Source organism: Budorcas taxicolor, chromosome 2 (assembly GCF_023091745.1).
Source record: "Budorcas taxicolor isolate Tak-1 chromosome 2, Takin1.1, whole genome shotgun sequence".
Taxonomy (NCBI): domain Eukaryota; kingdom Metazoa; phylum Chordata; class Mammalia; order Artiodactyla; family Bovidae; genus Budorcas; species Budorcas taxicolor.
Genome location: NC_068911.1, coordinates 10,783,594 through 10,855,682, shown reverse-complemented (window position 1 = coordinate 10,855,682; position 72,089 = coordinate 10,783,594).

Genomic DNA, 72,089 nt, shown 5'->3' with positions numbered 1-72,089 from the left:
AGTCTCACAATGATTGGCTGCAAAACCACCCAATCAGGAAGAGGCTGTGGTTTGGTCTCAGAGCCAGCAGGGAGGGCAGGCTGGAAGAGCTGAATTCCCCTCTGCACCCATGCTTGGGAAAGAGGGAACACCAAGAGTGACTGTACAGGTACCAGCGTGTGTGCTCAATCGTGTCTGACTCTGTGACCCCATGGACTGTAGCCCGCCAGACTCCTCCGTCCATGGGATTCTCCAGGCACGAATACTGGAGCTGGTTACCATTTCCTACCCCAGGGAAACTTCCGGACCCAGGGAACAAACCCATGTGTTCTGCGTTGGCAGGCAGATGCTTTACCACTATGCCACCTGGGAAGCCCATGGGTAGCTAAGCTCCCCTTCAATATTTGGAGCCTCGATAGTACTTTGGGCCACCCTGGTGGCTCAGACAGTAAAAAAAAATCTGCCTGCAATGCAGATGACCCAGGTTTGATTCCTAGTCAGGAAGATTCCCTGGAGTAGGAGATGGCAACCCCCTCCAGTATTCTTGAATGAGAAGTCCCATGGACAAAGGAGTCTAGCGGGCTACAGTCCATGAGGTTGAAAAGAGTCAGACACGACTAAACAGCTAACACTTTCACTTCATTTCTAGTACTGCAGGGTCACCAATTGTTGGCAATGACCAGCCCAGCTGGCACTGTCTCAGGCATCATTCCCTTTACTCTGGTGCTATATAGAAGCATGAGAACAGACAGTGCAATGTCTTCAGCCTGAATCAGATCAGAAGAAAAAAGTGTTCACCAAGCTTCTACAGATAAAGCTTGTGATGATTTAAAAATGCATTTGCAAAGACTTTGATACGCCTCAGACTTTCTTCTCCCTGAACACAGGCTGTGTGTGTCTAACACATCAACTGCGACAGAGCAGATACCATGTGACCACCCAGGCTAGATTCAAAAAGCCAGTACTGGGACTTCCCCTGGTGGTCCAGTGGTTAAGACTGCACTCTCAATACAGGGAACCTGGGTTTGATCCCTGGTCAAGGAGCTAGATCCCACATGCTGAAACTAAGAGCTCATATGCCGCAACTAAGACCCGCTGCAGCCAAAAAAAAAAAAAAAAAACAACCCCACACCAATACTGTTTCCAGCTGACTCTCTCTTGGGACATTTATTGTTGAAATCAAGCCACCATGTTTTGCGGACGCCTTTATCTAGAGGCTGGGTATAGGTGTTCAGCCCACAGCCTAGGGAAGGTCCCAGCTGACACCATCAACAGCCATCAGCAGGTGAGTAAGAGAGCTTTTGGAGAGGGGGCGGAATCTTCCCAATATTCAACCTCTCAGTCACCCCAGGAAGATGCCAAGTGGAGCAGAAATGAGCTGTCCCTGCCAAGCCCTCGCATATGTGGTAGTGAAAGTGAAAGTCGCTCAGTTGTGTCCGACTCTTTGCGACCCCGTGGACTATATACAGTCCACGAAATTCTCCAGGCCAGAATACTGGAGTGGGTAGCCTTTCCCTTCTCCAGCGGATCTTCCCAACTCAGGAATCGAACCAGGGTCTCCGGCATTGCAGGCTGATTCTTTACCAGCTGAGCTACCAGGGAAGCCCTTATAGGTAGTAGATTCATGAGCAAAACCAGTGTTGTTTTAGGCACTAAGGGTTGTGATTGTAACAATGGGGACCTGGAGGGAACTTTCCCGGTCGTCCACTGGTTGGGACTCCGAGCCTCCAGTGCAGAAAGTGCAGGTTTGATCTCTTGTTGGGGAACAAAGATCCACATGCCACCCGGCCACAAAGTAAATAAATAAATTGGGTCAACATATAAAAAACAATACTACTAAAAAAATAGAAAAGTAGAAAAAATGTTCTACCCCTGTGTTGTACCCCTGTCACCAGAGAAGCCCTACCCTATACTAAAGAATGATTACGAACAAGGGAACCAGAATGCACGGGCCAGCGATGCCTTAATGTTTCTCTCCAAGGATCTTACCCGGCATTCTTCTTCCAGATGACTTCGGTACCTTATATCCAAGACATGATATACTAAGCTCTAAACAACTGTGCCACCTTAAGGCTATTTGTGTTCTGGGGACTTCCTTGGTGGCCCAGTGGCTAAGACTCCCTCCCAATGCAGAGGGCCTCAGTTGAATCCATGGTCAGGGCCCTAGATCCCACACGCTGCAACTCCAGACGTCATGGATGTTCAAATATAATGAGCAGTAAGTTACACAAATCTTTATCAAATAGGGAAAGAGGTCTTTTTTTTTTTTTTAACTCCTAGGTCCTAATTATCAGGTGCTGAAAAATGCAAAACCAAATAAACAAGCAAATTTCCTGGAAATCGAGACTATCTCCAGATGACCTTCTCTTTAAGCGAGGAAAAATGGGCATCGGATTTCCTCCCTGCTGTGGTTTGAATGTTATGTCCCCCACAAAATTCTTATGTCGAAACCCGAACTCACAGTGTGAAGGAGGTATGACCTTTGGGAGGTGATTAAGTCGTGAGGGCTGACCGCTCATAACTGGGTTCACTCCCCTTATGGAAGAGACCCCAGAGAGCTCCCTGACTCTTCTGCTGATGAGAAGACTGCCATCTGTGAACCAGGAAGTGGGTCACAGTCACCAAATTCGCCAGCACCTTGATCTTGGACTTCTAGCCTCCAGAATGACACAAATCAAATTTCTATTGTTTACATACTTCCCTGGTGGTAGAGCGGATAAGACTGCCTGCCAATGCAGGGGACACGGGTTCAATCCCTGATCTGAGAAGATTCCATGTGCTGAGGAACAGCAAAGCCCCTGAGCCACAACTACTGAGCCTGCCCTCTATACCCCGCGGACTGCAGCTGCTGAAGTCCGAGCACACCTGGAGGCCCTGCTCTGCAACAAGAGAAGCTGCTGCAGTGAGAAGCCCGAGCACTCCAGCTAGAGAATAGCCCCCGCTTGCTGCAACTAGAGAAGGCTTCGAACAGCAGTAAAGACCCAGCACAGGACTCTGTGGGAGAGGGAGAGGGTGGGATGATTTGGGAGAATGGCATTGAAACATGTATAATATCATATAAGAAACGAATCGCCAGTCCAGGTTCGATGCAGGATACCGGATGCTTGGGGCTGGCGCACTGGGATGACCCAGAGGGATGGTACGGGGAGGGAGGTGGGAGGGGGGTTCAGGATGGGGAACACGTGTACACCCGTGGCGGATTCATGTTGATGTATGGCAAAACCAATACAATATTGTAAAATAACTAGCCTTCAATTAAAAACTAAATCTAAAAAAAAAGACCCAGCATATTCAAAATAAATAAATTAAATAATTTCTTTTTACATTGCTGTTGTTTATAAACCAACCAGCCTATGGTATTTTGTTATGGCAGCCTGATGGACTGCCCTTATGGTGCTTGGTGTGTTATTTTTCTCTCTGGGTTCCCGTTTTCTCACCTATAAAATAGGAATAATTATGGTAACTCCATAGTTTTATGAGGGAAAATGAGTTAACATTTGTAAATGGCGCATATCAGAGCTGTATTTTTTTAGTCAACTCTTAGCATGAATCTTTTCCAAAAACTGGGAGATGGGGGAAGGGGCAGATTTTATTTCTCTGTGTTAGTTCACTGTTCTGTGTTGTTCAGTTAAGTGGTCTCCAACTCGGCAACCCCATGGCCTGCAGCCCGCCAGACTCCCCTGTCCTTCACTATCTTCTGGAGTTTGCTCCAACTCATGTCCACTGAGTCAGTGATGCTGTCCAACCACCTCATCCTCTGCTGCCCCCTTTTGCCTTCAGTCTTTCCCACCACCAGGGGCTCTTCCAATGAGTCGGCTCTTTCACATCAAGTGGCCAAAGTATTGGAGCTTCAGCTTCAGCATCAGTCCTTACAAAGAATATTCAGGGTTGATTTCCTTTAAGAAGATTTCTAATCCCTAATTATCAGGTGCTGAAAAATGCAAAACCCAATAAACAAGCAAATTTCCTGGAAATCGAGACTATCTCCAGATGACCTTCTCTTTAAGCAAGGAAAAATGGGCATCTGATTTCCTCCCTGCTATGGTTTGAATGTTATGTCCAAAAAAAAACTCGTATGTTGAAACCAGGACTCTGACTGGTTTGATCTCCTTGCAGTCCAGATATAATGAGTGTGTATTATGATAGAAGGAAGAGGAAGAAGAAATAAGGAAGAAAGGAAGAGAAAAACAGGGGAGGCAGGATAGAATACAGTCTGACCCTCAGCCTAAGCCACTCCATAGAGACAAATCACTGTCCCCCTGCCCTTCTGACCAGAGAGGTGGTTGGTCCTATCTGAATGGAAGTTCCAGCCCTTAACTAGATTTGCTGAGGGTTTGACTGATCATGACCAGTCTTACTTTCTCATAAATCAAAGCCTAGGAATAATTCTAACTGTGCATAAACAGAAAATATGAAAATTAATGCTTGCAGGAACCTTATTTAATTTTGCTGTAAACCGATTTCCGTGACATTTATGCTGTTTGTTTTGTGCAGTTGTGTGTGGGTTCCCCCCCCCCCCACCTCTTTATACTTTGTTTTCGATTTTCTTTTTCCTTTGGCTCAGTTTCAGAGAGGCTAGTTATCTGCACATTCATCTCCAAAATGACCTTCCTTTCTTGAAACGCATGTCCTTCTGTTTGAAATAAAAGGTCGTAAACTTGTCGGGCCCATCAAAGCCATTACTATGGCAATTCACTACAGGATTGTGATTATTAACCTCTGGATAAACAGGCAGGCAGGGAAGATGGATGGAGAGGGATAAGCCTTGTGTTTATACACATTTATCTTTGGTAATTAGCCATCTGGGGAAAACTGCAAATACAGGCAACAGAAATTGATTTATCTTCAAATAATAAGTTTTGCTTTACAACAAGGTCTAAAAGTGGATTCTCTCAAGTGCTAATTTTGCATGTCACTTGCACGCTTTAAGGATGAAAGTAGTAATTACCAGGCCTTTCATATGCAAAAGTAAGGTGGTTGAGGAGCAGGCTGGCTTCATCCACCAGAGAAAAAGATGCATTTCTCCGAGACATCCCAGTTTCCAGAGGCCTTTCTTAGGTCCTAAAGACTGTATCTCTCTGGAGGTCCAGGGCTACCCATGTGGAAATCAGCTGCAGACATGTGCCCTGGAGAAGGAGCATCTCTGATTCCAGGAAGTCTCCTGTGGGCGTGGACCAACCTTTCTCTGAGGATGTGAAGGGTCATGGCCAGGAGAGGAGCCATCTCAACCCTTGACCTGCATGGCCAAGTGAAGCAGGGTTCTTCGGCAGAGCCACATGGGGATGGAGCGACAAGATACTGTGCATCTCATTTCCGTTGTGGACTTTCCATCACGGTGCACCAAGGGCTCACCAGCTGCAATAGCACCCTGGCCAAAAGCCCTTGTGTTCCAAAAGGGAACAGCCTCAATCAGTGAGGAATGTACCCTGTGATTTTACTTCTTCACAGCTAACCCTCAGGGAGGTGCCTGCTTTTAATTAGCTGTGGTTCAAAACCATCCATCCAGGCTCACACGTGGCACCCTCCGAAGTTATTCAAAGACAAAAGAAAACAGAGTGGAACACTCAGGAGAGGCCCCGGCGACATCCATCTGGTGCAGCTGCACGATCTCCCATTAAACCGTTCTCATAAATAGTGCCGGAGCCCGCAGTATTTTGCCAAATGTTTTTTGAACTGTTTTGGTTAATGACAAATTGGAATTCATTGCCAGCTGAAATAGGTCCCCGGTGTGCCCACCTGTGAACACCTCTGGCAGAAGTGGAGCAGCCCTGTGCTTAATACCTGTCCGCGCGCTACGTGTGACGCAGGGCCTAGTCCCAGACCACCCACCTGGCGGACGCCTTCCATGACCTGTGAGCCAACCGGAGTGACGGCACAGCTGCCAGCGGAAGGGAGGGCTCGGGGGCTTCCCTGGTGGCTCCGTGGTAAAGAATCCACCTGCCAATGCAGGAGACACGGGTTCAATCCCTGCTCCAGGAAGATCGCACGTGCCTTGGAGCAACTAAGTCCCGGTGCCGCAACTATTGAGCCTCTGCTCTAGAGCCTGGGAGCTGCAACTGCTGAAGCCCACACCCCAAAGCCCGTGCTCTGCAGCAGGAGAAGCCACCGCAATGAGAAGCCCTGGAGAGTATCCCCTGCTCTCCCCAGCTGGAGAAAAGCCGACACAGCGCCGAAGACCCAGCACAGCCAAAAATAAATAAATACATACAGACATAATTTTAAAAAAAAGCAAAAGGAAGGGCTTTGCCCCTGGGAGCCAGACCCAGCCCCACGGCTGCCACTTGGTCTTCCTTGGCTAACGTAAAGTGGCCAAGTTGACAGTTCCTATCCCAGAAGGCTGTGGAGGTGGGGCAGCTGGATTGTAAGCAGGGCTGCTCTGCCCACCACCATGTAGAAAGAGGTTCTACCTCCTACACCCTTGGCGGGAACGTAAACTGGTGCAGCCGCTATGGAGAGCAGGGCGGAGGTTACCTCAAAAAGTAAAAAGAGAATTGCTATATGATCCTACAAAGCCGCCCCTGAGCATATATCTGGAAAAGATGAAAACTCTAATTTGAAAAGACATATGCACCCCAGTGTTCACTGAAGCACTATTTACAGCAGCCAAGACATGGAGGCAACCTAGGTGTCCAGGCACAGGAGGATGGATAAAGACGATGAGGCCCGTATGTACCCTGGAATACTGCTCAACCATGAAAGGGAACGAAATAGTGCCATTTGCTGCAACGTGGGTGGACCTGGAGATGAGCATACGAAGTCAGTCAGAAAGAGAAAGATAAGCACCATTTGATATCACTTACCTGTGGAATCTAACATAGGGCACAAATGAACTCATTTACAAACCGGAAATATGCTCATAGACAGAAAACTAGCATGATTACCACAGGGGAACACGGGAAGAGGGATAAATTAGGAGTTTGGGACCTCCTTTGTGAACCATATGGTCAAATATGCCTCTGAGCTGGAATACTAACATGATTTACTAACTGCTTTTTTTAACCTTAAACACCTTTAATTGCTGCAGTGGTTGTCTATTGCCTCAATTTTTTAAATTAATTTTTACTGGGGTATGTTTGCTTACAATGTTGTGATCATTCCTACCATACAGCCAAGTGAATCAGCTATGCATATGCATATATCCCTTCTTTTTTGGACGTATATGCACTGTTGATGCTGCATATACAATAGATAACTAACGAGAACCTATGGCACAGCACAGGGATCTCTGCTCAGCGCTCTGTGGTAACCGCTGCTGCTGCTGCTAAGTCGCTTCACTCACTAACTGCTCTTAAATGAGAGGGACCATTTCCCCACTGTGATGTCCCTTCTCCCCATCTGGCTTGAAGCTGCTTTCGTAGGACATACTCCAAGCATCAGCCATTATAGGGGTTCCCACTCATCGTCTAGTCCCCCACAGAGCCGAGCGGGCCTCTCTTAAAGGCCCCGTATGCCACAGTGCTCGACTCCATTGCTGTCATGGAGCTTTCCTTTCTTATATTAATTCTGATTGAATATTCTCAAAGAAATACGGAGGCAGGTTTTCCTACCCTTAGGAATGCCTTTTTATGACCTTTTAACCTCTAAACAACTGTCGACCTAAAGCAATGCATTTGATGAGTACTAAGATGGACAGGGAGGCCTGGCGTGCTGTGATTCATGGGGTCGCAAAGAGTCGGACATGACTGAGCGACTGAACTGAACTGAACTGAATGGCACCCCACTCCAGCACTCTTGCCTAGAAAATCCATGAATGGAGGAACCTGGTAGGCTGCAGTCCATGGGGTCACTAAGAGTTGGACATGACCGAACGACTTCCCTTTCACTTTTCACTTTCATGCATTGGAGAAGGAAATGGCAACCCACTCCAGTGTTCTTGCCTGGAGAATCCCAGGGACGGGGGAGCCTGGTGGGCTGCCGTCTATGGGGTCGCACAGAGTCGGACATAACAGAAGTAACTTAGCAGCAGCAGCAGCAGCAGAAACGTATAAGAAACCCTTCCTGGAAAAGGCATGGAATTAGTGTATATCATGCTAGCTCAGTGCTTCCTAGGCTTTATTTATGCTTAATGTTTCACTTAAAACAAATGTTAGGTTAGAGAAGTGGGGACATAAAGGATAGAGAGAGCATAGGTAAACTGGTGGATAAGTAGGTAGATGATAAATAAGATGGATGGACAGATTGATGATAGATAGTTGTTTAGTCACTCACCATGTCCAACTCTGTCTTGATCCCATGGATTGTAGCCCACCACACTCCTCTGACCATGGGATTTTTCTGGGCAAGAGTACTGGAGTAGGTTGCCATTTCCTTCTGCAGGGGATCTTACTGACGCAGGGATTGACCCTGCATTGGCAGGCAGATTCTTTACCACTGAGCCAGCCGGGAAGCACAGATGGATAGATAGGCAGGTAGGTAGGTAGATAAGTTATAGACAGACAGACAGACTGAGCATTGCTCATGCCTTCAATGTAGAGAAAACCGCTGACTCTCAGTAAGATGATGCTTCTCTCTTAGTGGTTTCACTGTCCCATGATGGGGCCAAGTACCACTCAGCTTAACCTCGGCCCTGAAGAGCTGTTTGCAGGATGAGAACTTGCTGGTATCAACTACAAATTGGCACCTGCCAGGGGCGTTTGCTGTCCGTCTCTACAAGGGTTAAATCATGTGCTGCGGCAGCTGCTGACCTTCAACACCCCCGAAGGGAGTTCAGGGTGGAGAGCAGGAAGGAGGTGCTCTGTGCTCAGGGGAAAACTTGGCAGGACAGGTCCTCAGATAATTAGATATTTTCAGGAGCTGATTTTATGAGCCCAATTCTTGCATATCCTCATATCTAGAAAAACACTACATTCCTTCATGGTGATGTCTGCTCCTTATGACTAGCAGAAGCCTTCTGCAAAATTATGCACTTGATTGCGTCTACTCCCTCTTCACCAAGGTCACATATATGCTGACCCTCCCTGCTGCCTCTCCAGAGCAGTTTATCGGAGCTATCTGAGGTGCTGTCTCCCAGGTTGCAGTCCTCATTTTTCCCACGTGATGCTTTTTTGTAAGTTGATACTGTGAAAGACACAGAGGTCTTTTGAGTCCACTTCCAGGTCAGGTACGTAAGTTTATTGTCACACTCATCCCACCCTCCAGGTACACATGGAATAAATAAACACCTTCAGCCTCATCTCAGGTCCAGCTGCCCAAGTGGGATCTGTTGGTACATCAGTCAAGGTCTGGTCAGAAGAAAGAGCCACTCCAGTCACTTGAACAGAAAGAACTGAACATGAGGAATTCACTGTGTGCGCATGGATGGTTAGCTGTTTCAGTTGTGACTGACTCCATGCAACCCTATGGACTGCAACCTGCCAGGCTCCCCTGTCCACGGGATTCTCCAGGCAAAGACACTGGAGTCCAAAATGGCAAGGAGAATATCACATATATGGCAATGCACATAAATAAATACTGCCACCACCTCAGGCTGGGAATGCTAGGAAGCTTCGGGGAGGGGCACCACAGAGGTAAGTTTCAGACCCCTGAGGAAAGATGCTACTCAGCCTGTGCTGGTACCTCGGTTGGGTGGAGACATAGGAGTGATGAAGCTAGTTCCGTGAGTGCTGGGAAAACTGCAGACTAGATTCAGCTGCCACCAGGTGAAGAAGCACTCCAAGGTTGCTGCTGCTGCTAAGTCAGTGCAGTCGTGTCCGACTCTGTGCGACCCCATAGACGGCAGCCCAGCAGGCTCCCCCATCCCTGGGATTCTCCAGGCAAGAACACTGGAGTGGGTTGCCATTTCCTTCTCCAATGCATGAAAGTGAAAGTGAAGTCGCTCAGTCGCGTCTGACTCCCAGCGACCCCATGGACTGCAGCCCACCAGGCTCCTCTGTCCATGGGATTTGCCAGGCAAGAGTACTGGAGTGGAGTGCCATTGCCTTCTCCAACTCCAAGGTTAACCCTCCCAAAAACAGGAAGAAAGAAAGCAAAGCGATCACAAATGCAAAGTGGCTGATCCCTCCTTCCTCCTCCAGCCTCTCATTCTTCCTCCTGAGCTCCTCATGTGTTAGTCGCTCAGTCATGTCCGACTCTTTGCGACCCCATGGACTGCAGCCCACCAGGCTCCTCTGCCTATGGAACTCTCCAGGCAAGAATAAAGAGTAGGGAGCCAATCCCTTCTCCAGGGGATGGCAGCACCTAGCAGGCACCCAGCAGTGGGGCCCAGGAGTAGCTTGCAAGGTCCTAGCCCACACATCACAGAAAAGAGTTTCGAGGGGAAGATGTGGAGCTGAGAGGAAACAGGTTAACAACGGGCACCCCTGGGGAGGGCAGGTTCCTAGCCCTGGCAGCTGTCTTACAGAGGGGCTCTTCAACATTCCCTGGGGTGAGAGAATGAACAAGTGTGGGCATGTCATCTACCTAGAGGGAATACCGATAATGAAAACCAGAGATGCCCACTTTTGCCAAGTTGAGCAGATGAGTAAAGAACTAGAAAGAAAGAAAGACCAAAGGATGCAAAACTGAACTTGAACAAAAGCAAAGTGCAAAAATGCAAGCTCATGGCCGTCAACTGAGGGTCGGCTTCCTGCCCCTCGTGAATGGACGGGGAAACTAACTTTAGGCAGAGGATCAGAACAGACACCTTTGACCACAGTCTCAGACCACATCCATCCTGACCCCCAGTTCCTTTCTCTGTCAAATGAAGACCTTAACCAAACGATGAGTCTTTTTCAGCAGTTATGTTCTTTAATTCTTTCTTTGTCCTTTTGTACCTGCCCTAGAAAATAACTGGTAGGTCTATTTCTCTGAAGATTCAATCTTCCCTTCCAGGAATATTCAAGGAATATTCCTTCCAGAATATTTAGTGAAACTTCTCTATAGAGAGACCATGAACAGGAGGGATCTCTCTCACCAGTGCTTGGACATGACATCAAAAGGTAGGAAGAAAATAAGGAAATGAAGTGGATCCCTTGACATGACAGTTTGGAGGCATTCGGAACACAGAGCTTTGGAGGTAAAATCACTTAATCTTTAGAGGAAAGAGGCAATCAGGGGATATTCACAAAAAGAAGAATTCACCTTGCTTCATTTAATTATTTTACTATAAATCCAATGAAACAGTATCTGCAGAATACTTCCAGTGTGCTGAGCAGGTGATGGGGTCAAGAAAGCTTCGGACACAATTTCTGACCTTCAGGATATTATTATCCAGCTCATTTGCTCACTTAGAAAATGTTTGTTGAGTGCCTGCTCTACTGAGGAGTTGTGTTAGGTGCCAAGGACACAATGGTAAGCAGGGATGACAGCATTCTGTTCTCCTGGAGCTTGACTAGTAAGAAGGACATGGGGCATACTCTCTAAGTAGATACATATACAAAGAAAATAATCAATAATGGGAAATTCTGGTAAGTGATAATAAAATACAGAGGGCTAAGGAAAAATACTAAGGTAGGGTGAGAGTGAAAGGCTGCTTTAGATAAAGCCAACGGGGAAGGTCTGGAGACCTGCCAGGTGGAAGGCAGGGAAGGCGAGGGGGAAGGTTGGGGGAGACTGTTCCAGGCAGAGGGACTACACATACAGGAGCCCAGAGGGCAGAAAAAGCTGGCCTGTCTGAGGATCTAAACAAGACTTGTATAGCCACCTGGCCCGGCAATAAAGAATCTCCTTGCAATGTGGGAGACGCAAGAGACGCAGGTTTGATCCCTGGGTGGGGAAGGTCCCCTGGAGAAGGAAATGGCTACCCACCCCAGTATTCTTGCTTGGAATATACCATGGACAGAGGAACCTGGTGGGCTACACAGTCTGTGGGGGTTGCAAAGAGTTGGACACAACTGACTGCATGGGTGTGAGCGTGCACGCACACACACGCACACACACACACACACGCAGCATCATGGGCAAGAGAAGAGGAAATGAGGTGAAGCTGGAGACGAAGGCGAGGCTCTAATCAATCTGCTCTGCTTTGTGTATTAAAGAGATTGCCCTCGGGCTGCTGGAGGAGACCAGATGGTAGAGACAGGCAGATCAGCAGGGAGACTGGGCTCTAAATGAGATTTTAGTGGCTTGGATTACAGTGGAGATGGAAAGAAATGGATGAATTCATATATTTTGAAACAACTGAACGTGGCCCCATGAAGGGCAGGAAAAAAGAGAAATTGAAGTAAATGCTAGGTTTCTTGGAGGACAAAGTTCAGGAAGAAACTACACATATATAAGGTAATCGTTAAGAGATATGTGAGAGTCCAAGACGACAAGGTGGGTATGGCGGAAAGGTGATGGATAATTGATCCCCACCTGCACAGGGGCTGTAGTAAGCGCTAAGTTACTAAACACTGAGGTTTCCAAGGATGTTTCACAGGAGATGAGGTGAGGGGTGGATGAAAGGAAAGGAAGGCATTCCAGGTATGAACAAAAGTATAAAGGGACACAGAGGGGATGGTGGGTGAACACATTTGCCATGAGCGCAGTGTTGAAGCAGGAGCGGGTGGGGAAGGCCAATGGAGATGATGTCCAATGCCATTCCAACTCGGAGGTTAGCTGATTCTACTCAGCGCCCTCCCAACACCAGCCCTGGGGCCACTCACAGCTGCTCCATCAACACTGTCTACTTGGGGGCTTCTTATGTGCGTCCCGGGCTGTCATAGAGCATGGCATTCACACTGAGCCACAGAGCTGGGCTGAGCAACTCCGCAGAAAGGAAGAGGCATCATTCCTGCTAGACCAGATGTGAGCCACATGCAGGTGTCGGTCAGTTGCCTTCCTAAGGGGCAATGAGAGGGCAGCTAAAGTGAGTCACTTAGGCAAATGTCATTGGCGGGGCACCTGTGGGCTCCCCGATGCTCAGGATAGCCTCTCCTTCCTTAGAGACTGGGCCATCTCTCACATGTCTTCTCCTTTCTATGTAGTTGATAAAAGTCCAGGAGTTGGGTATCAGCTAACTATCCCAGGTCCTCTCCACCTTCTTTTTCCAAAAACATAATTTTAAAAAATATTTATTTATTTAGCATACTAAAAGGAAGAGACATCCCTTAGCTGACAAATGTCCATCTAGTCAAAGTTATGGTTTTTCCAGTAGTCACATACGGATGTCAGAGTTGGACCATGAAGAAGGGTGAGCACTGAAGAATCAGTACTCTCAAACTGTGGTGCTAGAGAAGATGCTTGAGAGTCCCCTGGACTGCAAGGAGATCAAGCCAGTCAATTCTAAAGGAAATCAACCCTGAGTATTCACTGAAAGGGCTGATGCTGAAGCTGAAGCTCCAATATTTTGGCCACCTGATGTGGCTGACTCATTGGAAACGACCCTAATGCTAGGAAAGATTGAGAGAAGGAGGAGAAGGGAGCGACAGAGGATGAGATGGTTGGATGGCATCATCAACTCAAAGGACATGAGTTTGAGCAAACTCTGGGGGATAGTGAAGGACAGGGAAGCCTGGTGTGCTGCAGTCCATGGGGTCACAAAGAGTCAGACACAACTGAGCGACTGAATAACAACAAATTTTTTATTTGACTGATGCCGGCTCTTAGTTGTGGCATCCAGGATCTATTTCCCTAACCAGTAATTGGTTAGGCCCCCTTCATTTGGAGCGAGGAGTCTTAGCCACTAGACTACCAGGGAAGTCCCTGGTCCTTGCTCATTCCATAGTACTAAGTAGACACCTGGGAATTTGCTGAAGGATACAGCAAGTTTTTCTGATTTCAAATGGGTCTTATTTATAATCAAGCCAGTGACCAATATGAACAAGTAGGAGGACAGAGACCCAACCCAGACCCATTTATGAGATAGTCTGAACTGCAAGAAATTACAAAAAGAGAATGGCTTTATTCTCTTCTATAACCATTATTTTTGTGCCTAATAATCATTGACCCTCTTTCTACAATGACTATCAATCAGTTCAGTTCAGTTCAGTCACTCAGGCTTCCCTATCCACCACCAATTGCTGGGGCTTGCTCAAACTTCTCCTTTCCACGATGACTATCAATATACCAGGCCAATTCTATTGCTTTCTGGACATCTTCAGACATGTAAAGTTTAATTGAGTCTTATTTAAAACTTCAATCATGTATCCAGTTCAAAACTTCTCACCTTCTCCCATTAGAGAGTCAGTAAAAATTGGAGGCAGCATGTTGGAGACAGAAGGAATAAGTCAGTACTGAAGGAACCAGGATAGGTTTGGGGTCTGGGTGGGGAATCGGTACTGAGAAGTAGAACAGACTGGGTGATAAGGATAAATGTTGGTCCTCAGGGAAGCGGGAGGTAGCAAGAGTCTGCATTGTGAAGCCCATTCAGGAAAATTCCAAGTGAGTTTTCCAAGTGTCCCAAAGCCAGATAGATGGAGAAGGTAAAACAGACATGAATTCTGGAATGCAGAGAAACTACCCATAAGGTCTGAGCCTCAAGAATAGGGTTCCTGTGATGCCCATTCAGCTTGGAATGTGCGTCTCTCTCTTTTAGCTCCTGATCAGCTTCCTACCGGTCCCTATGGACTCATGACCGTCCTGGAGTCTAGATAACCAGGGCTAAGGAAAGGATGTGAAATACCCCTTCCTTTGGGGGAACAGAGCAGAAATGAAGGCCCTCGGGTGCTGGGGGCTGCCTGGGTTCTGTGTGTGAACACAGTTGGGGTAGTGGACCCCCCTCCAGCATGAGCCACTTGCCCAACCTTTCCTCCTTCCTCACGGTGCTGTCCCGTGGTCCCCATCTGTCCATGGCCTCCTGCCAGGGTTTCTCTGCTTGTACCCAGGCCTTGGCTTGATTCTGACAACCACCTTGGGCTGCAACCTCACCTCCAGCACAAGTCTCTTTCATTTAGATGGCCTGTTAAAATATTAGGAGCTGAAGAAGAAGGCAGGAAAAGAGGAAGAAGAGGGAAGAAGGCAGGAGGGACAGAAGGAAGGAAGGAAGCTGAGTCATGATTGGCAAACTCCCTGGAAGAGTATAAGGGAAATTTGTACCAAATTTAGAAAGATTTATACTCAAAAAAATTTTTTTTTAATTCAGACTTTGTTTCAGCCATGCAGAATACCTCTTTCCATGGCCACCTGGAATAAATGAGGTGACTGTAGTTGGAAAAAATAATGTATACAGATGCCAAGTATTTGAATAAATTGTAAAGTTGCTGGCTTAGGCCATAGAGAGTATGTCTTTTTTTTTTTTCTAGGCATTTTAGCTGAGCTTATCCTAAGTGAAAAGAATGAGTTAACTTGCAACTAAACCATGTAAAAAAAAAAAGTTTAGTCAAAAAGACCTCTCTCTATAGCAAAAATCATGTTCTATTAGAGATATTAATATAACCCCCTCTGATTGCTGTCAAATACTTATTAACCAGGGTTTTTCCTTAAGGGCTATTCTTGGGCACAGTACTGTCCAATTATTTTGAGAAGAGTATTAGATCTGCCTGATTATCTGTACTTTTTTTTTCCCTTGAGTGGATATTAGGAACTACACTGGGAAATTATATTGATTTATCCAAATGGATTTGTTTAGCAAGGTGAAAAGAATCTTGTGCTATTGCTATGTAAATATGGATGAGCAATTGACCATATAATTAACTATCCATCCTTTTTGTTGTATCCAATTTATTACTTAGTACAACTTCTGGTGTAGCCTCCTTACAACTTGGTGCATCATATGATAGGCAAGGAATTCTCAGGATGTTCATTTTGTCTTTCCTTCAAAATCAGAACGTCATCTGGAAACAAATATGGTAAGTCCCCTATATATGAATGAGTTCCATTCTGAGAGCACATTCATAAGTCAAATGTGTTCATAAGTCCAACAAAGTTAGCCTAGGTACCCGATGAACACAAAGGCTGTATATTACTGAACTGTAATGGGCTTATCATACTTTTCACACAAATAATACATAAAAAAGAAACCCTAAAGATATAGAAAGAAATTTAATCTTATAATATGCGTGTTAGTCACTTAGTCATGCCCGACTCTTTTTCAACCCTGTGGACTGTAGCCCACCAAGCTCGTCTGTCCATGGAATTTTCCAGGCAAGAATACTGGAATGGGTAGCCATTCCCTCCTGCAGGGCATCTTCCCTACCTATGGATCAAAGCCAGGTCTCCTGCATCGCAGGCGGATTCTTTACCATCTGAGCCACCAGGGAAGCGGCTTTGATGTTTTGTTGCAGACATCCTGGGCTTGAAACAAAGATACTGTGCTACTCCATACAGTACAGTGAAGTACCCAAGAGCACAACCAGTTGTAGAAGACACACACCCTTGACAATGTACGCCAGGCAGTTCAGCTCAGTTCAGTCACTCAGTCGTGTCCGACTCTTTGTGACCCCATGAATGCAAAGGCAGCACGCCAGGCTTCCCCGTCCATCACCAAAGCCTGGAGCTTGCTCAAACTCACGCCCATCGAATCGGTGATGCCATCCAACCATCTCATCCTCTCATCGCCAGACACGTGAACTATTAATAACTTGTGCAACTGGACATGCAAACACACGTTTGCATCTTTGAAAGTTTGCAACTTGCAGGGTCCTTGTTGGTGACTTACTCTATAGTGGAAGAGTGTGTCTGCATATCCTGGAGGCCATTTCTCGTGCCAGCTTTCAGCCCATGTGGCTGCTCCCTCCTCCCCCAGGCATTTCAGTGACTTTAATCTAATCTCTTCTTGCTTGGTTGTCTGCCCTGCCCAGCTACCTCCTCTCTGAAGATCTATGGCACCAGTTATGAACCAGTAACACCCTCTGCACCCAAGATGTGGAAGGTATAACAACAGCTTTAAACTCAGCTGTGGGTAGTGGCTCAGTCGTGTCCAACTCTGAGACCCTATGGATAGCCTGCCACGCTCCTTTGTCCATGGAATTCTCCAGGCAAGAATACTAGAGTGGGTTGCCACGCCCTCCTCCAGGGGATCTTCCCAATCCAGGGACCGAACCCAGGTGTCCTGCATTGCAGGCAGATTCTTTACCATGTGAGCCACCAGGGAAGCCCATGAATACTGGAGTGGGTAGCCCATCCCTTCTCCAGGGGATCTTCCCAACCCAGGAACTGAACTGAGATCTCCTGCATTGCAGGCGGATTCTTTACCAGCTGAGTCATTTAAATTCATATCAGAATTCAAATCTTATATTCCTACATTCTCGCTATGCGACCTTGGGCAAATATGTGTCCTTTAAAACAGGAGACTTGTTTCCCTAGAAAATTTATGTTTCCTGATCCCACTGATGAGGTCTGTTTCTCCCTTTATCAATGATGTTAACTTTGAGCATTTGGTTTAAGGGGAAATCCATCAGGTTTCTCCACTTCCATAAAGTTAAATATTTTTCTTAATTAACATATAATTCGCAAAAGGCTACTGTCTATCAGTTCAGTTCAGTTCATTTCAGTCACTCAGTCGTGTCAGACTTTTTGCGACCCCATGAATCGCAGCACGCCAGGCCTCCCTGCCCATCACCAACGCCCGGAGTTCACTCAGACTCACGTCCATCGAGTCAGTGATGCCATCCAGCCATCTCATCCTCTGTTGTCCCCTTCTCCTCCTGCCCCCAATCCCTCCCAGCATCAGAGTCTTTTCCAATGAATCAACTCTTCGCATGAGGTGGCCAAAGTACTGCAGTTTCAGCTCCCAAAGAAATCCCAGGGCTGATCTCCTTCAGAATGGACTGGTTGGATCTCCTTGCTACTGTGAGCCTATGCAAATATCTCATTCCTCTGAGTTGTAGCATTCATCGTTAATTCTTAGCTAAATCAGTTATTAGCCTGATGATTTTCTACTTTGCTCCTTCTATACATGTTAGTTGGCATTTTACTGCAAGAAAGAACTTTATCCTCTTGATTATTTTGTTTATTTATTGTCATTATGGATTCCTGAATTCTGACGCTACTCAGTTTGATGTTAAGATTGTCCCAGATTAGGCCAATGGAAATTCCTTCAGGTTGTCACCTGTTATTTCTTTAATATTTACTTATTCACTGGGCTGTATTGGGTCGTATTTGCAGTGCACAGACTCTCTAGTCGTGACACACAGGCTTAGGGGCTCTGCAGCGCATAGAATCTTAGCTCCCTGACCAGCACCCTCTGCATTACAAGGCAGATTCTCAGCCACTGGACCAGGGAAGTCCCAGTACCTGTCCCCTTTTGTACATCCCCAGAATGCTCTTATTTTCTTGTTTCTTATATGTTATTTGATAAGATGTTGTGAGTTCCCTTGGGCCAGCCCTGGAATCAGACCCTTTCCCCATGGTCCAGCTCTACCCATATTACACCTTGAGCTTCCCTCCAAGGAACTCACTCCATCCCAAGACTCCATGCTATCCTTGACATGCTCCTCTCCAAAAGGTAGTTTAACTCCACAGTGTTTCTGAAGGTAAGAGCAACAGCATTTTTGAAGCACTGAGACCCGGCCTTCCACCTTCAAGGGCCTTTGACAATTTCAGTACATGCTCCTACTAAGAAATGCCTTGAAGTTTCGCAGCAAGATGTTCTTGGCCATTGATTTAAATGAATTTTTTATAATCAATCCCGCCATTTTCATACCTGCTAGTTTCTTAAAGCTTTTACAGTTTATTCACTGTACAACGTATTTGCTAATGTGGAGGGAGGGAGTCACCCAGCTTTGACGGAAGTGCCAGTATGTAGGTCAATGAGGACACTCCCTCTTCATCATTTGGCCTCTGATGCAACAAAAGGATAAGCAAAACTTTGGCATGAACCAGTTTTCCTGCATATTTACCGCCCCATGCACCTCCAACCCTTTGGCCTAACAGAAGATCAGGTGTAAACAGCTTCATTTGAAAGCCTGCCATCAGAAAAGCCTATACTTACTCTAAGTGACAGGCTGAACCAGCTGTTTCCTCATTTTTTTCATTTCATCTTTGTTATCTGGAATATACAAAGTTTATATTTTCTTGGGAAAATGAAACAAGGCTTACAGAGAAGAAGGACTTATCTAAAATCAGCCATTTAGTAAGTGGCAAAAGGAGACATGGGTTTGATCCCTGGGTGGGGAAGATCCCCTGAAGAAGGAAATGGCTATCCACTCCGGTATTCTTGTCTGGGAAATCTCATAAACAGAGGAGCCTGGCAGGCTATAGTCCATGGGGTCACAAGAGTCAGACATGACTTAGCGAGTAAAACAATAACAACAAAACCAGGCTTACACTGTGTGTGGCTCTGTTGCCTAAGAACAGTTTTCTAATTTTAAGAAAGCTTTTCTATTTATAATTTTTGTGTTATGTAAATTCTTCCTTTAGAAGAGCCTTTAAACCAAATCTAAGTTTCAATTTGGTTCTTTTCTCACTTTTAGCTTTTCTACATTTACCTAAAACATAACTTTAAACATAGCCACTGATTGGCATTTTCATTTTATTCTTAATTTTTTAAAATATTTACTTGGCATGGGGTCTTGGTTGCAGCATGTGGGATTGTCATCGTGTCACGCAGGATCTTTCATTGTGGCTCACGGACTCTCTAGAGGCACAAAGGCTCCAAGAGGGTGAACTCACTAGTTGCAGTGTGCAGGCTTAGCTGCTCTGCCGCATATGGGATCTTGGGTCCCTGAGCCGGGATCAAACCCACGTTCCCTGTATGGCAAGGTAGATTCTTAACCACCAGGGAAGTCCCAGCACATTTATTTTAAAATCACCTGCCTTGCCTTAGCTGAGATTCAAAAGTTCTCTTTCTCATCCTTGGGTTGTTTTGACATCAAAATGCCTCCAGCTACTTACTTCTGAGCAGCCGGATAATGGGGTCTGTCTTCAGTGCCTCCACTAATAGAAAAGAATTGCCAGAGGGAAAGACTGGTATAATGTTTTCCTGTCCAGTTTCCTGGTTTTGGTTCTGGTTTGTTTGTCTTTTTAAACCCATCTCACACTTGTAGCTGTACAAGGTGTTCGTAGCTTGAGATCATAAGCCCCATACCTGGCGTGACTGAGCTCACACCTGCTTCTATAAACCCAGGCAGTTGCTGTGTCACGGCTGGGAGAAAGCATTTCTTATCCAGGCAAATTCCAGACCTGCCCTACTTTCTCTCTCAACCAGCCCTCCTCTGCTTATCTTATTCTGGGTCTCCTTTGCGATTGGCCCACCTTTAGTTTTAGGGATCTGCTTGGCTTCCCCTTTCTCACTTATCAGTCCAGTAGACTCTCAACGCCTCATCATTTCCAGAGGTAAGAGTCCCCAAAGATTCAAATAAGGGTGAAGAACCCTCCTGAATCCCTAGTCCCTAGGAAACCCATGGACCTCCCCAAGGCATGGGTGGATTTGGGTCAGGCCTGGGTCATGACCAGCAAGGACTACCTGCAAAGAAACCTTAAGAAGGAGGAGATCAGAAGGTGAAAAATTACCATTCTTGACATTCAAGGAAGAGTGGCCCCAATAAGAAAGCCTGATGAGCAGTCCTAGACTTGGGGAGCTGAGGACAAAAAGTCCTGGTGTCAGCTAGAGATGCTAGGCATAGAGAAGGCCCAGGATATGAGTGAAGGTCGGCATCAAGGAGACAGCTCTCTGGATGTCAGAGAGAAGTAAATGACTCGGCATAAGCTGTGGGCCGCAAGCTCTGGTGGGGTCATCTCCACATCCTTTACTGGGTAGACAGTAGACTCTTGGAGGTGGAGACACACCTGGTTTCTCCTTCAATTGTGGGGAGATGAATTCTACTTCACTTTTACAGATCTTTTAGCTAGATGCCACTGCTGCTGCTGCTGCTGCTAAGTCACTTCAGTCGTGTCCAACTCTGTGCGACCCCATAGACGGCAGCCCACTAGGCTCCTCTGTCCGTGGGATTCTCCAGGCAAGAATACTGGAGTGGGTTGCCATCTCCTTCTCCAATGCATGAAAGTGAAAAGTGAAAGGAAGCCGCTCAGTCGTGTCCAACTCTTCACAACCCCATGGACTGCAGCCTACCAGGCTCCTCCGTCCATGGGATTTGCCAGGCAAGAGTACTGGAGTGGGGTGCCATCACCTTCTCCAAGATGCCACTAGCCTAACATAATTTCTAAACAGCACTTAATTATCTGACAGATGCTGATAATTTTCTGTAGCTATGTTTAGCGGCCTGCTCCATTTACAAAGTGCTTCTGTTGGAATGCTCTTCAGAAACCAAGGAGCTGATATCTGCCATGCACTGGGCATCTCTCATTCTAAATCCTTTGTCTTGTGGGCACTGTCTTAGTTTGTGCTGCGGCTGTTGTTCAGTCGCTAAGTCATGTCCGACTCTGCGACCCCATGGACTGCAACACACTAGGCTCCCCTGTCCTTCACCATCTCCTGGAGTTTGCTCAATCTCATGTCCATTGAGTTGGTGATGCCATCTGACCATCTCATCCTCTGTCACCCCCTTCTCCTCCTGCCTTCAATATTTCCCAGGATCAGGGTCTGTTCCAATGAGTGGGCTCTTCATGTCAGGTGGCCAAAGTATTGGAGTTTCAGCTTCGACATCAGTTCTTCCAACAAATATTCGGGGTTGATTTCCTTTAGGATGGACTAGTTTGATCTCCCTGCAGCCCCAGGGACTCTCAAGAGTCTTCTCCAGCACCGCAGTTTGAAAGCATCAATTCTTTAGCCCTCAGCCTTTATGTGCTGCTGTAGAAAATACCATAACCGGTATTATTAATACCATAAACCATTAAGCAACATTTACTTCTCACGGTTCTGGAGGCTGAGAAGTTCAAGATCAAGGTGCCGGCAGATTGGGTGTCTTGATAAAGAGCTTCTTCTTGGTTGGCGGATGGCTGCCTTCAAGCTGTGTCTTCACATGATAGATAGACAGAAACCATCTCTCTCATGTCTCATTATGAGGGTATTAGTCCCATTCATAAGTGCTCCATCCTCAAGATATAATGACCTCAAGATATAATCACCTCCCAAACCCCACCTCCTCATACATCACGTTGGAGGTTAGAGCTTCAGCTTAAGAATCTGGAGTAGGGAGAGAAGCATTCATCCCACAGCAAACGCATTCACAGGCATCAGTGCCCACACGGACCAGTACATCAGGTCCTCTTTGCTTGTTCAAAAAATACTTGAACAGGGGCAGGATGTTTTGATCCAAAATACAAGAAAATATTTTTAGCCAGGGGTTTCCTTTCAAGCACATCATTCAATTCCATTTTTAAGAACCAATTACTTTTTGGTCTGTCTTCTAACAAAGAGTTTAAGATCCTAACTTTCTTTTCTGCCCGACATTAAGGATATCACCCTGATGAGCCAGGGACTTCAAACAGAAGCTTCGCGTCCTCACTCCTCACCTGGAGTGTGTGCTGTGATCTCTCCTCAAGGTGACGAAGGAAATCCATTTTCCAGGTGTCTGTGAAGAGAAGGGACCAGCTTTCCTCCATAGCATGGAGATGCTCTTTCCCCAGGGTGGTACATTAGAAAAAGCCTACTTGCAGCCAGGTAGAGTCGGGGTCAAACCCTGCACCCCTGCTTACCATGAGCCTCCATTAGTTTCCTAACTTATAAAATGGGAATATTTGCTTTGTGAGGTGGCTTTTTAGGTTGGAGTTGTTCAGTCTCTTAAGTTATATCTGATTCTTCCTGACCCCATGGACTGTAGCACACCAGGCTCCCCTGTCCATCACCAGCTCCCGGAGCTTGCTCAAACTCAAGTCCATTGAGTTGGTGATGCCATCCAACCATCTCATCCTCTGTCATCCCCTTCTCCTCTTGCCCTCAATCATTCCCAGAATCAGGGTCTTTTTTTTTTTTTTTTTTTTTTTTTAGAATCAGGGTCTTTACCAATGAGTCGGCTCTTCACATCAGGTGGCCAAAGTATTGGAGCTTCAACTTCAATTTCAGCATCAGTCCATCCAATGGATATTCAGGGTTGATTTCTTTTAGGATCGATTGGTTTGACCTCCTTGCAGTCCAAAAGACTCTAAAGAGTCTTCCCTAGCACCATAATTCAAAAGCATCAATTCTTCTGTGCTCAGCCTTTTTTAAATTTTTATTTTTAATTAGAGGGTAATTACTTTACAATATTGGGATGGGCTAATTCTCACATCTCTACACGACTACTGGAAAAACCACAGCTTTCGCTATATTTCGCTTTTCAGATTAGAAACCCTCTGAAGTTCTCAACACACAGTAGCCGTGCAACAAATGAAGCCAAGAATACATTATCATCTGATGAACAAATATCTTTAAGAAAGAAAGCTCTATCCTTTTAATTTTTTAGCTGAAAATGTTAGTAAATGTTGGTTTTTTTAATTTATTTTTAATTGGGAGATAATTGTTTTATAATGTGTTGGTTTCTGCTGCACAACAGCATGCATCAGCCATAAGCATTCATTTATCCCCTCCTTGTTGAGCCTCCCTCCCACCCCCCATCCCAGCCCTCTAGGTCATCACAGAGCACCAGGCTGAGCTCCTGTGCTACACAGCTGATTCCCACTAGCTATCTTTTTATACATGGTAGTATATTTATGTCAAATCTAACCTCCCAATTCGTCCCACCCTCCCCTTCCCCCAGGTCCTCAAGTTCACTCTCTACATCTGCGTCTCTATTAACTCTATCCTTTTATATCAGTGTAGTCAAAATGCCATCATATCTACAAATGCTAGAAGGGGCAATACACAGACATCATTACCCACCAGGAAACTGTTTGTTTATCCCTGATATTTCAATAAAGAACCCAGGTCAGGAAAAGAAATCTCTCATTTTCCCTTATTGGCCTTTTCCAATCATCCATGGAGGCCCTTCTCCTGTTTCCCCTCTGCCCCTAGAATTCTTCACTCAAGTGTTCTGGAACTGGCACGAAAAAAAAGTGTAATAAAATAATTCTTTCAGACAAGTTGAGAGAGAAGTTTTCCCAGAAGACAGGATCCTGGCTTTGAGTCACATAAAGTGTGTGCTTTGTCAATAACACAGAGAGCAAAGGCATGAATGAATTTTATTTCACTGGACAAGCAGTTCGGAATACAGATAAGGCCAGGCGAGCAGCTAAACTCTTAAATAAATGTTTTAGCACTATCGAGAAGGGAAGACTGCAATTGATTCCAATCTCTTCTGACAGAAAATCAGTTCTTTTAAAACTCCCGGGGCAGCAAACAGTAACAAAAAGATCCTGTTTCTAATAAAAGATGTACAGGCCTGCAAAATAAAACATGTCACCGGAAGCTGCAGGCCGCAATTAACATGCACACAATTTCCCAAGGTGCCTCCCTGTCTCAAAAAAAAAAAAGATAAAAAACGATGTTTACTGTGACTTATAATTTTATAAACTGATATTTTTTCTAATTGCGCATGTTGATGTTGTTCAGTCACTCAGTCGTGTCCAGCTCTTTGCAAACCCCTGGACTGCAGCATGCCAGGATTCCATGTCCTTCACCATCTCCCGGAACTTGCTCAAACTCAAGTCCATTGAGTCGGTGATACCATACCGACTGAAGTGACTTAGCGTGCATGCACGACCCCTCTTTGTGGTGCCACACCAACTCAATGCACATTGAGTAATTGTGCCTAGTGTCTCATACATAGTGATGGTAATTGCACATGGTGTCTTTCAATATTGCCAAGGACATAGGAAGAGATATTTTCATTCCAAACAACACCAAGTTGAAATGATAGTACTCATATCATAGGCATAACTGCTACTGAGTTTGTTCAGAGGTAAAGAAAAGAGCTTAACATGCTAAGATCTCCACACTCAACACCTCCCGGACTTGCAGATGTTATTCTAGCAACCTGCTTCTCAAACGCAAGGGAGAATCCGTGAGAACACCTGGAGAACTTGTTACAGCAGAGATGCCTGGGTCCCACCCCCAAAATATCCAGTACCTTAGGTCTGGGTGCTGGCTCAGAAGCTACATTTCTTACAAGCTCCTTACATGATGCTGAGGCTGTTGGTCCAGGGGCCCCTCGGTGAGAATCACCGTACCAGCAGGAAGAATCATAGACTGATGTCACCAAAGAAAGGATAAGAAATTTATGCCATCAGAAGCCATCATGTAAAAAGCAGGATAAAATTCACTGCATTATCAGCTTCTCTGTTGGACTGTCTTTTTTCTTCTTTAGGACAGGTTTTTTAACCATTTGTTGAATGTCTCATAATTCCAGTCATTGGGGTTTTTTTTCCCTACTTTTTGGCGACATAAGGCATGCAGAATCTTAGTTCTCTGAACAGGGATTGAACTTGTGCCTCCTGCAGTGGAAGCTTAGTGTCTAACCACTGGACTGCCAGGGCCGTCCCCCAGCTCTCAGTTTTCTAGCCACCCCTCAGCCTGGTCATTCCCTCAGACTTGTATGTTCCAAAAATAAAACAGCTACTACCGTCCCTTCCTCGGGGCTTCCCAGGTGATGCTGATGGTAAAGAACCCCCCTGACAAGGAAGGAGGCAGAAGAGATGTGAGTTCAATCCCTGGGTCAGGAAGATCCCATGAACAGAGGAGCCTGGTGGGCTATAGTCCATAGGGTCACAAAGAGTCGGATATGACTGAAGCACCTTAGGACGCCTGCACACGCATCTCTTCCTCAACATCCCCCTTTGAGAAGCCACACAGGTCTCTGCCATGTGTTGGTTCCCTTGCTGCAGCAAGTGCTGAATCAAGCTTTGTTCATCACGGGGACATTCCCTTTTGTCTCTGACTGTTGGCCAGTGATGGTAGGTAGGGTTGTTTTTGCAGAGTGAGGATTCCCACATGGGAAGAATTCCCTATGCCTTTGGACTCCTTCCCTCTGCATCATCTATTGGCAGCAGCTACACACGGATTGGCTGGCCCTCTCACCACATGCAGGTAACAGATACACAGCAACCCATTCCTGAGGAATTACTGTGAGGATGAGCGAAGCAGAAGCTAGTTTCCAAGACATAGCCTCCCGCCCCAAGCCCTGACTTCAGACTTATATGAGATACTTTTTTCTAATATACCAAATCCTTAGCACAATGCCTGGTGGATAGTTGAAGCTCAATAAATATTAGTTATTAGAGAATGAGATGGTTAGATGGCATCGTGTACTCAAAGGACACAAATCTGAGCAAAATCCAGGAGATAACGGAGGACAGGGAAGCCTGGCGTGCTGCAGTCCATGGGGTCTCAAAGAATTGGACATGACTTGGCCACTGAACAACAAATTAGTTGCCACTCCTTGACATAGCTCATCTTCCTAAAATCCCACTCTATCCTTTAAGAGTCATACTGAGTGAAGCAAGTCAGACAAAGAGAAATATCATATGATAGCCCTTACATGCAGAATCTAAAAATAAATGATACAAATGAACTTATGTACAAAACAGAAACTGACTCATAGATTTAGAGAATGAGCTTATGGTTACTGGGGGGAAAGATGAGGGTAGGGATAGGTAGGGAGTTTGGGATGGATGTGTTCACACTGCTAAACTTAAAATGGATAACCATCAAGGACCTACTGTATAGCACAGGGAACTCTGCTCAGTGTTAGCCTAGATGGGAGGGGAGGGGAGTTTGGGGGAGAATGGATACATGTATATGTATGACTGAGTCCCTTTGGAGTCCACCTGCAACTGTCACAACTTTGCTAACTGGCTATATACACCACTATAAGATTAAAAGGTCTTTTATAAAAAAAAAATCATTGGGAAAAAAAGAAGCTCTCAATTGGCACTCCATGAGATGAAATATCCACTACCATGCTGAAAGCACCCAGGAAGCTCCCTCTTCTTGAAAGCCCTACCATACACTGAGTGGACAGCTCCCATGCCCCATGCCATGGTGGGGGCTTGACTCCTCCGTGACTGCTACCCAAACCCCTTGACTCAAGACCCTTCACCACCCATGTTTACACCCCACATTGTACCTGGAATGGACCTTGCATCTCGTTGCTCTTGCTGTTTAGTCACTAGGTTGTGTCCAATCCTTTTGGAACCCGATGGACTGTAGCCCGCCAGGCTCCTCTGTCCATGGGATTCTCCAGGCAAGAAAACTGGAGTGGGTAGCCATTTCCTTCTGCAAGGGATCTTCCCAACCCAGAGGTCAGACCTGAGTCTCCTGCATGGGCAGGCAGTTTCTTTACCATGAGCCACTGGGAGAGCCCTTATTGCATCTGGTAGGGGCTAGTAATTTGATGATGGACACTATGGTTAATTTTAGAATGAAAATGCAATGCCCTGGGTTACCCAGTATTCAGTGGACTAAAAGCAGTTTGCTTTCTTGTGGTTCATTTGTTCAATCCTGTCCAACTTTTTGGAAGTCGGACCGCGTAGACTCTTTGGGATCCCATGCACTGTAGCATGCCAGGCTCCCCAGACCTTCACCATCTTCCAGAGTTTGCTCACACTCATGTTCATTGAGTCAGTGATGCCATCCAACCATCTCATCCTCTGCCATCCCCATCTCCTCCTGCCTTCAATAAAAGTAGCAGTTTGCCTACTTTTATTCTTGAAAGCATCCAGTTAAATCAATTAGAGCAGATTTCATAGAATCAATAATTGGGTTGGCATTCCCCTTTAACTCTCAGTACTCTTCTCAGACACTCACAATTACATGAGCTTTCCCTACCTTTTATTTTTTATTAAGTAGAAATACACCAGTTGGTTCCTCAAGCCTTGAAAATAAATTAACCGAACATTTAAATCCACTGGCCCTAATAAATCTCTTTTCTCTAAGGAATGATATTCATAGTGGAGATAATTGCTGATAACCCTAAATGATTCACTTTTGTACAATGTCTGGAAGGTGGTAGTGTGTGATATTTCAATTTTTGCCAACCCACTATTAAGATCAAAAAAAGGTTTTATTTTTCTAAGTGTTCTTGTGTGTCAAGCCAGTGGGTCAAATGCCATTTTCTGGCATTCTGAAGAAAATTTAAATCATGGCATTAATTATTATTATAAGATACAGATATTAATTTCCTGAAACACTGTATGGCTCTAGCTTCACAAAATTTGAAGCTAAGTAACAGAAGAATGAGCCCAGCACTGGATCTCAGGAGATGGCAGTTACCAGCAGTGTGAACCTGGGCAAGTGACTTATTTCTCTGTACCTCTAAGGTAGAGAGGATAATAATAGCTACCTCACATGGTTCTCATAGGAGCCAAAGACCCCTGAGAGTGCTGAGTAAACTGTAGAGTGTTTCATAAATATGAGTTTCTATCCAATCTATTCATAGAGACATTATATGTCAGGGCAAGAAAGATACTCAGAGACCATCTCATCCATTACTTGGTAGTTATGCCAGAGGAAATTGAGGCCAAGGCAGGCTCTTGTTAAAGAGTTGAGGGGTGAAAAGATCAACTCTCTTTCTATACTAGAAATAAGAACAAAGATGGGACTTGCCTGCAGTCCAGTGGTGAACACTCCAAGCTCGCAATGCAGGGGGCGTCCCAGGCTCTATGCTTGGTCAGGGAACTAGATCCTGCATGCTGCAACTAATACCCGGAGTGGCCACATAAATTTTTTTTTTTAATATATGAGGAATCAAAAAAAAAAAAAAAAAAAAGAACAAATCTAACTTACCAGAAGCCAGATATTCATGCTTTGTCAATATTTCTAATCCAAGAACACTACTTGGGGTTGAACTGCGTCTTCCCTTAAGAAGATATGCATGCCCATGTGCTAAGTCACTTCAGTCATGTCCAACTCTAGGCAACCCCAGGAGTCTAGTCTGCAGCCATCCAGACTCCTCTGTCCGTGGGATTTTCCAGACAAGAATACTGGAGTGGGTTGTCATGCCCTCCTCCAGGGGATCTTCCTGACCCAAGGATCAAACCCCAAGCCTGATATGTCTCCTGCATTGGCAGGCAGGTTCTTTACTACTGAGCCAGTGACCTAAATTCCAACACCTCAAACAGCTTATTTGGACATAGGGTCCCTGCAGAGATACTCAAGTCAAGATGAGGTCATAAGGATGAGTCCTAACTCAAAATGACTGGCATCCTTAGGAAAAGGGAGAATTTAAGCAGAGACAGACTCACACATGGCGAACACTTGGCGAACACTATGCGAACAGGAAGGCAGAGACCCGCGTGATGCTTCTAAGCTGCAAGTCCCTTCAGTCGTGTCCAACTCTGTGTGACCCCATAAACAGCAGCCCACCAGGCTCCCCTGTCCCTAGGATTCTCCAGGCAAGAACACTGGAGTGGGTTGCCATTTCCTTCTCCACTGCATGAAAGTGAAAAGTAAATGTGAAGTTGCTCAGTCGTGTCCGACTCTTCGAAACCCCATGGACTGCAGCCTACCAGGCTCCTCCATCCATGGGATTTGCCAGGCAAGAGTACTGGAGTGGGGTGCCATCGCCTTCTCTGGCTTCTAAGCTAAGGCATGCCCAAAACGCCAGCCAACCACCAGAAGCCAGGAGAGAAGCACTGACCCAACTCTCCCTCACAGACTCGCAAGGACCCAGCCCTGTGGACACTTTGATCTCAAGACTTCTGGCCTCCAAAACCATGAGACCACAAATTTCTGTTGTCCAAGCCCATTTGATAGACTTCCCTGGTGGCTCAGACAGTAAAGTGTCTGCCTACAATGCGGGAGACCTGGGTTCGATCCCTGAGTCGAGAAGATCCTCTGGAGAAGGAAATGGCAACCCACTCCAGTACTCTTGCTTGGAAAATCCCGTCGATGGAAGAGCCTGGCAGGCTACAGTCCGTAGGGTCGCAAAGAGTCGGACATGACTGAGGGACTTCACCTTAAGCCCATTTGTGGTATTTTGTTACAACAATGTTGGCAAATGAATACAAACACTGTGTTCTGTAATTCATGAACTTGATAAAAATGTTAATTGCATTTGGGGCCTTTTCAAAAGGAGGTTTGTCACCATAGCAATTTCAATACCCTTCTTTCATTTTACCCTCACTTAGGCCCCAACTAAATAAATAGCTACTAACATTCCAGTGTTGTAGATATTTTTCAGGTTAATTATTTATACTCTGCATAGATACAGAAAATATTTGAGGTAACTTAAACATTTTAATACAAATAAAACACAAAATAATTCCTTAAAAAAGACCTTTCTTTTTTTTTTCAGTTTTATTTATTTATTTTACTTTACAATATTGTATTGGTTTTGCCATACATTGACATGAATCCACCATAGGTGTACATGTGTTCCCCATCCTGAACCCCCATCCCACCTCCCTCCCCATCCCATCCCTCTGGGTCATCCCAGTGCACCAGCCCCAAGCATCCTGTATCATGCATCAAATCTGGACTGATGATTCGTTTCTCATATGATATTATACATGTTTCAATGCCATTCTCCCAAATCATCCCACCCTTGCCCTCTCCCACAGAGTCCAAAAGTCTGTTCTATACATCTGTGTCTCTTTTGCTGTCTCGCATACAGGGTCATCATTACCATCTTTCTAAATTCCATATATATGCGTTAGTATACTGTATTGGTGTTTTTCTTTCTGGCTTACTTCACTCTGCATAATAGGCTCCAGTTTCATCCACCTCATTAGAACTGATTCAAATGTATTCTTTTTAATGGCTGAGTAATACTCCATTGTGCATATGTACCACAGCTTTCTGATCCATTCATCCGCTGATGGACATCTAGGTTGCTTCCATGTCCTGGCTATTATAAACAGTGCTGCGATGAACATTGGGGTACACGTGTCTCTTTCAATTCTGGTTTCCTCAGTGTGTATGCCCAGCAGTGGGAAGACCTTTCTTAACAAATGGGGGAGGATTTAAACAAATTGTGAGCACAAACAGGCAGTCTGAGAAAAATTACAAGAAATGATCATGCGTGACATTGACGTTTCCCAGCAATTAAGGCCAAAAGGAAAGCACAAGGTATTATGATACTAACTATAAACCAGTATAATAATAACTATAACCCCTATATATATACTCTTTTAGTCCTTTTGTATTATTTTATTTACTTATCACAAAAATCTTTTGCCACAGATTATTATTATCCCCATTTTGCATATAAGCAAACTGAGAACTGGATGATATAAGCTGCCCAAGATCACAGTACTGGCAAGTGGGGAGGCTCTCAGATTTTCACAGGCTAACTTCAGTGTAATTGCAAAGCTGTCCTCTTAATAACTCTATTACACCACTTCCCTGTGCAAGACAAGATTCTCCTAATTCAACTCTGAAACAAATTTGCCGTGTCCTTAAGTAAGGAACACTGAACAGAATAAAGAATAAAGTCAATCACAGTTTGATCTAAATGCTCAGATATTTTACTTTATCTACAGTAAACATTCACTGAATACTTGCTCTGTGTTTGGTATATCATCGGTACTCAATACAATGTGTCAAGTATAAAAGAATAATCGCTTTGTGGTGGCCACTGGCTCTCAAGAGGTAAATGAACAAGTCCTCTTTCCTAACAGAGTAAGAAAGAAAGACAAGAAGGAAGACATCTGGCTATTCCAGGTTAAGCGTGTTAATAAAAATGTGCTAAGGAGGGTGGCACCATGAAAGAAAGGGTGATCCTTTCAAACCCCCAAAGATGCACAGAAGATGGAAGAAATACAGTGGTTTCAGGATCCCTAACCACAGGCAGTAGGTGGAAGCCTGGGGTGAAGATGCAACAGGAACGGGAGGCAGGGCTCTATCAAGAAGCATTTTCTATGATATCCACCTGCAGCAGCATTTCTTAAGATGCTCTTTCTTAAATTCCATGGGAAAAATTCAAGAAGAGGCAGAATTCAGCTTTCCTGCTGATGAGCTTCCTACGGCTGCAGTAACAAATCATCACCAGCTTAGTGGCTTAAAAAAACACACGTGGATTATTTTACCATCCTTGAGTCAGAAGTCCAGGAGGAGTCTCTGTGCCGTGTGCTAAGTTGCTTCAGTCGTGTCCGACTCTTTGCGACCCCATGCACCATAGCCCACCAGGCTCCTCCATCTGTGGAATTCTCCAGGCAACAATTTTGGAGTGGGTTGCCATGCCCTCCTCCAGGGGATCTTCCTGACCCAGGGATCAAACTCACATATCTTACATCTCCTGCATTGAGGTAGCAGGCAATGTAGGAGACACGAGTTCGATCCCTGGGTCTCACTGGGCTAAAATCAAGGAGTCCCCAGGGTTGCATTCTTTCTGGTTCCAGCTTCTAGAGGATGTTGCATTCCTGGCTTATGAGCACTTCCTGGGTCTTCAACTCAAGCACCATCAAGCCAAATCCTTCTCATATTTCTACCTCTTTGGTTTCCTCTTTCTCTGCTTCCCTTTCCCCCCATGTAAGGATCCTTGAAATTACACTGGACCCACCCGGTAAACTAAGATCATCTCTGCATCTCAGGGTCTGCTGACTTGACAACCTTTATTCCATTTGCCACCTTTGCCATGCAGCCTAACCTTGTCACAAGTTCTCAGTGACAGAATGTAGACATCTTTCAGGGGACAGACATCTTGCCTACTGTGCCTGCTGTGTCTAAGGAGAGGAATTTTAATCTCTCTGGGGTATGTCCCCAAAAGCTCCCAGCTTCAAGGAAATCAAGCCATTTCGCCTTTCACAGGGCATTTGACTTGCCTCTGTAGTTAGTTGATCAATACTGCCAAGGTGCTAAAGGAATCTGTATATTCGTATGCTTTGGGGGCAAAAATTCTTTAAAGAATCTTCTAAGCCAGCTCCTTTTATATGTTATAAATCAGGGATACAATAACTGGTTAGTGGCATGTCATTCCTACTAGTTTTGCTGAACAAACAGTCTATTTCAATGTACAAAGCCATCGCAAATAACAGCTAGTGACCCGAAAGAGAGGCAGTTATGGGATCCACATTTTGATTTGCTTGCCATGATCAACGTTCTCCAGCAGAAGAATGGATAAAATGACCTCCCAAATATTCTTGCTTATCAGCAGATGTCTTCACTTCTAACTCAAAACAATGTTGCATTGTATCCACTGAATGACTTTCTTTTTTAACTTGCTATCAATTCACTTGAACAATCTCAATGACTTCCAAGAGAAAAACCTGTAATTTAATTATTATAAAGATATCAGAAAATTTATCTGTGATACTAATGTTGGAATTAGAAATTGGGATTTCTCTTCCTTCTTTTCCAAGGCTGGTGCTGACTGGCTGGCCGACAGACTGGGCAAACAGATGTACTCAGTTCAGGCAAGATAACTTAATATAAAGAAGAGCTTGCTTTTCAGTGCAGCACTTTGTCCCACCTGCTCTAGGTTAAGAGCAACTTTTTGTGCAGGGAGATTATGTGAGGATATGAAAAGAAGAGTGGATCAAGAGAATAGAAATGTATTACTGTAAGCTCTAATTACCTTGAATTCATACTTAATTAAAATCCAATTTAAAACCAGAAGCTGTGAGAATTGGGGGGACAACATTTTAAGTGACATTTAAGAAGCTTTGGATGTGACCACTTGTGAGAAATCCAAGCACTGAAATTTATTAATACGTAGGGACATCATAGGGGCTTCCCAGGTGGCACAGTGGTAAGGAATCTGCCTGCCAATGCCAGAGACGCATAAGACGCGGGTTTGATCCCTGGGTCAGGGAGATCCTCTGGAGGAGGAAATGGCAATTGCCTGGGAAATCCCATGGACAGAGGAGCCTGGCAGCTTACAGTCCATGGGGTCACAAAGAGTTGGACTTGACTGAGCACACACACACACACATTATGTACAACTGGGAAATGTTTCCCCTAATTAACACATTGATCACCTACATAGCTACCATTTGTTCGTATTTGGTGAAAACACTTAAGATTTGGTCTTTTCACTATCTGTGCATATCCCTGACATCTTTCCCTGAGTACAAATTTTCTGTTCTTCTAAGGACATCAGTCAGATTGGATCAGAACCTACTACTGATGGCTTCATTTTAACCATATCTTTAAGGATCTTATCTCCAAATATGATTACATTCTAATGTACCAAGGAATTATGACTTCAACATATGACTGCCCCCTGGGGGCAGGGGATGCAATTCAGCCTATAACATGTAGTTAAATAGAGTTTCAAAATGTGGTACATATATACAATGGAATATTAGCCACAGAAAGGAAAAAAACTGGGTCATCTGTATAGCCGCGAATGGACCTGGGGACTGTCATATAGAGTGAAGTGAGACAGAAAGAGAAAAATGAATATCATACATTAACACGTATACGTGGAATCTAGAAAAATGGTATAGATGACCTTATCTGCAAAGCAAACACAGAGACACAGACATAGCGAGCAAATGTATGGACACCAAGCAGGGAGAGGGGGGATGAACTGGGAGGCTGGGATTGACATATACACACTATTGATACTATGTACAAAATAGACAGCTAGTGAGAACCTACTGCATGGCTCAGGGAACTCTATGGTGCTCCTAAATGGTGCTCATAGTGCTCTATGGTGCATCTAAATGGGAAGGAAATCCAAACAGGAGGATATATATATATATGTATTTGCGTGTGTGTGTGTATGTATGTATAGCTGAAACACTTTGCTTTACACAACACTGTAAAGCAACTATACATCAATAAGAATTAATTTTTTACAAATGGAATAAAATAATATGCATGTATTCAAGGTACCATTTTTCTCGGGAGTCCACTGGTTCATTTTTCAGAATTATAAACTCAGTAGCCATGTGTCCGTGGTTTCCAAACGACAAATCAAAGCATAATGAGCCCCCTTAAAATGGCTTTCAAGCCTAGTTCATTTCACCCTTTATATAGAAAAGAGCATCTGTTTAATGAACACCAAGCATAAGGCAGGAAATATGGTATACAAGATGAAAAAGGAAGTTTGCCCATAAATCATTTTAGTAGAACCAGTTTTTTAAACAATACATAAGGGGCAAATAATGTTTATAGTCATTCTGGAGTCACAGATTCGGGAAAATTGCCCAGTAAAAGCACTGCAAATCTCAGCTCTCCTCTCAGAAAATAAGGGGCCCTCCAGGTGACTGTATGTGATACCTGCTAGGCCAATTTATTAGCAATATCACTAAAGCCAATGATTGGATGTTATGAGTTTACATTTGTGTTTCAATTGCCTGTGGTGGCAAACAAACCAGCCCCAAAGTGAGCGACTTAAAGCAACAGCAATCACTGATTATCTTTTAATCCTGCGGACTGACTGGGAGGTTCTTCTGCTGGTCTGGCTTACGGTCTCTCCTGTCTGTCCGTATGCTCTGTCTTGTCCTACTTTTTGTGACCCCAGGGCGTGTAGCCCGCCAGGCTGCTCTGTCCATGGAATTTTCCAGGCAAGAATACTGAAGTGAGCTGCTATTTCCTCCTCCAGGGGACCTTCCTGACCCCAGGGATCGAACCTACATCTGATGCATCTCCTGCATTGGCAGGCAGATTCTTTACCAACTGCGCGACCTGGGAAGGCCTATGGTCCCTCAGGTGATTGCAGTCGAATGGCCGCTGAATCTGGAGACCCAACTGAGATAGAATCTCCTCTTCACGAGGCCTCGCCTAATGTTCCAAGTTTTTATCGAGTATGCGAAGTCGCCTATGGGCTTCCTGGATGGCTCAGTGGGTAAAGAATCTGCCTGCAAAGCAGGAGACACAGGAGACTTGGGTTTGATCCCTGGGTGGGAATATCCCCTGGGGGAGGAAATGGCCACTCCCTCCAGTATTCTTGCCTGGGAAATCCCATGGACAGAGGAGCCTGGTGGGCTACAGTCCATGTGGTCTCAAAGAGTCAGACATGACTGAGCGACTAAGAATAGCAAAAGTCCCCTACACGTGGACATGTAAGTTGCAAACTTTCATAGATATGAACGCAGAGCTTACTAATGAAGACCTGATGGAATTGGAGACCCAGTGAAAAGACAAAGAGAGACAAGAGGAAGAAGTAATGGAAGAAGATTCACGCTACAGGAAATGGAGAGGGGGGTTTCTTTATCTGAGGAGACACTGTCAGTTTTTGAGACACAAGACCCAAACATAGAACAGTTACATGAAGGTTCCATCAGCCCTTCAGAACGCAATCCAGTGCTACTGTGTCATCTATGATAAGAACAAAAAAAAAAAGACCCACCACCCAGACATCACTGGATCATTTTTTTCAAGAGGATAGAGAGAACTGAATCCAACAAGGAACCAGAACCCAGGCCATAAAGTCAGGCATCAGTGAAATTGCAGCTTGCCCTCCATCTCCTATCACTGACCATCCTTCAGCTCTGCCATCTCCTCTCTTTCCTCCAGCTGGTAACTCTTCTTATCTGTTCACTCAGTGGCAGCCCCTAGATGCCAGCCGTTGTATAGCTGTACTGCCACACTTTCAAGATACTATACTGTAAGATTTTAAGTGTTTTATTTCTTGTGGGTTTTTTTACTATGTGAAAAGTTTTGTTTGTGGGAAAAGTACTATAAATCTATTACATAACAGCACCATATAGCCGGTTGTGTTCGCTGGGTACCTAGGCTAACTTCATCGGACTTCGAACAAATTGGACTCACAAAAGTGCTCTCTGAACAGAACTCGTTCATATGTCAGGGTCTTACTGTAGCTGGACTTCAACATGGTGGTTCAGAGCTCCCCAGATTGCAGATATGAAAGTTGTCTGAGCTCAGATGGCATAGCATAATACTCTACGGCCTCCTATTGGCCAGAGGCAAGTGTCAATTCAACCGAGAGGAACTGAACAAGGGCCTGGCTCACAGAAGGTGTGTTCACTGGGGCCATCTTTGGAGACGGGCTGCCAGAGTTTCCGTCTGCATATTTGTGGTAAGTTAACTTCTCTGAGCTGAGATATTGCAACAGTCTCCAGTCTGGCTTCCCTACTTCTCCCCTTTCCTCTCTGAAGTCTGTTTTCCTCTGCAGTCACGAGGGTCCCATTCAAACGTAAGTCAGATCAAGTTACTTCTCAGCTGTAAACCCATCAAGGGTTCTCACTCAGAATAGAAATGTAGTTACCCCTTAAATGTCCTATATGGCCCTCCCCTCCTCCCCACCCCCTGCTATCCCCTCAACCTCCTCTCCTACATTGTTGTTGTTGAGCCTCTCAGTCGTGTCCAGCTCTTTGAGACCCCAAGGACTGAAGAACGCTTGGCTTCCCCGTCCTTCACCATCTCCCGGATCTTGCTCAAACTTATGCCCATTGAGTCAGTGATGCCATCCAACCATCTCATACTCTGTCATCCCCTTCTCCTCCTGCCTTCAATCTTGCCCAGCATCAGGGTCTTTTCCAATGAGTCGGTTCTTTGTATCAGGTGGCCAGAGTACTGGAGCTTCAGCTTCAGCATCAGTCCTTCCAATGAATATTCAGAGCTGATTTCCTTTACAATTGACTGATTTGACTCAAGGGATTCTCAAGAGTCTTCTCCAGCACCACAGTTCAAAAGCATCAGTTCTTCCGTGCTCAGCCTGCTTTATGGTCCAACTCTCACACCCATGGCCTCCCTTGTGGCTGAGCTGGTAAAGAATCCACCTTCAATGTGGGAGACCTGGGTTTGATCCCTGGGTTGGGAAGATCTCCTGGAGTAGGGAATGGCTACCCACTCCCATATTCTGGCCTGGAGAATTCCATGAACTGTATAGTCCATGGGGTCACAAAGAGTTGGACCCAACTGAGTGACTTTCACTTTCGCTTTCTCACATCCATACATGACTACTGAATGGTCTTGACCACACAGACCTTTGTCAGCAAAGTGATGTCTCTGCTTTTTAATATGCTGCCTAGGTTTGCCATATCTTTTCTTCCAAGGAGCAAGTCTCTTTTAATTTCATGGCCGCAGTCACCATCAGCAGTGATTTTAGACCCCAAGAAAATAAAATCTGCCACAGTTTCCATTTTCCCCCCATCTATTTGCCATGAAGTGAGGGGACCAGATGCCATGATCTTAGTTTTTCAAATGATGAGTTTTAAGCCAGCTTCTTCACTCTCCTCTTTCACCTTCATCAAGAGGCTCTTTAGCTCCTCTTCACTTTCTGCTATTAGAGTGGAGTTTCTTTACAATAATTTTATTAAGATATAACTCACACACCATCACATTCACCTTTTCAAAGTGTACAGTTCAATGGCGTTTTTAGTATGTTAACAGAGTGGTGCAACCATCTCCTCCGTATCACTCTAGATCAATGTCATCACTCTGAAAGGAACCCCGCGCTCATTAGCAGTCACTCTATTCCATACTCCTCCAGCCCCTGAGAACCACTAATCTCCTTCATGCCTCTGTGGATTTGCCTATTTTGAACATTTCATGTAAATGGAATTATGCAATAAGTGGTCTTTTGTGTCTGGCTTCTTTCACTTTGCATAATGTTTTCACGGTTCACCCATGTTATAGCGTGTGTCAGGGCTTCATTCTTTTATTGGCTGAATTATTCCACTGCAAGGACAGACCACATTTTGTTTATCAGTTAATCAGTTGATGGGCAGTTGGGCTGTTTCCACTTTTAAGCTATTTTGAATAATGCCGCGATGAACATTTGTGAACAAGTTTTTGTGTGGACATATGTTTTCATTTCTCTTGGGTATATACCCAGAAGTGGAATTGCTGGGTCATATGGTAATTCTGTGTTTAGCTTTTTGAGAAACTGCCAAGCTGTTTTCTACAGCAGCTGCACCATTTTACAGTCCCACCAGCAATGTGCAAGGGTTCCAATTTCTCCACATCCTGCTCAACCCATGTTATTTTCTCTCTTTTTTTTTAATTATTAGTATAGCCATCTCATTGTGGGTTTGATTTGCACTTCTCTAATGACAAGTGACGCTGAACATCTCTTCACTTGCTTATTGGCAATGTATATCTTCTTTGGAGAAATATCTTTTCAAGTCCTGTGCTCATATTTTATATGAGTGTTTGTCTTTATTAAGTTGCAAGAGTTCTTTATGTATTCTGAACACAAATCCTTTATCAGATATATAATTTGCAATTATTGTGTCCAATTCTGTGGTTGCCTATTTTACTTTCTTGGTGGTATTCTTTAAACACAAGTGTTTTAATTTCGATGATATTTACTTTCGATGAAGTCCAGTTTATTTGTTTTCTTTGGTTGTTTTTGCTGTCATACTGAAGAAACCATTACTATTCCAAGTTTACAAATGTTTGTTCAAGGTTTCCATTTCTCCGTTGCTCTTCTGTCTATTATCCCCATTGTTGGAGAGAGTTCACCCAGATGTGAATGCATATCTCCCTTCCTTATTGTCAAAGTATCCATCTCTTCTTTTGTTGTCGCTGTTCATCACTCAGTTGTGTCCCACACTTTGTGACCCATGGACTGCAGCCCACCAGGCTTCTCTGTCCTTCACTATCTCCTGGAGCTTGCTCAAACTCCTGTCCATTGAGTCAGCGATGCCATCCAACCACCTCGTTTTCTGTCGCCCCCCCCCCCCCCCCCCCCGTCATATTTTGGAGTTCCTGCTTCTCATATTTGGAGTTCTATTCTTGATGAATTGAGATTTTTATGATTATAAATGTCCTTCTTCAGTGTGGTATTAGCGCAACAACAGACATATGGATCAGTGAAATAGATTAGAGAGCCCAGAAATAAACCCACACACCCATGGTCAATTAATCTTTGACAAAGGAGGCGAGAATATTCAATGGGAAAAGGTAGTCTCTTCAGCAAGTGGTGTTGGAAAAGTTGGACAACGTCATGTAAACCAATTAAGTTTGGTTTACACACTCACACCATACACAAAAATGAACTCGAAGTGGCTTAAAGACTTCAATATAAAACATTACACTGTAAAACTCCTAGGAGCAAATATAAGCAAAACATCCTCGACATAAATCCTATCAGTGTTTTCTTAGGTCAATCTCCCAAGACAATAGAAATAAAAGCAAAAATAAACAAATGGGACATAATTAAATGTATAAGACTTTGCACAGCAAAAGAAATCATGAACAAAATGAAAAGACAGTCTAGGGGCTGGGAGAAAATATTTGCAAATGATGCAACTGACAAGGGCTTAGTTTCCAAAATATACAAACAGCTCATACAACTCAGTAACAGAAAAACAAACAACCAGATCAAAAAATGGGCAGAAGACCTAAACAAACGTTTATCCAAAGAAGATATACAAATGGCCAATAGGCACACAAAAAGATGTTCAACGTTGCAAATTATTAGAGAAATGCAAATCAAAACTGCAATGAGGTACCACCTCATACCAGTCAGAATGGCCATCATTAAAAAGTCCACAAACACACTGAGAGAAGTACGCTGTTGGTGGGAATGTAAATTGGTACACTCACTATGGAGAGCAGTAGAGATGTTCCTCAAATAACTAAGACTAGAGTTGCCATATGAGCCAACATTTCCACTCCTGGGCCATGTATCTGGACAAAACTTTAATTCAAAAAGCCACACTCACCCCTATGTTCATAGCAGCACTATTTACAATAGCCAAGACAATGGAAACCATCTAAAGGGGTTCATTGACATAGATGGATATACACACCTGGTAACTCAGATGGTAGGAAATCTGCCTGGTATGTGGGAGACTGTGGTTTGATCCCTGGGTCGGGAAGATCACCCAGAGAAGGGAATGGCAATCCACTCCAGTATTCTTGTCTGGAGAATTCTGTGGACAGAGGAGCCTGGTGGGCTACCTACAGTCCATGGGGTCACAAAGAGTTAGACATGACTGAGTGAGTAACACTTTCACTTCAATGTCATGTGTATATATATAGGGGCTTCTCTTGTGGCTCAGCTGATAAAGAATCCGCCTGCAATGCAGGAGACCTGGGTTCAATCCCTGCGTTGGGAAGATTCTCTGGAGAAGGGAAAGGCTACCCATTCCAGTATTCTGGCCCGGAGAATTCCATGGACTGTATAGACCATGGGATCACTACCCTTTCATGTAAGGTTGAGGCAACTCCAAAAGGGAGAAATGCTTCCTTTTGTCTTAAAATTTTACTCCCAGTGTTTGACCTTAGAGTTTTCAGGCTTTTCCAGCTAACCTGTGTATTTAATCTCATTTTGGATGTGGTTTTGTCACATGCCGTAGGCTCTGTCCAGCCAACCTTCTACCCACATCCCCTCTCCTGATCCACCAACTACGCTCCACACACCAGGCATCTACATAGCCTTCATCCCTCTTTCTCTCTTCACCTTTCCAGCAAAACTGGCAACAGATTGCAAGAGCCGCTTGACACAAGATTCCTCCTCGCATCTTGATTCGGGGACAGGTGTGCGGTACAGGTAAATTATATCCAACCACCCAATAGGATCTCAGCCACTACAGCTTTCTGAGAAGAGAGAAAGAATTTATGGCAATGGGTGATGGAAGGAGAGTGGAGTGTTTCCTCCTCACTTGTGAAAGCTAAAGCTATTTTGTTCTTAAGTCTTTATTTCTATCCACAGGTATTTGGAGCAATCCTTGCTATCTCGGTGGGCAATATACTCGGTCCTGCAAAGCCCTTTTCCCAAGAAGTGTTCCAGAGACCACAAGAAGTACAGGTTCATCTCTGAGAGGAGGGATTTGTGGGCAAATGAGTCTAGAGACTCTGAATACCTTAGACTAATAGTCCCCAACCTTTTTGGCATCAGGGACTAGTTTCGTGCAAGACAATTTTTCCACAGATGCAGGGTAAGGGGATGGAGTGGAGAAAAAGGCGGGAGGGCTGCTAGAGAAGATTCAGGTATAATGCCAGCTTTGAGGGGGATGGTGCAAGCAATAATGCAAATGATGGTTCATGGGTAATGCGAGCACAGAGGAGAGGGGGAGCGGTGGATAAAGTTTCCCTCGCTCACTATGGCCCAAGGGCTGGGGACCCATGCCTTAGACCTTGGTAGGAGATAGTCAATGCATGTGAGTCTATCAAAGCCTCTGAGATTTTTGCAAGAGGAAAAAAAATCACCTATTTGTGCTTCACTCTGCATTTCCTCAACTTATTTGTGTTACTCAATGGACGTGAACTTGAGTAAACTCTGGGACATAGAGGAAGACAGAGAAGCCTGGCGTGCTGCAGTCCATGGGGTGGCAAAGAGTCGGACACGACTGAGTGACTGAACAACAACATCAACATTTGTGTTACAGAACCCTTCTTCCCACGATGCTTATCTCTCAGAACTAACGTCCCAAAGAAAACCCTTTGGAACACACTATTTTAGGCTGATTCTCGAATTTGTGAACGAATCCAATTAACTTTATTTCAGACCTTGAGAATGTGAGAAAGTGCTAATGGATGTTACATTTTCTCGCGAAACTGTTTCTGCATGGTGACTGCACCAAACCCCGCCGCAAGTGCAAGCGCTTTCATAAACAGCGGAGCAGAGCCCTTCCCCGAAGCCTCAGTGCCCATGCTGAAGAAACACGGTGTTCCGAACAGCGGAATTGAGAGCGTTTCATTCAAGGGCATCCCAACCAGTAACTTTACATTTGGGAGAGCAGCTTTCTCATGAACTACATGACTTTTTTCAAACAAAGGTATAGAATTAATCACTTGCTCTCTTCATTTGCTTTTAAAGGAGTAAAAAAACAAAGATACTAGAACACAAGGATACATATTTTGAAAAGAAATATGGAAACAAGCTTCCTCAAAAAGGAAATGATTGAGAGGAGTTTGAAGCATAATGAGAGATAATAGGATAAAGGGGAGGAGACAGGCCATTCTGGACAGAGAAGCATGTAAACGTACCCAGTGGGGGACAGTGAGGCTATGAATGGTGGGGGTGAGGTTGGCAAGGAGGCAGATGCTGAACCACGTGAGGCTCTTTGTCTTAAGAGATTTGGACACTTTCTTAAGAGAAGGGGCACTCTTGTGGCTTATCTTTAGGAGTGAAATCTGACCTGATACACATTTCAGAGCTACCACTCTGGCTGCCCGGTAAATTAAGTCTAGGAATTATTTCTTAAAATAATATTTTTAAAAGGGATTTCAGTGGATGCTAGTCTCATGCCCCAATCATGATGTGGTTTAAAGGGACACAGGATTACCTCCCCTAATTTGATTCTTCTCCTCAGGGCTTTAGCCTACTTGGTGCCTTTGTGTGGATTACTCCAAGATGCCAAGAGCACTCACTTATCCCCTCAACTGAACAACTTTGTGCAGTGTACAGCCTGCACAACTGTGCATGTGGCTCCTAACTTCCCTCGTATTCTATCTCCTGGTCAGTGGTGCCATAGTCACCCATCCAGGGGGCCAAACTAGAAACTGGGCATCTCCTCCTTTCTCATTTCATTCAGTCATTATTTAGTCACTAAGTCATGTCTGGCTGTTTTTCAAGTCCATGGATTGTAGCCCACCAGGCTCTTCTGTCCATGGGATTTCCCAGGCAAGAATACTGGAGTGGGGTGCCATTTCCTTCTCCAGGGGATCTTCCTGACCCAGGGTTTGAACCCCCATTTCCTGCATTGGCAGGTGGATTCTTTACCACTGATCCACCTGGGAAGCCCTCTTTCCTCTCTGGTTCTTCCCTAGTCGATCCCGCAGACCACTGCATCTTAACTAATTCCTCAAACCCGTCCCACACGCCATGCCTCAGGGCAGGCTTCCATTGCTGTTCCCTGAGCTTTTGCCATACCCTCTGGGTTAATCTCCCAGAGAATGGCAGACACACAGTGGGTGGATTGGCATCATGGAGGGGAGGGCAGTGCATCTGTGCTGTACCAAAGGTGACTGGCTCCGTCCCCAAGCGGCCTCAACTGGACCCACCACAGAGGGACAAAATGACCATTGCTTCCATTCGAGCATCTAACCCACTTGCTGCTAAGTCACTTCAGTCGTGTCCGACTCTGTGCGACCCCATAGACGACAGCCCACCAGGCTCCCCCGTCCCTGGGATTCTCCAGGCAAGAACACTGGAGCGGGTTGTCATTTCCCTCTCCAATGCATGAAAGTGAAAAGTGAAAGTGAAGTCGCTCAGTAGCGTCTGACCCTCAGCGACCCCATGAACTACAGCCTTCCAGGCTCCTCCGTCCAGGCCAACCCACTTGAGTCCTGTTATTATTTCCAGTCCTCACAATAACCATGCACGGTGGCTATTTAACTCCATTTTACAGATGAGAAAACAGAGTTTACAATTGATTAACTAACTTAACTGGAATTGCTTAGCTGATGAGGGACAAAAAACTCCCGAGTCCTTGCTGTCCTGCTGTTGACACTAAAGCACGCTGTCTCTTGTCCGTTCTATAGTTCTAACCCCATGTACTTAATTCCAGGTTCCCTTTACCACCTCTACAAGAAAATTTAGATTGTAGGGGCTGGCACTGAAGATTAGGAATCTACCCTATGGAGAATGCCCTTAATCAGGCCAGCACCTGTTATTTATTTAAGCTGTTTATTTTTTTTTATTTTTTTTAGCACCATGCATGAGTTCAGTAAAGTATCTTTGCAAATAGTCTATGAAATAGACTGATTACTGCTAATTAGGGTCTCTTAACATGAAAGAAAAAAAAATGACTGGCTTCTTCTGAGTTCTAATAAAGAATGATGGGGGAGCTGTGAGATGAAGCACAAAATTGGTTTAATATTCAAGCTTTGCCAGAGAGGTGGAAAGTTTGGGGGCATTTTGTGAAGGGAAGATACATGGAGAGTGGGGACATGCTAGGCCCACTGGGGTCCATGTGATACATGCTCAGTGCACCATCCTGGCCACATGGATTTATCTTTTGACACAGTCACACACAAGCCTGAAATCTGGGGGCATCTCTCAGTTTCCCATCTTTTTTAGGCATCCCTATAAAATTGGTCTTGTGGTCAAATCGCCTAAGATACTAGATCTTTCCCTTCCTCCCCGGGTTCCCTGGAGATGCCTTGCCTCAGCTCTCCTCCAATACCTTCTAATCCACACGGCTGCCTCCAGCACCTCATCCTCTCTCTCCTCACCCTCTTCTCACCCCAACAATGCAGCAGTTCTCAAATTGAGGTGAAAAGAGAAGCCATGTAGGAAGCTTGCATCTTGCCCGCTCAGGCTGCCATAACAACATAGCACAGGCCAGGTGGCTTAAAAAACAGAAATGTATTACTCACGGTTCTGGCGACTGGAGATCCAAGATCAAGGTGCCGGCATGGTCAGGTTCTGGTGAGGTCTCTCCTTGCGGCTTGCAGCTAGCCATCTTCTCACTGTGTCCTCACACAGCAGAGAGAGGAAGCAAGATCTCTAGAGACTCTCCTTCTAAGGTCTGAGAAGCAAGGGGTTCAAGGATGTAGATTCCACTCTGGATCTGAGAGATCAAGGACCAGAGCATTAGGGTCAGAAGATCCAGAGCCCAGTTAAAGCCATCAGGTAGGAAGTGGTGAATTCTTCCATAGGTGGTGCCAGTAAAGAACTCACCTGTCAACGTAGGAGACATAAGAGACGCAGGTTCAATCCTTGGGTTGGGAAGATCCCCTGGAGGAGGGCATGACAACCCACTCCAGTATTCTTGCCTGGAGAATCCCATGGACAGAGGATCCTGGTGGGCTACAGTCCAAAGGGTTGCAAAGAGTTGGACACGACTGAAGTGACCTAGCACACAGCATGCTTTAGTCATTCAGTTGTGCCCGACTCTTTGCACCCCCATGGACTGTAGCCCGCCAGGCTTCTCTGTCCATGGGATTCTCCAAGCAAGAATACTGGAGTGGATTGCCATTCCCTTCTTCAGGGATCGAACCCTGATTCTCCTTCATTGCAGGCAGATTCTTTATCATTTGAGCTACAGGGAAGTCCTAGCATGCAGCACACTGCTGTGTTATATTCAGGAACTCAGTGGACTGGACGATGCCCATGGGCACTGGGGAGGGTGCTCTGTTTCACCAAGTTCATCCAGAAACACCTTGACTGACACACCCAGAAACAATGTCTGCTCTGGGCACCCAGAGGCCATTCAGCTTGACACATAAAATAACAATCACGCTTGTTGAGTGTAAACTCTGAGTCACAATAGTGCTCATTTTTCAGGTCATGAGTTTTGGGATAAAATGATCCAAATTACTAGTGGAAGCAAGGATGAAAGAAACATATTTACTATAGCAAGAGGCTTTAAAACTTGCCCAGTTATTTTTCATCTTATGCAGGAGAAAACACAGCTAGGGGAAACTGCAGACAAGCAGTTCCACGGGCAGGGAAAGGTCTGGACAAATCTCTCGACAGCAGTGCAGTGCTTTCTCTAGAAGCTATTATATTCTAGGATCATTCACCATTGCCACGAATTTTGGAGAGTAAGAGGGTCCTCCCAAGGTACAAATAGTAAACGTGGGGTCACTGCCAAAAGACTGTCTAGCCTGGGACTGGGCTGGCATCATCCATTAAAGATTCTGATGAGCTGTCCATCCTTGGTGGTCCTGCTTCTCTGGCCTTGGACTCTGAATTATCCCACAGGCTTTCCTGGGTCTCAGCTCACAGATCATGGGGCTTCCCAACCCCCATAACTGTGTGAGTCAATTCTTTATGTCAACTACAATTTGGCGCTTACCAAGAGCATTGCCAACAGCTGAACAACAAAGGCATTTGCCATTTGCCATGGAGATTAAACCCCAACAACGGCTATAGCTGTTGACCTTCAACAACCCCTGAGGGAGTTCAGGGTGGAGTTGAGGCATTCTGTGCTCCAGGGAATCTGGTGGGACAGGTCTTTAGATAGTTCGATGTTTTTAGGAACAGATTTTATGATCTCAACCCTTGCATCTCCCCATTATCTAGAGAAGCACTAAATCCCTTCACAGTGACATCAAATCGACATGACTAACAGAAAGCCTTTTGTAAAATGCGTGCTTCATGGTACTGAACTCCCCGCTTCGCCAGCATCTATATACTGACTTTCCCCCATCGCCGCTTTGGAGCAGCCTCTCAGGGCTATCTGAGATGCTGCCTCTAGTGCTGCAGTCCTCCTTTTGCCCCAAATAAAACTCAACTCACAACTCTCAAGTTGTACATCTTTTTTAGTTGACACTTATAATGTCTCTTCCTACATAAATGCTGTTGTAGTTGTGGCTGACTGGTAAATTCCAAGTGGTACCTTGTACGTGCTCAAGAAATGTGTTGAGTGAATCCAAAAATTAAGAAAATTAAAGTTATACCTCTCGGGATCTTGGGCAAATTCTTAAACATCTCTGAGCCTCAGTCTCCTGAACTGTGAAAGGCTTTCATGCTTCTTATTGAGGATTAAAGCAGATAATGTCTGAGTGGCTTTGAGCTTAGCATATAGGAGAATGACTTTTCGTGGTTGAAATTTCTGTCACTCTTGTTATCTATCAGTGACTGGTCTTATCTCCATAGCCAGAGATCCGTGACGGGTCATTCTTTCTCAGCCTTAATCTGTTATCAAACAGAAAAAGTATTTAATGGTGTAAATATACTTCACCTAATGATTTTTTATGTTCCCTATACAGTTGTAATCAAAAGGCTTATTTCCAAATGCAGATGCAAAAAAATGAATTTGGGGCAAATCAGTGAAATGATTGGAGTAGGAAATGGCAATCCACTCCAGTATTCTTGCCTGGAAAATTCTACGGACAGACGAGCCTGGTGGGCTACAGTCCAATGGGTTGCAAGAGTCAGACATGATTGAGCTCACATGTGTGCACACATGCATGTGTGTGCGCACACGCGCGCACACACACACACACAGTGAAACAATACAGAGAGAACATCCTGAAAGTCTTTGAGAGATAAAACTCAGACATTAATAAATACAGCATCTCATTATCACTAAATATTGGTAAAATGTTATTACTGCTATGCTTGTTCACTGATCAATATTTACTATTAATACTTTAGTAACGGAAAAATACTACAAAGCTTCACAGAGGTCCCCTTTCCTACATCTTCATTTTTCTAATGAGGACAAGTTTATTTGATCATGAGCTTCCATACCATAATTTACATGATCCTAAACTCTGTGGTTAAACAGGAATTATTATATTAACATTTTGAAGAGGAGACAGCCCACCAGGCTCATCTGTCCATAGAATTTTCCAAGCAAGAATCCTGGAGTGGATTGCCATTTCCTACTCCAATCATTTCACTGATTTGCCCCAAATTCATTTTCTGTAGAAATTAACAAAATTCAGAGATTGACACAGGAAGCCTAGACACCAATTCGCTAATTTACAGAGAATGAAATGTAATGATGAACCTCACATTTTTTTTAATTGGAGTGTAATTGTTTTACCATGTGATGTTAGTTTCTGCTGTACCAAGTGAATCAGCTATATGCATACATATATCCCCTCCCTCTTGGACCTCCCTCCTACCCCCGCCCCCTAGTCCCGCTCATCTAGGTCATCTCAGAGCACCAAGCTGAGCTCTCTGTGTCATACATCAGATTCTCACTTGAGCTTCACACTCTTATCAGCCTTACCAGAGCATAGCTTCCTAAAGAAAACAGAGAAGGAAATACTGACTTGCTTTATAGTCTTCGGATCTTTCACTTTGTCTAATAGTGATTGCATTAAGAAGCTAGACTTGGCAACCCACCTCCCTCTGTGTGCACGCTTGTGCACTTGTCTTCAGCCGCCACCCCTCCCCACCACAACAGACACACACCCTCTGTATTTTGAGTGGCTTCTCTAAGGGTTGGTTGGCTTTACTCGCTGTCACGCGTACTTTTATTTTTTTTTACTTTTCAAAAGTAATATTCCTTTTCAAGAGTTTCCACTCCTACAGTGGTGTTCTGAATTATGCCCTCCAGGCCTTTCAGCAGAAAGGGTTCTCCGTGAAAATGACAGAGTTTGTAGATCTAAGCATGTCTTTGTGCAGCTTTCACAAATGAATGTCAGCTTGACTGGATACAGCAGCTCAGGTCAGACCCTGATCCCTCGAGAATCCTCCAGATGTCAATCCAGCGACTTCTGAAATTGACCGTGGAGTAGAGAACTCTCTCTTCCCCCTCCCCTGGCTTGGAAAATCTCTCCCCGAGAAGTTTAACATGTGGATGGTTTTCAGTTACTAACAGTAACTAGGAAAACTTATCCTTTTAAAATTTCCAAGCTTAGTCCTTTTTTGAAGTCCTGAGAAACTTTATTTGTATATATCACTGATAATAATTCCACACAATTTCTTTTGTTTATTTTTGCTTTATTTTACTTTACAGTACTGTATTGGTTTTGCCATATATTGACATGAATCCACCACAGTTGTACATGAGTTCCCAATCCTGAACCCCATTCCCACCTCCCACCCCATATCATCTCTCTGGATCATCCCCGTGCACCAGCCTCAAGCATCCTGTATCCTGTATTGAACATAGACTGGCAATTCGTTTCTTACATGATAGTATACATGTTTCAGTGCCATTCTCCCCAATCATCCCACCCTCTCCCTCTCCCTCAGAGTCCAAAAGTCTGTTCTATACATCTGTGTCTCTTTTTGCTGTCTCACATACAGGGTTATCATTGCCATCTTTCTAAATTCCATACATATGTGTTAGTATACTGTATTGGTAGCAGTCCCACTGCTGGGCATACACACCGAGGAAACCAGAACTGAAAGAGACACATGTACCCCAGTGTTCATTGCAGAACTGTTTATAATAGCCAGGACATGGAAACAACCTAGATGTCCATCAGCAGATGAATGGATCAGAAAGCTGTGGTACATATACACAATGCAGTATTACTCAGCCATTAAAAAGAATACATTTGAATCAGTTCTAATGAGGTGGATGAAACTGGAGCCGATCATACAGAGTGAAGTAAGCCAGAAAGAATTCCACACAATTTCAATGAACTTTCAGAAAATGTAACTTTGGAAACTTGATGAATGAATGCTAATGCTAAGTGATAAATACATTATTCTTCAAAATTGGAGAATAATCAAGCAGGGGATTTCCCTTCTAATTATCAACATCTCCTCTAAGCTGTAATAATTAAGGGGTGGGGTCTCAAGAATAGACAAACAGATGAGTGAACTAAGATAAAGTTCGCAAATGGAACCATATTATGGAGAGATGACATAATTGTTCAACAAATCATACAAATTAATGGAGAAGGAAAAGAATATTTGACAAATTACTTGGGATTTTTAAAAAAATAACCTATACCTCTCCCACATATACACACACATTTTTCCAGTTAATCTGTCTTGTGTAAACTTTATTATAACTTCAGCCACAAGAACTCGAGAGGGATAGAGGGGGAAATTCTCCCTTCCCCAACACATATAATACACAAATGACTAACATTCTTGCACATTGCACATCTTTAGTATAGTTTAGATAGGTCTGGGGAAGGAATGGGCTTCCCTGGTGGCTCAACAATAACGAATCTGCCTACAGAGCAGGAGCCACAGGGGATGCAGGTTAGATCCCTGTGTCTGGAAGATTTCCTACAGGAGGGCATGGCAGTCCACTCCAGTATTCTTGCCAAGGAAAGGAAGATAAACTCACCAGCTAAACCTACCATGTGGATATAGAACTCTGGTTGAAACTTGCCACAACTTCTGCAAAGAAGGAGAGGCCTTGGGACTTTCCTGGTGGTCCGGTAGCTAACACTTTGCACTCCCAATACATGGGGCCTGGGTTCAGTCCCTGGTCAGGGAACTAGATCCCACAACCAGGAGTTCATGTGCTGCATAAAAGATTCCACATGGCAATGAAGATCGAAGATCCCGCATGCTGCAACTTAGGCTGGTGCAACTTAATTAATTTTTTGAAAAAGGACAGCTCTTGACTTGAGGAAAGTAGTACCTTAATTTTCACGAAGCTTCCATGTGCAGCTGTCCTTACCTCCACCATTGACATATCCTGACACACCCCCAGCAATCCAGATGTTTGACAAATGAGATCTGTGGGATTTATGGCAGTAATTCCCATATCACTGTACCTATGGATATTAAAAAAAATAGTCATGTTCAAGTACTTAGGCCTTTTGTAGAAGAGATACTAAGTTTAATACCTACTTTCTCAGTCCTGCTGCTGCTGCTGCTGAGTCACTTCAGTCGCGTCCGACTCTGTGTGACCCCTTAGATGGCAGTCCACCAGGCTCCCCCATTCCTGGGATTCTCCAAGCAAGAATACTGGAGTGGGTTGCCATTTCCTTCTCCAATGCATGAAAGTGAAAAGTGAAAGTGAAGTCGCTCTGTCGTGTCTGACCCTCAGCGACCCCATGGACTGCAGCCTACCAGGCTCCTCCGTCCATGGGATTTTCCAGGCAAGAGTACTGGAGCGGGGTGCCATTGCCTTCTCCGACTTTCTCAGTCCAGCCCCCTGCAATTCAACTTCATTAATTATGGATATTCCTCTGCCCTGGCCTTTACATAGCCCTGGACCTGTTTCTCAAACACAAAAGCACAAGGTGTCTCTGTTGCTTGAGAAGAGGAGAGGACCTTGTCCACGTACAGACACTGCAGCAGAGGGTCCCAAGTCCCAGCCTGTCTCAGTTTGGTGCCCAAATGGCTGATGGGCAAAAGAAGATGCCCGTTTGGGTGTCCATGGTGAAAGATGGGTTAGGGTGAAGTTGAACTTCACCTCAAGAAAACCTCATATCCCACCTATGAAAACACCAGTGGATACACCAGCATCAGGGTCTTTTCTAATGAGTTGGCTCTTCGCATCAGGTAGCCAAACTATTGGAGCTTCAGCTTCAGCATCAGTCCTTCCAATGAGTATTCAGGGTTGGTTTCCTTTGCTGCTGCTACTGCTAAGTCACTTCAGTCGTGTCCGACTCTGTGTGACCCCAAAGATGGCAGCCCGCCAGGCTCCCCCATCCCTGGGATTCTCCAGGCAAGAACACTGGAGTGGGTTGCCATTTCCTTCTCCAATGCATGAAAGTGAAAAGAGAAAGTGAAGTCATTCAGTCGTGTCCGACTCTTTGAGACCCCATGGACTGCAGCCTACCAGGCTCCTCCATCCATGGGATTTTCCAGGCAAGGATACTGGAGTGGGGTGCCATTGATTTCCTTTAGGATTGACTAGTTTGATCCCCTTGCTGTCCAAGGGACTCTCAAGAGTCTTCTCCAACATCACAGTTCAAAAGCACCAATTTCTAGGTGCTCAGCCTTCTTGTCCAATTCTCACATCTGTACATGAGCACTGGAAAAATCATAGCTTTGACTATATGCACCTTTGTCGGCAAAGTGACGTCTCTGCTTTTTAATATGCTGTTTAGGTTTGTCATAGCTTTCCTTCCAAGGAGCAAACATCTTTTAATTTCATGGCTGCAGTTACTGTCTGCAGTGATATTGGAGCCCAAGAAAATAAAATCTTTCACTATTTCCATTTTTTTCCCCATCTATTTACCATGAAGTGATGGGAGCAGATAACATGATCTTAGTTTTTTTAATGTTGAGTTTCAAAGCAGCTTTTCTATTCTCCTCTTTCACCCTCCTCAAAAGGCTCTTCGCTTTCTGCCATTAGAGTGGCATCATCTGCATATCTTCCAGTTGTGTGTGCTTACCTGCTAACTCTTCCAGTTAAGTAAAGGTAAATTACTTTTTTGAATTTAACAGTTAAAAAGCTATATATTGGTGATGCTGTTTGTTCATTTTACCTGGAGTTGGGTAACCATTTAATTTTTTAAGGTTTACTATTTTTTTAAGTTTTGAGGGTTCTTCACTTCTATCCTTTGTTGTGAATTCTGCACCATTTGCTTTGTCTTCTCTTTTTATAATTCCTTTCATGACAGATGGGAGTTCTATGCTCTATCTCCTATGCCCATCACTTTCATTCATTTCCTGTCAATTTTGTATACAGTGTCTTTTTCTTGATTCTGACTCTTATTTCGTTAATTTGATTTTCTGCCACATCAGTTCAGTCATTTACTGCTTCAATAATGATCTGATTTTAGTTATTGCACTTTTCATCACAGATTGATTTTGTATATTAACTGCAACATGTCTGATATCTTCCTGAACATTTAAAGCACTTCCTTTTAAATTCTTTTTGATATATATATATATATACATATACATATATATATATATAATTAAAGTAGAGTTGATTTACAATGTTGCTTTAGGCATACAGCACAGTGATTAATTTTTATATTTTTTAGATTCTTTTTCCTTATAGGTTTCTGCAATATACTGAGTACAGTCCCCTGCGCTATACTGTGCTACAGCAGTGCTTGTGGTATCTATTCTATATATTTTATATATAATAGTGTGTATATGTTAATTTCAACCTCCTAATTTACTCTTTTTCAGCACTCTTTCCCCTTGGGTAACCACAACTTTATTTTCTATGTCTGTGTGTCTATATTCTATGCAGCCAAAGATGGAGAAGCTCTATACAGTCAGCAAAAAACAAGATGGGTTGTTTGCCAAATTCAGACTTCAACTGAAGAAAGTAGGGAAAACTGCTAGACCATTCATCATTCTAAATCAAATTCCTTATGATTATACAGTGGAAATAACAAGTAGAGTCAACAAAATAGATCTGACAGACAGAGTGCCTGAAGAACTATGGGCAGAGGTTCCTGACATTGTACAGGAGGCAGGGATCAAGACCATCCCCAAGAAAAAGAAATGCAAAAAGGTAAAATGGTTGTCTGAGAACGCCTTACAAACAGCTGAGAAAAGAAGAGAAGTGAAAGGCAAAAGAGAAAAGGAAAGATATACCCATTTGAATGCAGAGTTTCAAAGAATAGCAAGGAGAGATAAGAAAGCCTTCTTCAGTGATCAATGCACAAAAATAGAAGGAAACAATAGAATGGAAAAGACTAGAAATCTCTTCAAGAAAATGAGAGATACCAAGGGAACATTTAATGCAAAGCTGAGCACAATAAAGGACAGAAATGGTATGGACCTAACAGAAGCAGAAGATATTAAGAAGTGGCAAGAATACACAGAAGAACTGTACAAAAAAGATCTTCACTACCCAGATAATCACGATGGTGTGATCACTCACCTAGAGTCAGACATCCTGGAATGTGAAGTCAAGTGGGCCTTAGGAAGCATCACTATGACCAAAGCTAGTGGAAGTGATGGCATTCCAGTTGAGCTATTTCAAATCCTAAAAGATGATGCTGTGAAAGTGCTGCACTCAATATGCCAGAAAATCTGGAAAATTCAGCAGTGGCCACAGGACTAGAAAAAGTCAGTTTTCATTCCAATCCCAAAGAAAGGCAATGTCAAAGAATGTTCAAACTACCACACGATTGCACTCATCTCATACGCTAGCAAAGTAATGCTCAAAATTCCCCAAGCCAGGCTTCAACAGTACATGAACCATGAACTTCCAGATGTTCAAGCTGGATTAGAAAAGAAAGTTCAGTTCACTTCAGTCACTCAGTCGTGTCCGACTCTTTGCGATCCCATGAAACGCAGCACACCAGGCCTCCCTGTCTATCACCAACTCCTGGAGTTTACCCAGACTCGCGTCCATCGAGTCAGTAATGCCATCCAGCCATCTCATCCTCGGTCGTCCCCTTCTTCTCCTGCCCCCAATCCCTCCCAGCATCAAAGTCTTTTCCAACGAGTTAACTCTTAGCATGAGGTGGCCAAAGTACTGGAGTTTCAGCTTTAGCATCATTCCTTCCAAAGAAATCCCAGGGTTGATCTCCTTCAGAATGGACTGCTTGGATCTCCTTGCAGTCCAAGGGACTCTCAGGAGTCTTCTCCAACACCACAGTTCAAAAGCATCAATTCTTTGGCACTCAGCCTTCTTCACAGTCCAACTCTCACATCCATACATGACTACTGGAAAAACCATAGCCTTGACCAGACGGACCTTAGTCGGCAAAGTAATGTCTCTGCTTTTGAATATGCTATCTAGTCTGGTCATAACTTTTCTTCCAAGGAGTAAGCGTCTTCTAATTTCATGGCTGCAGTCACCATCTGCAGTGATTTTGGAGCCCAAAAAAATAAAGTCTGACACTGTTTCCACTGTTTCTCCATCTATTTCCCATAGAGTGATGGGACCGGATGCCATGATCTTCGTTTTCTGAATGTTGAGCTTTAAGCCGACTTTTTCACTCTCCTCTTTCACTTTCATCAAGAAGCTATTTACTTCCTCTTCACTTTCTGCCATAAGGGTGGTGTCATCTGCATATCTGAGGTGATTGATATTTCTCCCAGCAATCTTGATTTCAGCTTGTGTTTCTTCCAGCCCAGCGTTTCTCATGATGTACTCTGCATAGAAGTTAAATAAGCAGGGTGACAATATACAGCCTTGACGTACTCCTTTTCCTATTTGGAACCAGTCTGTTGTTCCATGTCCAGTTCTAACTGTTGCTTCCTGGCCTGCATACAGATTTCTCAAGAGGCAGGTTAGGTGGTCTGGTATTCCTATCTCTTTCAGAATTGTCCACAGTTTATTGTGATCCACACAGTCAAAGGCTTTGGCATAGTCAATGAAGCAGAAATAGATGTTTTTCTGGAACTCTCTTGCTTTTTCCATGATCCAGCGGATGTTGGCAATTTGATCTCTGGCTCCTCTGCCTTTTCTAAAACCAGCTTGAACATCAGGGAGTTCACGGTTCACGTATTGCTGAAGCCTGGCTTGGAGAATTTTGAGCATTACTTTACTAGCGTGTGAGATAAGTGCAATTGTGTGGTAGTTTGAGCATTCTTTGACATTGCCTTTCTTTGGGATTGGAATAAAAACTGACCTTTTCCAGTTCTGTGGCCATTGCTGAGTTTTCCAAATTTGCTGGCATATTGAGTGCAGCACTTTCACAGCATCATCTTTCAGGATTTGAAATAGCTCTATTGGAATATCATCACCTCCACTAGCTTTGTTCATAGTGATGCTTTCTAAGGCCCACTTGACTTCACATTCCGAGATGTCTGGTTCTAGATGAGTGATCACACCATCGTGATTATCCGGGTTGTGAAGATCCTTTTTGTACAGTTCTTCTGTGTAAAGAAAAGAAAGAGGAACCAGAAATCAAATTGCCAACATCCACTGGATCGTCAAAAAAGCAAGAGAGTTCCAGAAAGACATGTACTTCCACTTTACTGACTATGCAAAAGCCTTTGACTGTGTGGTTCACAACAAACTGTGGAAAATTCTTCAAGAGATGGGAATACCAGATCACCTGACCTGTTTCCTGAGAAATCTGTATGCAGGCCAAGAGGCAACAGTTAGAACTGGACATGAAACCACAGACTGGTTCCAAATCAGGGAAGGAGTATGTCAAGGCTGTATATTGTCACCCTGCTTATTTAACTCTAAGCAGAGTACATCATGTGAAATGCCAGGGTTGATGAAGCATAAGCTAGAATCAAGATTGTCCAGAGAAATATCAATAACTTCAGATACACCACCCTTATGGCAGAAAGCGAAGAAGAACTAAAGAGCTTCTTGATGAAAGTTAAAGAGGAGAGTGAAAAAGTTGGCTTAAAACTCAACATTCAGAAAACTAAGATCATGGCATCCAGTCCCATCACTTCATGGCAAATAGATGGGGAAACAATGGAAACAGTGAGAGACTTTATTTTCTTGGGCTCCAAAATCACTGCAGATGGTGACTGCAGCCATGAGACTAAAAGATGTTTGCTCCTTGGAAGGAAAGCTATGACAGACTTAGACAGCATATTAAAAAGCAGAGACATTACTTTTCCAAGAAAGGTCCATCTAGTCAAGGCTATGGTTTTTCCAGGAGTCATGTATGGATGTGAGAGTTGGACTATAAAGAAAGCTGAGCACTGAAGAATTGATGCTTTTGAACTGTGGTGTTGGAGAAGACTCTTGAGAGTCCCTTGAATCGCAAGGAGATCCAACCAGTACATCCTAAAGGAAATCAATTCTGAATATTCATTGGAAGGAATGATGCTGAAGCTGAAGCTCCAATACTTTGGCCACCTGATGGGAAGAACTGAGTCATTGGAAAAGACCCTGATGCTGGGAAAGATTGAAGGTGGGAGGAGAAGGGGATGACAGAGGATGAGATGGTTGGATGGCGTGACTGACATGATGGACATGAGTTTGGGTAAACTCTGGGAGTTGGTGATGGACAGGGAGGCCTGGCGTGCTGCAGTTCATGGGTCGCAGAGTCAGACATGACTGAGCGACTGAACTGAACTGAACTGTGTCTATTTCTGTTTTGTAACTAAGTTCCTCAGTATCTTTTTTTTTATATTCCACATAGAAGCAATATCCTATGATATTTGTCTTTTTCTGCCCAGCTCTCTTCACTTGGTACGTTGTTTTTGAGGTCCATCCAGGCAGCTGTAATTCAAGCACTTCTTGAACTATAAGTGAAAGGTCTATTAAGTGGGTTAGGATTCCTAAGTTTTGACTCCTGACTCAGCCAGTTAAAACCAGTGTGACCTTTTCACCATAGATAAACCGGTGTTTATCAGTAGAAAAACAGCTACTATGGAAGCTGTTCCATAGTAGCAGGAAGAAAGTGGTGCATTGCATTTGAAGGGCTAGAGACAGTGAGGAAACCATACAGAGATTCAGCATGCTGGAAGTGAGGGTTGCTGGGTTTGTCTGCTCAGACATGAGATTAGAAGTTTGTTCATGAAGGCTCTTATATCATTGAATCAAATTTCAGGATTTTATCCCATAGACACACACTTCTTAAGTACACATTCCTAGAACTATGAAACCAAGTATGTCAGGGGCCCCCAAAGACTCAGGAAATTCTTGCCACATATCTTTGGATTCTCAATATTAAGGGATGTAAGGAAAACATTACATATTTTAAATTAAACATGTAAATAAGCATATTTTAAATTAAAACAAACTCATACACTTTGGCATGGAACACAAAATCAAAATAAAAATCTAAGATCAGCCTCGATCCTATACAAGCATATGTTACCTCTGGGGACCCACCCTGACACATGGGGGTACACATATCCTACGTGCTATTTGAGATGCCACTAAGAGAATCCATCAGCTCCCCAGTAAAGTCTCAGGGTGGGCTCCTCTATTGTAGAAAAGGCTGCTTCTTCATTCATTCTGCAGAAACCTTGAGGGACCACACACCTTCTCCAAGCTGGGGCAATTGCTCTAATGAGGTGGTTCAACTGTACAAACATTGCAGCCTTTCAGAAGCCACCGTCTTGAACAGAGATAAACTAAAGACAGTGCTCCCCCCTAATACTGATGTATTTTCAATTTATGCAATCCAGTGTGCAGTGGTCTGCACCATCCCCTGTCTCCAGTGATTAATGGCCTGGCCCCAGCGAGGTCCAAAGAGAAAGAGCCAAAGGAAGCAGATGCAATGGGTTTTATATTATCGTGACGGCAACAAACTCATTCTGTGGTGTCAGTGCTGACTGCAGGGTTCTGATTATGAAATATGATGCATGTTGAATTTAATGACTTTCTCTGCCCTTCTGGTGAGTTCACTGCCTTCCAATGTCATTTTCTGTTCTCATCTGAGTGGTAATAAAAAGAATATCATTGACTGTGGTAGCTTGTAACCACTATGTGTTTTACAATGAATTGCATTTCAGGACCTCTCTCCCCAGTAGAAAAGTGCACGGTCAGAAGGATGATTCTGAGCCAGATTCTGGGATCCTAGTCTCCAATAAGATGGGCAACGAGGTGGAGTTGCCCTTTTTAGAGAATTATTCCCTTAGAACACTCATTTTTCAAGTGGTTATACATTAAAGGTCAGTTTGGACTAGGGGTAGATGATAAAACAGACTCCAAAGCAAAAAATGACTATGCGTGCGTGCTTAGTCGCTTCAGTCATGCCCGACACTTTGCAACCCTGTGGACCGTAGCCTGCCAGGCTCCTCTGTCCATGGGATTTTCCAGGTATGAATACTGGAATAGGTTGCCAAAAATGACTATGGCCTAACCAAAATCATTTCAGAATGGACAAGGTCTAATCTCTTAGTAAGTTCTGGAAGGAGCTTGAAAGCCCTGTTCTTTCTGAACATATTCAGATTAGCTTTTTGTCACAATCCCATGGGAAGGACATCTCCATTTGGTGGTGGGGAAAAAGAAAAGTAAGATTTAATGAGTGAGGACAATTTAATGAGTGAGGAACAGACCCATCCTAGGCATGCTACAGTATGATGTCACCTACTCTCCCAGTATTCTTGTGAGAGTACTAGCCTCTTAACTACCCTCATCATATAAACGAGGAAATTTGGGCTTGAAGTGAAGCTCAGAGTCGGTGATCCAGCTCTAGACCTCCTTCCCTGAAGCGTATGTCGTGGACCCGAAGCACTAGCATCATTTAGGAGTTTGCCAGAGACACAGAACCTCAGAACCTGCCCAGTCGTGCGTGTGGAGGTACGAGATGCAAGCCATACATCAGCTCTGAGCTGGTCAGGGGACAGAAAGCTTCTGACACTTGAGGCAGCCAGGACAAACTTCTCTCTTCATTGTTCAGAGGGATGCCTGGGTAATGTCACATTGCCCATCGGGAGCATCCATTGAGTATCCATGCTCCTGGGCTTCCCTTGTGGCTCAGCTGGTAAAGAATCTGCCTGCAATGCGGGAGACCTGGGTTCGATCTCTGGGTTGGGAAGATCGAACTACCCACTCCGGTATTCTGGCCTGGAGAATTCCATGGACTGTATAGTTCATGGGGTCACAAAGAGTCTGACACGACTGAGCAACTTTCACTTTCAAATTCCATACTGCCTGACAATTGCCTGGGTAGCTGGTACATAATACCAACATCACACATTTGGTTACTTTTTCAGTATTTATATAATTTTTAAAACATTTATTTATTCGTTTGTTTTGGCTGCATTGGGTCTTAGTTGCAGTATGCAGGACTTTTCATTTTGGCATGGATTTTCTAGTTGTGGCACCAAGGTTTAGTGATTCCAAGACATGTGGGATCTTAGTTCCTCAACCAGGGATCGAACCCATATTCCCTGAAATGCATGGTGCATTGTTAACGATTGGACCAGGAGGAAAGCCCCAAACATTTGGTTTCAGTAGTGTAGTGTCTGTATTTAATTTTTCAGTAATTTTTAAAGTAAATAGTTACCAGTTAAGTAAATAGCTACTTAATAATTACTATAATTATTAAGATAGAATTATTGGAGTAGCCAAGTGAAGGCTACCTGGGACCTCTCTGAAGTATCTTTGCAACTTCCTGTGCATCTAAATTTATTTCCAAAAAAAAGTAAAATGTTTTTCAAGAAATTCAATAGTGCAAATTCCTGCCAGTTTGCATCTGCTTCTCCGACTTCTCTCACTCCAGGATTCTGGTCCATTTGGTCTGCTGGTAATTCAGATGCAGAAAGGCTACTGCTGGCCATAGCATAAGCATGGCTCCGAGGAGGCATATGATTTGTCAGAGGCTATGGTCTAATCTTACAAGGACTTCCCTGGTGGCTCAAAGGGTGAAGAATCTGCCTGCAATGCAAGAGACCCTGATTTGATCCCTGGGTCAGGAAGATCCCCTGGAGAAGGGAATGGCTATTCTCTCCAGTATTCTCAACTGAGCAGCTAACACTTTCACTTTTTTCATGGTTTAATCTGGGCTTCCCAGGTGGCACTAGTGGTAAAGAACCCACCTGCCAGTGCAGGAGACATACAAGACTTGAGTTCGATCCCTCGGTTGGGAAGAGCCCCTGGAGGAGGAAATGGAAGCCCACTCCAGTATTCTTGCCTGGAGAATCCCGTGGACAGAGGAGCCTGGCAGGCTACAGTCCATGGGGTCACAAAGAGTTGGAAACAACAGAATGATAAAACAACAACACTTCTCACTGTGGGTGAAATCAAGATGGAAGAAAACAACATCAATTCTTTTCTCAAGGAATATATTAACACAATTTGTTTTAGAAAGAAGGGAAATAGGTATTAAACACTAAAAACCAATATATGATGCTATCGGTTCAGTTCAGTTCAGTCGCTCAGTCGTGTCCGACTCTTTGCGATCCCATGAAACGCAGCACACCAGGCCTCCCTGTCCATCACCATCTCCCGCACTTCACTCAGACTCGCGTCCATTGAGTCAGTGATGCCATCCAGCCATCTCATCCTCTGTCGTCCCCTTCTCCTCCTGCCCCCAATCCCTCCCACCATCAGAGTCTTTTCCAATGAGTCAACTCTTCACATGAGGTAGCCAGAGTACTGGAGTTTCAGCTTCAGCATCATTCCTTCCAAAGAAATCCCAGGGCTGATCTCCTTCAGAATGGACTGGTTGTATCTCCTTGCAGTCCGAGGGACTCTCAAGAGTCTTCTCCAACACCACAGTTCAAAAGCATCAATTCTTCGGCGCTCAGCCTTCTTCACAGTCCAACTCTCACATCCATACATGACCACAGGAAAAAACATAGCCTTGACTAGACAGACCTTAGTCGGCAAAGTAATGTCTTTGCTTTTGAATATGCTCTCTAGTTGGGTCATAACTTTTCTTCCAAGGAGTAAGTGTCTTAATTTCATGGCTGCAGTCACCATCTGCAGTGATTTTGGAGCCCAAAAAAATAAAGTCTGACACTGTTTCCACTGTTTCTCCATCTATTTCCCATGAAGTGATGGGACCGGATGCCATGATCTTCGTTTTCTGAATGTTGAGCTTTAAGCCAACTTTTTCACTCTCCTCTTTCACTTTCATCAAGAGGCTTTTTAGTTCTTCATCACTTTCTGCCATGGAACCAAGTAAATGCCAATAGCTCTAAATCTGGGTGGAAGCAGAGAAAAGTTGGGAGGCATTTAAAGGACAATAAATGCATAAGTATGGACGCATGTGTGGGCGGTTTTTTGTTTGCTTTTTTTGTCTTTTTTTTTTTTTTTTTTTTTTTTGCTGGAGACTCAGAGCTGGTGGGCGGAGAAGGCAATGGCACCCCACTCCAGTACTCTTGCCTGGAAAATCCCATGGACGGAGGAGCCTGGTAGGCTGCAGTCCATGAGGTCGCTGAGTCGGACACGACTGAGTGACTTCACTTTCAGTTTTCACTTTCATGCATTGGAGAAGGAAATGGCAACCCACTCCAGTGTTCTTGCCTGGAGAATCCCAGGGACAGGAGAGCCGTCTCTGGGGTCGCACAGAGTCGGACACAACTGAAGCATCTTAGCAGCAGCAGAGCTGGTGGGAAGGATTTGGGTTGGAGGGTGGTGAGAAACCCAACTGAACAAACCAGGAAGACTTCCACTGCCCACAAGGAATCAAGGAATCTCGGGATTATGAGAAACCTGGAGAGACCTTGAAGGTCATCTACCCAACACTTGAATACTTTCTGCAACTTTTATCTCTCCTCTCACTTACTAGTGGGCAGAACAGGGAACATGTGATTTTTAAAACGCTATAGAAGGCCTCAGTAAAAAGATCTTACATAAATCCAAGATACTGATAACCTCAGAAAAACAAATTACATATTAAGTTTAGAAATCACCTATCTCAACACTTTAATTTTACAAGTGAGCCAACTGGGTCCAAAGAAGTAGAACAATTTCTGAAGGCTACAGAGTTTGGCAGAGCCCACCCTGGTTTAAACATGTGGCCCAGGTCTCTACCTTGACCAAGAATTTCCTGCCTCTGTTTTGTGACTATGTGATTTCTCTCTTTCTTTTTTTAAGTCACTCAGTCCTGTCTGACTCTTTGTGACCCCATAGACTGCTGCCCGCCAGGCTCCTCTGTCCATGGAATTCTCCAGGCAAGAATACTGGACTGGGATGCCATTCCCTTCTCCAGGGGATCTTCCTGACCCAAGGATTGAACCCAGGTCTCCTGCACTGTAGACGGATTCTTTATCGTCTAACCCACCAGGGAAGCCCATGTGATTTCTCTTACTATGCATGAAAAATAGCAATAACCTTTTGTCTCCAAATATCCATTTCCCCAAGGAATAATGGATCCGGGGAAGAGAGAGGTTTTGCCATCACAGAGGGACATTATAATTATGATACAAACGCTAAAATAATCCTGAGCTCTCAGCCCAGACTAAGCTACCTTAATCTTACCTGTGTCTCACACCTGGGGAATCTTGGTTTAGACAAAAAAAAAAAAAAAAAATGAGAAGAATCCATTTCAAGTGTTCTATCTTAAGCCTCTCAGTTTGCACTCAATTTGTTTTATCACATAGTGATAGGAATTAAAGGCCTTCGCTAGAGTTTAGGCAGCTTGCCAATACCTATTTTACAGCAATAAAATATGTACAAATTAAGGAATCTCATGTGGAAAATTCATTCAACAGCCTCAAAAGCCAAATGAATGGTAATTACTTTGAACACAATGTGGCAGCAATCAAGCACGATTGGATCATGCTTTTAAATGTACGTCTACATTTTAAGAACTAAGATAATTATGAATTATGAAAATAACTAAGGGAGACAATGGCACAGCAAAGCTGTTGTTTATGAAACATGAAGGGACATTTTCAGAGGAGTAGGGGGGAGTGAGTCATTTTCTGCACCTGCCAGGGAATATTGACTATGACATAGTCACAAAGTACAAGCCTGCTCTGCCCCTCCCCCTAGTTGTCTCCCATGGGGTTTACCACCACGGAGCCCCCGTGTTAGCAGGGGTTGATGGGGGTGGGGGGAGTGCTGAGCTTTCCGGCTCCTCTTCCACACAGGGTGGGATTAAACACCCACCCATCATTCTAGGCATCACCATTCTAGTAGATCCACCCCATGTTACGCCTAGAAACACGGATGAAAATGTTCTCTGAATGATCCGTTGCCAAATCCTCTTTCTCGAAACAAAATTATTCTGAGAAACATCTCTCAGAATGGAGAGTCTGTGAAACATGGCTTTTTTTTTGCCAACCTTCTGTCTTATGTGAGATCCGGGAACTCGTTCAACCTGCGTGCCTGCAGGCTCAGTTGCTCAGTCATGTCTGACTCTATGACCCCATGGACTGTAGCCCGCCAGGCTCCTCTGTCCATGGGATTCTCCAGGCAAGAACACTGGAGTGGATTGCCATTTCCTACTCCAGGGGAATCATCCCGACCCAGGGATTGAACCCGGGTCTCTTGCATCTCCTGCTTTGGCAGGTGGATTCTTTACCACTGTGGTACCTGGGAAGCGTTCAACCTGTGTTTCTCAATTTTCCCAACTTGACAGAGGATTGGCTAGCCGATCTCCAGCATGTGTCTATGCTACAGTGTGGCCCTCGGAGCTGTGAGTGGGGCGGCCATGTGGAGTGAGCCAGGGAGACATGGAAAGAGAAAGTCAGTCGTGTCTGACTCTTTGGGACCCCGTGGATTATACAGGCATGGAATTCTCCAGGCCAGAATACTGGAGTAGGTAGCCGTTCCCTTCTCCAGGGGATCTTCCCAACCCAGGGACTGACCCCAGGTCTCCTGCATTGCAAGTGTATTCTTTACCAGCTGAACCACCAAGAAAACCCAAGAATAATGGAGTGGGTAGCCCAGCCTTCCTCCAGGGGATCTTTGCGACCCAGAAATCGAACTGGGATCTCCTGAATTGCAGGTGGATTCTTTACCAACTGAGCTACTAGGGAAGCCCTAGGGAGATGTGGAGGGGAGGAAAATTCTAGGAGGGGTAAACAGCAAGGTCTTGGGAGCATGTCAAGTACACTTGAGGAAGAGTGAGGAAACCATAGGGTCTGGAGTGAATGAAGGAAAGAACAACAGATGAGATCAGGAGAGACACTGAGGCCAGATCACGCTGGGCCCTGAAAGCTCTTGTATGTTGGCTTTTTTCCTGCACAAAATAGGAAGTCTGGAGTAATTGTGAGCAGAGGAATGGCATGATCTGAGTTTGAGTTTCACCAGGATTCCTCCAACTTCTGGAAAGAGAGCAGATGGAAGAGGAGTAAGAATCGAAACAGGGAGACCAGTTAGGAGTCTGCGATAGCCTGGGTAAGAAATGATGATGGATGGTACCAGGCAGTAGCTTTGCAGATGATGAAAAGTGACCAGATTCTAGATTCTATTGGGGAGAAAGGGGAGACGGACGTTAGACAGGATTCCCTGATGTAGATCTTTCCTATCAGTCTCCCATTTAACTGAGAATCCAAACAACCTTGAAGATGAATAGCTTTCCATGGTTACAAATGTTGGTGACTCAGTTCCCAACTCATGACTTTGACATCTTTCATTTGCATTTTAAATTTTCCAATAAAGCTTCAAGAACATATGCATTAATCAAGTGTCGTTTCAATATTTTGAACTTCTCTACGAATAACAAGTCCTTACTGTCAGACAACAATTGGCTTATCACAAAATTTTACTGAAACGATGTAAAAGTGGCCATCTTTTCAAAGACCTGCTGTCTTAGGCTGGGTTTTCTCAGTAGAATAAAGCCTGGGAAAGAACTTGTGATGAACAGTTTGTTTGGGGAAGTGGCATCCAGGGAACAGGCATGGGGTTTTAAAGTCAGAGAAGGAAGTTGTGTCAATCCAGGGTCTCCAGAGACATAACCCATCAGTCTATCAAGAGAGTTGTTTTAACAAATTGGCTTGTGCAATTTGGGGGTGGGCAAGTCTGAAAACCACAGAGCAGGCCAACACCCTGGAAACTTAGGTAGGAGCTGATGCTGCTATCTTAAAGTCAAATTTCTTCTTCTTTGGGGGGAAGCCTCAGATTTTGCTCTCAAGGTCTTTCAGCTGATTGGAGAAGGTTGACCCACAACTTCCAGTGTCTTTGTCCCCAAGAATGTCATGGTCATGGCCATAAATTCCTTTAAGTTCAGGGTCTATTGGCTGCCATCCAAGCTTTGCTACCCATTATATTAATTATTTCTGCTTTGCCTTGTCAGTTAAATGCCACTACGTGGCCTTTGCAGCACTGGGGTCCTATTACCCACATTGATAACAAGAAGCTCAGCTCATGGCAGCATCTTCACCCTATAGAAAACAGCTGCCAATTAACCTCTCAGGGAATTTGGTGCTCCCCTCACCCAGCACATTTCTGACTGTTTTAGAAAGGTGTAAAGCTCATTTCTAGATTCTACTGGGGGAGGTGGGGAGAAGGGTGAGTGATGGGAGAGCATTTTGAGTAAGGAGCTGGATTTTCTGGTTTCCTGTAATAAATTACTCGAACATTCCACCTCTCTTGACCTTCTGACCACTAATTCATTCCTCTATCAAAACAATGCTAGCAACCTCACCTTATTTACTGTGAGCCATCATCCTGTGGAAGCTTCGAGAAGCCTTCTTAGCAGTAGAGTAAGACTGGCTCCACATGACCTTAACCAGGACATTAACCCTGCGTTGAGGTTAACATATACATATTCAGTTCAGTTCAGTCTCTCAGTCATGTCTGACTCTTGGCGACCCCGTGAATCGCAGCACGCCAGGCCTCCCTGTCTATCACCAACTCCTGGAGTTCACTCAGACTCATGTCCATCGAGTCAGTAATGCAATCCAGCCATCTCATCCTCTGTCGTCCCCTTCTCCTCCTGCCCCCAATCCCTCCCACCATCAGAGTCTTTTCCAATGAGTCAACTCTTCGCATGAGGTGGCCAAAGTACTGGAGTTTCAGCTTTAGCATCATTCCTTCCAAAGAACACCCAGGGCTGATCTCCTTTAGAATGGACTGGTTGGATCTCCTTGCAGTCCAAGGGACTCTCAAGAGTCTTCTCCAACACCACAGTTCAAAAGCATCAGTTCTTCGGTGCTCAGCCTTCTTCACATATTACTGTATATAAAATACTGGCTTCATGGGTGCTGTACGGGTAAAGAATCCACCTACCAATGCAGGAAACCCAGGAAACACAGGTTTGATCCCCAGGTCAAGAAGATCCCCTGGAGGAGGAAACGGCAACCCACTCCAATATTCTTGTCTGGAAAATTTCATGGACAGAGGAGCCTGGCAGGCTACAGTCCATGGGGTCACAAAGGGTCAGACACAACTGAGCACATGAGCACATATACAAAATAGATAATCAACAGGGACCTGCTATTTAGCACAGGGAACTCTCAATACTCCATAATAACCAATGGGAACAGAATCTGAAAAAGAATATATATATACACACACACGGGTATAACTGACTCTCTGTGCTGTGCACCTGAAATAGACGTTGTCAATCAATTACATTTAAATTTTTTAAAAAAGAAATAAACTAGGTCTGAATGTATCAAAATTGATTTTTTTTTAAGTCTCCCATTGACAGGGTTGGCTATTGGAAAATAATTCCCTCGCATTTGGAATCTGTGTGTGTTTGATCCTGAGAGGGTGGGGTGGCAGTGAGGAGATCCCTCAGACATGGACTCTGAGAAAATCTGAAACAGAAAGAGAGTGATTTGTGGTTCAGACAAGATAAGGTGTTGTCATCACCTGTGTGAAGCTGGCTTTTGTCAGCATCATCTGATGTGGAAGCGGGCCAAGAGAGGTGAGGTGAGACACACCCACTCTGTGCGAAGGAGTGTGAAAGAAAGGCCGCTCATCTTTTCAGAGGCTCTGCTCTCACACAGGCAAAATGGGGCTGTCAATCAATGTCTTCACCCTGTGGGCAACTGGTACCCAGTCTCCCCAGGGTCCTTTGGAAAACCGTGTGGATCCACCTCAATACTTTCCCAGTGAGGGATGAGGACGCTGAAGTATTTATTGACCAACTTCTGTCACCCATAGGTTGCAGGTCACTCCTACAGAACTAACGCCCAGTGAGTCCAGCCAACCCCAAGCTCAAGACATGAACACAGTCTTATGACTGGTCAGGTCCCTCAGGCAGAGAGATGCAAGAGACCATCAGGAGGAAAGGGACCTCTGCAGGTGACCTTCAGGACAAGCCAACAACTGTAGAAACCAGCAATGTTTCCACAAGTATTTTTGCTTCTTCAACCACTATTGGGCAGAGGCTGGATCCATTGGAATGGTTGGTTCCATGAACTCACCATGTCGTCCAAATCCTTTTTCAGTCAGTTCAGTTCAGTCACACAGTCATGTCTGACTCTGAAACCCCATGGGCTGCAACACGCCTGGCTTCCCTGTCAATCACCAACACCCGGAGCCTACTCAAACTCATGTCCATCACATCGGCCATGCCATCCAACCATCTCATCCTCTGTCGTCCCCTTCTCCTCTCACCTTCAATCTTTCCCAGCATCAGGGTCTTTTCCAAGGAGTCAGTTCTTCGCAACAGGTGGCCAAAGTATTGGAGTTTCAGCTTCAGCATCAGTCCTTCCAATGAATATTCAGGGTTGATTTCCTTTAGGATGTACTGGTTGGATCTCCTTGCAGTTCAAGGGACTCTCAAGAATCTTCCCAACACCACAGTTCAAAAGCATCAATTCTTCGGCGCTCAGTTTTCTTTACAGTCCATCTCTCACATCCACACATGACCACTGGAAAAACCATAGCTTTGACTAGACAGACCTTTATTGGTAAAGTAATGTCTCTGCCTTTTAATACACTATCTAATTTGGACATAGTTTTTCTTCCAAGGAGCAAGCATCTTTTAATTTCATGCCTGCAGTCACCATCTGCAGTGATTTTGGAGCCCAGAAAAATAAAGTCTGACACTGTTTCCACTGTTTCCCCATCTACTTGCCATGGAGTAATGGGACCAGATGCCATGATCTTCGTTTTCTGAATGTTGAGTTTTAAGCCAACTTTTTCGCTCTCCTCTTTCACTTTCATCAAGAGGCTCTTTAGTTTATCTTCACTTTCTGACATAAGGGTGGTGTCATCTGCATATCTGAGGTGATTGATATTTCTCAGGGCCATCTTGATTCCAGCTTGTGCTTCATCCAGTCCGGCGTTTCGCATGGTGTACTCTACATATAAGTTGAATAAGCAGGGTGACGATACACAGCCTTGACGTACTCTTTATCCAATTTGGAACCAGTCTGTTGTTCCATGTCCAGTTCTAACTGTTGCTTCCTGACCTGCATACAGATTTCTCAGGAGGCAGGTCAGGTGATCTGGTATGCCCATCTCTTTCAGAATTTTCCACAGTTTATTGTGATCCACACAGTCAAAGGCTTTGGCATAGTTAATAAAGCAGAAATAGATGTTTTTCTGGAACTCCCTTGCTTTTTCCATGATCCAGCGGATGTTAGCAATTTGATCTCCGGCTCCTCTGCCTTTTCTAAATCCAGCTTGAACATCTGGAAGTTCATGGTTCACGTACTGTTGAAGCCTAGCTTGGAGAATTTTGAGCATTACTTTGCTAGCATCTGAGATGAGTGCAATTGTGCAGTAGTTTGAACATTCTTTGGCATTGTCTTTCTTTGGAACTGGAATGATAAGCATCATGACCATTTTCCAGTCCTGTGGCCACTGTTGAGTTGTCCAGATTTGATGGCATATTGAGTGCAGCACTTTCACAGCATCATCTTTTAGGATTTGAAATAGCTTAACTGGAATGCCATCACCTCCACTAGCTTTGGTCATAGTGATGCTTTGACTTGACTTTGCATTCCAAGATGTCTGGCTCTAGCTGAGTGGTCATACCATCATGATTATCCGGGTCATGAAGATCTTTTTTGTACAGATCTTCTGTGTATTCTTGCCATCTCTTCTTAATATCTTCTGTTTCTGTTTGGTCCATATGATTTCTATCCTTTATTGTGCTCAGCTTTGCATGAAATATTCCCTTGGTGTCTCTAATTTTCTTGAAGAAATCTCTAGCCTTTCCCATTCTATTGTTTCCCTCTATTTCTTTGCAGTGATCACTGAGGAAGGCTTTCTTTTCTCTCCTTGCTATTCTTTGGAACTCTGCATTCAACTGGGTATATCGTTCCTTTTCTCCTTTGCCTTTTCCCATCCCCCAATCTCCTGATATCTTCCCCATTCCACCCAGACTCAGCTCACAGTGCCACCTCTTCCAGGAAGCCTCAGTTGCTTGTTGTCTGGGATGCTGGGCTTCTCAGGTGGCTCAGTGGTAAAGAACCTGCGTGCCAATGCAGGAGACGTGGGTTCAATACCTGAGTCAGGAAGATCCCCTGGAGAAGGAAATTGCAACCCACTCCAGTATTCTTGCCTGGGATATCCCATGGACAGAGGTTCTCGGCAGGCTATAATCCATAGGGTCGCAAAGAGTTGGACACAACTTAGCGACTAAACAACATTATCCAGCATCTGGTAAACCTTCTTCCCATGAAAGGCACTTCTGAAGCACCCCTCAGATGCATCAGAATTTTGTTTCTGAATGAACGCCCACCCTCTTTAGTCTTCCCATTCCTGGGCTATCAGAAGCTTTTAAATTCTCTTGTAAAGCCACTGCCTGAAGCCTCTGTGAAGGGAAACAGCAGAATAAATGCTCTGATGGCTGAGAAAGAATAGACACGCCTGCAGTACAAGACATTATCTTAAAGCCACTACAAAATACCTCGTCCCGCTTTATTAAAAGTGGCAGACAATGCCAGAGCACCCGAGCGCCGGGCCAAGGAGCTTACAAGGGCAATCCTCACCACCATTCAGTGTTAACAGGCAACAAGTTCTGATAGCCCAAGAACGTCTAATTCGTGGCTGCCTTCACTTTCCTAGAGCAGATACCCAAATTGATTCTGCCTCCTTCAGGCTCAATGTGTGAAAAGGCTGATTGACAGAAACACCTAAGGGTAATAAGCCTGCCAAGTGATTGGTTAAACAGCTATTCATTTTGAAATATATCTTCGAGAGGCAGAATAACAGAGGGCCACTGTAGTGTGCAGCCCATTAATTATTCAGTTGACAAGAAAATTACCCTTCGGATCAACATTAGTGGAGGCTTGTCGGAATGGGGTGGGTTGAGGGAGGCAAGTGGAGGACAATATTCCACAGGGTTATCTGCACAGACAGTCACGAGGCCCTCCTAGGTCTGGAAGGAGTGGGTTTGTGTATATAGCGGAAAGAGTGTGAGGATGAAGCCTCCCACCCAAGTTCCTGTTTGTGTGATTTAGTGGAATTGATTGAACCTTCTTAAGCCTCGTGGTCCTGGTCCATAAAATGGGGATGCCAAAAGCAGCCTCAAGAGGACTTCCCCGGTGGTCCAGTGGATAAGAACCCACCTGCCGATGAAGGGGACCTGGGTTCGATCCTTGGTCCGGAAAGGTCCCACATGCTGTGGAATAAATAACCCCATGCAACATAACCACTGAGCTCTTACTCTAGGGCTCACATGCCACAACAGGAGGAGCCGCCACAATGAGAAGCCTGCACAGTGCCATGAAGAGTGGCCCATACTCACTACAACTACAGAGAGCCTGATCACAGCAACAAAGACCCAACGCAGCCATAAAAAAATATTTTTTTTTAATCAGCCTCACAGAGACTTCCCTGGTGGTCCAGTGGATAAGAATTTGCCTTCCAACATAGGGGACTTGGGTTCGATCCCTGGTCTGGGAAGATCCCACAGCTAAGCCTGTGCACCACAACTACTGAGCCCTAGCTCTAGGGCCCACGTGCTGCAACAAGAGAAGCCACTCTAACGGGAAGACTGTTCACCGCAGTGAAGACCAGCCCATGCTCACCACAAAGAGAAAGCCCAACCGCAGCAATGAAGACCCAGCACAGCCATGAATGAACAAATATTTTAAAAGAAACTAACCAAGGAAACTATAAGCAAGGTGAAAAGACAGCCTTCAGAATGGGAGAAGATAATAGCAAACGAAGCAACTGACAAACAACTCATCTCAAAAATATACAAGCAACTCCTGCAGCTCAATTCCAGAAAAATAAACGACCCAATCAAAAAATGGGCCAAAGAACTAAGCAGACATTTCTCCAAAGAAGACATACAGATGGCTAACAAACACTTGAAAAGATGCTCAGCATCACTCATTATCAGAGAAATGCAAATCAAAACCACAATGAGGTACCATTTCACGCCAGTCAGAATGGCTGCTATCCAAAAGTCCACAAGCAATAAATGCTGGAGAGGGTGTGGAGAAAAGGGCACCCTCTTACACTGTTGGTGAGAAGGCAAACTAGTACAGCCACTATGGAGAACAGTGTGGAGATTCCCTAACAAATTGGAAATAGAACTGCCTTATGACCCAGCAATCCCACTGCTGGGCATACACACCGAGGAAACCAGAATTGAAAGAGACATGTGTACCCCAGTGTTCATCACAGCACTGTTTATAATAGCCAGAACATGGAAGGAACCTAGATGTCCATCAGCGGATGAATGGATAAGAAAGCTGTGGTATATATATACAATGGAGTATTACTCAGCCATTGAAAAGAATACATTTGAATCAGTTCTAATGAGGTGGATGAAACTGGAGCCTATTATACAGAGTGAAGTAAGCCAGAAAGAAAAACACTAATACAGTATACTAATGCATATATATGGAATTTAGAAAGATGGTAATGATAACCCTGTATGCGAGACAGCGAAAGAGACACAGATGTATAGAACAGTCTTTTGGACTCTGTGGGAGAGGGTGAGGGTGGGATGATTTGGGAGAATGGCATTGAAACATGTATAATATCATATAAGAAACGAATCACCAGTCCAGATTTGATACAGGATGCTTGGGTCTGGTGCACTGGGGTGACCCGGAGGAGGGAGGTGGGAGGGGGGTTCAGGATGGGGAACACATGTACACCCATGGCGGATTCATGTTGATGTGTGGCAGAACCAATACAATATTGTAAGGTAAAAAAATAATAATAAATTAAAAATAATAATACAATAAAAGAAACAGCCTCAAGCATAGTTATGAGTCAATGAAAACACAGGTGAAGCCCCCGACCTGCAAGGACGCTTGCTCACTGTGCATGCGTTCTCTTCC